Genomic DNA, 72089 nt, shown 5'->3' with positions numbered 1-72089 from the left:
CTCGAGACTCGGATGCCCGAAGCAGGAAGCAAAACGCGGTGGTGATGTTGGTGGTGATGATGATGATGACTGGGCGAGGGCAAGCCTGGTTTGTGCTTTGGTTGGTTGGTTGGTGATGGTGAGGCGAGAGAGAGAGAGACAGAGAGAGCGAGGAGGAGGAGGAGAATGATGTTGATGATGGGGAGGAGGAGGAGGAGAATGAGGAGGTGACACACAGAGCCGGCGTCCGGTTCACGCCCCTCCGTTTCAACGCAGCTGCTGCTGCTGCAACGACGATTTCAAAAAAGGGACGCACCAATCCAAGCCCCACCCCTGCCGAGGACTCTCCACCGGACGAATTCGTCGATTTAAAATAGAAAAAAATTAACCCGTAAAAACTAAAGTTTTTCACTCGAAATCCTTTATATGCGTGGCGGCTAGAGTCCTCTCGTCCTCTGGCTTGAGATGGCTGCCACCTATGGGTCAGATGATTGCCTGCCACCATTAAGCAATTGGTAATTAAATATAAAAAAAAATTCCTAGAAAGTGTAAAGTTATGGGAAAAAAATTTCCGCGAAAATAAATTGTCACGCACAACGAGTCTGTGTGCAAAATGTCAGCTCGATTGGATCACGGGAAGTGGGTTAAAAAACGACCGAAAGATTTGCACGGTCGTAAGCGCGCAAGCAAGCAAGTGAACTTAATATAAAGGATTTAAAATAAGTATAACCCGTAAAAACAAAGTTTTTCACTCTAAATCCTTTATATGCGTGGCGGCTAGAGTCCTCTCGTCCTCTGGCTTGAGATGGCTGCCACCTATGGGTCAGATGATTGCCTGCCACCATTAAGCAATTGGTAATTAAATATAATTTATTTTTTCCTAAAAAGTGTAAAATTTTGGAAAACAAATTTCCGCGAAAATAAATTGTCACGCACAACGAGTCTGTGTGCAAAATGTCAGCTCGATTGGATCACGGGAAGTGGGTTAAAAAACGACCGAAAGATTTGCACGGTCGTAAGCGCGCAAGCAAGCAAGCAAGTGAACTTAATATAAAGGATTTAAAAATAACGTGGGCAGTGTTGGATCGCGTAAAAATGTTGTGTCGTTAAAGCCGCCGCCACCACCCGACACGGTTCATTAGTAAGGGGCTTGTCACGTGAACAAACCGTGGACAATTCGTTGCTAGTTCAGCAGTAATCGGTTGTGTGTTGGGGAATAAACCCACAAGATTTGTAATTCGCGATCGAGGTTTTTTTTGGGTTAGATCGCGTAAATATTAATGTGTCGTGAAACCCGCCACCACCCGACACGGTTAATTAGTAAGAGGGTTTGTCACGTGAACAATTCGTTGGTCGTTCAGCAGTAACCGGTTGTGTGTCGGGGAATAAACCCACAAGATTTGCAATATGTGATAAAAGTTTTTTTGGGTTAGATCGAGTGAATATTAATGTGTTGTTAGACCCACCACCACCCAACACGGCCAATTCGTAACGGGTTTGTCACGTGAACAAAACGTGGCCAATTCGTTACTCGTACAGCAGTAACCGGTGTGTTGAAGAGATAAACCCACAACAACATTTACAACTCGATTACCGTGACTTCTTGCCAGTAATCACAACAACGAGCATCATCAGGTGGAGGCCAAGCAGTTACAAAAGAAAGGGGGATAGCTGTGATGTCATCACTCGTGTGCCAATCAGGTGCGTGTGTTTTATGAAGAAGAGTCATTGCCCGAAACGTCAGCTATTATATATGTGCCCACCCCCGCCTTCACTGTGCCCGCACCCTCTCCCGTTTTAAGATTACGCCGTGTGATTGATGATCGTGTTAAGTTGTTGTTAAATGTGATTTGTGTACAAAGAATATATTTTCGTGAACTCTCTACCAGGGTTGTGCATGCGCATATAAGGAGGGAGGCGGGGGGGGGTGTCGTCTCAGATGGAGCTGTCCAGGCCTGAGCTCCAGAAAAAAAATAATTCCCCGATAACAAACATGCATTCTAGATTTGAAGCTTTCGTGACTGCAAGGGTCCAGTTTTTTTCGGTAAAGTCACTGTAGGTTAAAAAGAAAATTCTAGATTTGAAGCTTTCGTGACTGCAAGGATTCATATTCTTAGGTTTTTCCCGGTAAAGTCACGTAGGTAAAACATTAAAATTAATAAAAGTAAAATAAAATAAAAATCACGACGTTTCGGATGTTGTTTTACCGACGTGACTTTACCGAAAAAACCTAAGAATTAAAAAGAGAAATGTATTTATTGTTTTCTCTTTTTAACCTACGTGATTTTACCGAAAAAACCAAAGAGAACATACACGCAGTAAACACGTAGGTACGCATGTTAAAATTGCACACATCAAGATTACATTACGTGACACATTGCGTGAAAATTCCATCGTAAACCACATGTAGTCGATTACACTATTTAATGGAGACCAGCCCCCAACATTCATAGGAAGCCTTTGGTGAGAGGTTCCAAATCGTGCGCATGTATGTATGTGTACGCCAGCCTCAAATGAGTACCTGGTGCGATGTGTAAACATCGCCGCTAGGGAGACAAAGGCGGTCGGGCGTGGTGCTGGCCACCCACCCCCTCGTGTGTCGTTCCGGCCTTCATAGGTGCTCGCCAACAGCACTTGCCCCTACAGTCTGTTAAGGCTATATGGGGGATCGTTGTCTTTTGCCAGACCCTCAAAAGCTAAAATGGATTGAGCCTGGATTGTGCTTGGAATTTGTGACCACCATGTCCAGGTGTAGCAAACATCAACGAACTAAAACAAAAAACAAGTAAACCCGTAAAAACAAAGTTTTTCACTCTAAATCCTTTATATGCGTGGCGGCTAGAGTCCTCTCGTCCTCTGGCTTGAGATGGCTGCCACCTATGGGTCAGATGATTGTCTGCCACCATTAAGCAATTGGTAATTAAATATTTAATTTGTTTTCCCTAAACAGTGTAAAATTTTGGATTTTTTTTTCCGCGAAAATTAATTGTCACACACAACGAGTCTGTGTGGAAAATGTCAGCTCGATTGGATCACGGGAAGTGGGTTAAAAAACGAGCGAAAGATTTGCACGGTCGTAAGCAAGCAAGCAAGCACGCAAGCAAGCAAGCACGCGAACTTAATATAAAGGATTTAAAAACGATAAACTTGATAATTGGTTCTTTACCCTTCAATCTGGCAACAAAACTGACACCTTTTTGCAAGGAGTCATGTTTGCATAGACCGCAATACCTGCAGTCATAATACAAACAAAAGAACATAACTCTGATAATGTGCACTGTCCTTGAAGTTGATTGGTCCACACCCGAGACAGCTTTCCTTCGAGCCTAGTCTCATATGGGTTGGACCAGATGACGCCAAAAGGCGCACAACTCAAGGACAATGCACCATCAGAGTATGAGAGCTCGGGGCAAGCATCTACACTATGGGGACCTCATTTGCCAGTAAAAATATGATAATTGGTTCTTTACCCTTCAATCTGGCAACAAAACTGACACCTTTTTGCAAGGAGTCATGTTTGCATAGACCGCAATACCTGCAGTCATAATACAAACAAAAGAACATAACTCTGATAATGTGCACTGTCCTTGAAGTTGATTGGTCCACACCCGAGACAGCTTTCCTTCGAGCCTAGTCTCATATGGGTTGGACCAGATGACGCCAAAAGGCGCACAACTCAAGGACAATGCACCATCAGAGTATGAGAGCTCGGGGCAAGCATCTACACTTGCAGTCAGATGGCAGGACAAATCACCGAGGGTACAACGCAACGTTAATGCGACGCTCATGCTCATCCAAGCAGCTCAAGAAAGTAGTTCGTCGTTCAATGCTCAGCCTAGCAGCTCAAGAAAGTAGTTCGTCGTTCAATGCTCAGCCAAGCAGCTCAAGAAAGTAGTTCGGCGTTCAATGCTCAGCCTAGCAGCTCAAGAAAGTAGTTCGTCGTTCAATGCTCAGCCAAGCAGCTCACGAAAGTAGTTCGTCGTTCAATGCTCAGCCAAGCAGCTCAAGAAAGTAGTTCGGCGTTCAATGCTCAGCCAAGCAGCTCAAGAAAGTAGTTCGTCGTTCAATGCTCAGCCAAGCAGCTCAAGAAAGTAGTTCGTCGTTCAATGCTCAGCCTAGCAGCTCAAGAAAGTAGTTCGTCGTTCAGTGCTCAGCCAAGCAGCTCAATAAAGTAGTTCGTCGTTCAATGCTCAGCCAAGCAGCTCAAGAAAGTAGTTCGTCGTTCAGTGCTCAGCCAAGCAGCTCAAGAAAGTAGTTCGTCGTTCAATGCTCAGCCAAGCAGCTCAAGAAAGTAGTTCGGCGTTCAATGCTCAGCCAAGCAGCTCAAGAAAGTAGTTCGTCGTTCAATGCTCAGCCAAGCAGCTCAAGAAAGTAGTTCGTCGTTCAGTGCTCAGCCAAGCAGCTCAAGAAAGTAGTTCGTCGTTCAATGCTCAGCCAAGCAGCTCAAGAAAGTAGTTCGTCGTTCAATGCTCAGCCAAGCAGCTCAAGAAAGTAGTTCGTCGTTCAGTGCTCAGCCAAGCAGCTCAAGAAAGTAGTTCGTCGTTCAATGCTCAGCCAAGCAGCTCAAGAAAGTAGTTCGTCGTTCAATGCTCAGCCAAGCAGCTCAAGAAAGTAGTTCGTCGTTCAATGCTCAGCCAAGCAGCTCAAGAAAGTAGTTCGGCGTTCAATGCTCAGCCTAGCAGCTCAAGAAAGTAGTTCGTCGTTCAGTGCTCAGCCAAGCAGCTCAAGAAAGTAGTTCGTCGTTCAGTGCTCAGCCAAGCAGCTCAAGAAAGTAGTTTGTCGTTCAATGCTCAGCCAAGCAGCTCAATAAAGTAGTTCGTCGTTCAATGCTCAGCCAAGCAGCTCAAGAAAGTAGTTCGTCGTTCAGTGCTCAGCCAAGCAGCTCAAGAAAGTAGTTTGTCGTTCAATGCTCAGCCAAGCAGCTCAAGAAAGTAGTTCGTCGTTCAATGCTCAGCCTAGCAGCTCAAGAAAGTAGTTCGTCGTTCAATGCTCATCCAAGCAGCTCAAGAAAGTAGTTCGTCGTTCAATGCTCATCCAAGCAGCTCAAGAAAGTAGTTCGTCGTTCAATGCTCAGCCGAGCAGCTCAATAAAGTAGTTCGGCGTTCAATGCTCAGCCAAGCAGCTCAAGAAAGTATTTTGTCGTTCAATGCTCAGCCAAGCAGCTCAAGAAAGTAGTTCGTTGTTCAATGCTCAGCCAAGCAGCTCAAGAAAGTAGTTCGTCGTTCAATGCTCAGCCTAGCAGCTCAAGAAAGTAGTTCGTTGTTCAATGCTCAGCCAAGCAGCTCAAGAAAGTAGTTCGTCGTTCAATGCTCAGCCTAGCAGCTCAAGAAAGTAGTTCGTCGTTCAATGCTCAGCCTAGCAGCTCAAGAAAGTAGTTCGTCGTTCAATGCTCATCCAAGCAGCTCAAGAAAGTAGTTCGTCGTTCAATGCTCAGCCAAGCAGCTCAAGAAAGTAGTTCGTCGTTCAATGCTCATCCTAGCAGCTCAAGAAAGTAGTTCGTCGTTCAATGCTCAGCCTAGCAGCTCAAGAAAGTAGTTCGTCGTTCAATGCTCAGCCAAGCAGCTCAAGAAAGTAGTTCGTCGTTCAATGCTCAGCCTAGCAGCTCAAGAAAGTAGTTCGTCGTTCAATGCTTAGCCAAGCAGCTCAAGAAAGTAGTTCGTCGTTCAATGCTCAGCCAAGCAACTCAAGAAAGTAGTTCGTCGTTCAATGCTCAGCCAAGCAGCTCAAGAAAGTAGTTCGTCGTTCAATGCTCAGCCAAGCAGCTCAAGAAAGTAGTTCGTCGTTCAATGCTCAGCCTAGCAGCTCAAGAAAGTAGTACGTCGTTCAATGCTCAGCCAAGCAGCTCAAGAAAGTAGTTCGTTGTTCAATGCTCAGCCTAGCAGCTCAAGAAAGTAGTTCGTCGTTCAATGCTCAGCCTAGCAGCTCAAGAAAGTAGTTCGTTGTTCAATGCTCAGCCTAGCAGCTCAAGAAAGTAGTTCGTTGTTCACTGCTCAGCCTAGCAGCTCAAGAAAGTAGTTCGTCGTTCAATGCTCAACCTAGCAGCTCAAGAAAGTAGTTCGTCGTTCAATGCTCAGCCAAGCAGCTCAAGAAAGTAGTTCGTCGTTCAATGCTCAGCCTAGCAGCTCAAGAAAGTAGTTCGTCGTTCAGTGCTCAGCCAAGCAGCTCAAGAAAGTAGTTCGTCGTTCAATGCTCAGCCAAGCAGCTCAAGAAAGTAGTTCGTCGTTCAATGCTCAGCCAAGCAGCTCAAGAAAGTAGTTCATCGTTCAATGCTCAGCCTAGCAGCTCAAGAAAGTAGTTCGTCGTTCAATGCTCAGCCAAGCAGCTCAAGAAAGTAGTTCGTCGTTCAATGCTCAGCCTAGCAGCTCAAGAAAGTAGTTCGTCGTTCAATGCTCAGCCAAGCAGCTCAAGAAAGTAGTTCGTCGTTCAATGCTCAGCCAAGCAGCTCAAGAAAGTAGTTCGTCGTTCAATGCTCAGAAACCGCGTTGTAACGCTGCGCGAAAAGCGTTCCCGAATGTAAGAACCGCGTTATAGCGAAGACGCGTTAGGGGCCGTCCATAAATGACGTCACGCAATTTTGGACGATTTTTGACCCCCCCCCCCCCTCGTCACACGGCGTCACAGAAAGTCAGACCCCCCTTCCAATATGATATGACGTCACAAAGCTCTGCCCCACCCCCCACTTCCAAAAAAATAAAACATGCTTCAAATCGCTTTAAACTATTGTCATTGTAGTGCAGCGGTTGGGAACCTATGGCTCGCGAGCCATATATGGCTCTTCCAGTGACGGCATATGGCTCCCAGACAATTTTGAGTTGATAAAAAAAATCAGTTTGGAACTGATTTAAAAATACTTAAATAAATTTCACGGGTCACGCCTGCATGAAGCTCAACCTCACCACGTATTAACTAGACTACAAGGCCATCAGCAAAACCATGCAGCACCAGAAGTCGCATTAAAAGTAAGACACATTTAATTTATTATACGTTAAAAATACTATATGGCTCTCAATGAAATATATTTAGAAATATTTGGCTTTTATGGCTCTCCCAGTCAAAAGGTTCCCGACCCCTGATGTAGTGCGTATTTAATGTGGCGCTGCACTCTGATGTTGTAGGAGAAAACATCAAAAGTCTATTTAATTAAGTAGAACGTATTGTCTATATTGATTAAAAGTTCCGCATTTTGATGTGACGTCACATTTCTCAAACCCCCCCCTCGTCACACATCGTCACAAATGTCTGACCACCCCCTCCCTCCCAGGTGCGTGACGTCATTTATGGACGGCCCCATATCGTGCCAACGCAACGCCCGCACGTTCAGGGCCCTCTGCTGGTCACCACAAAGCACAGCTTCTCAGGCAGCCTTTGGCAACCCGATTGTGCTTTCATGGACGTCTTCCAGGCTTGACTCCTTCGAATTCTCTTCTTAGAATTTGATATCCGCCGCACCTCATTGGCTCACAAGAGACGGCATCACATTGATCCCCCGTCTGTTTAATACCAGAACATCAGGAGGATTCATCCCACAACTCCGTGTATCCACCGCACGAGGTAACTATCATACGCGAGGTTGGGTCAGAGGTCGCAATCGGGTACCCGATACCTGTACCCTACCCGATACCCATACCCTACCCGATACCCGGCTACTCGTACCCGGCCGGGTACGGGTACGGGTAGCCGTTTGCGACCCTGGTGCGGCCGGGTACGGGTACGGGTAGCCGTTTGCGACCCTGGTGCGGCCGGGTACGGGTACGGGTAGCCGTTTGCGACCCTGGTGCGGCCGGGTACGGGTACGGGTAGCCGTTTGCGACCCTGGTGCGGCCGGGTACGGGTACGGGTACGGAATTAAAACCCGTTTGCAACCTCTGGGCTGGGTCTACTTAGGGGATCCCCAGAACCGGTTCAGATATTCGTCAGCGATGTTGGCCATGAGCTGAAATCGGCTTGTCGCCTGATGACGCTGGTTGTGATTACAATGGTCAATTCTGTGGGTTTACTCTCCAACACACCGGTGCGCTGAACTAGTGACGAATTGGTTATTTCGGTAAATTCACGTAGGTAAAGAAATAAAAAGAAAAGATACAAATATATCAATTAAATCACGACGTTTCGGGCGCAAGAGCTTGACGGACGCTTGTGTTGCGCCCGAAACGTTAATTTATTTTTATCTTTTTTTTTCTTCACCTACGTGACTTTACCGAAAGAACCAAGAGTATGGATCCTTGCAGTCACGAAAACTAGAAATCTAGAATAGTGACGAATTGGCACGTTTTGTTGACGTGACAAGCCTTACTAATTGGCCGTGTCAGGTGGTGGTGGGTTTAACGACACAGTATTTTTATTTACGCGAATATAACCCAAACAAAAAAAACCTATATTATGGATACCGCATCCTTGTTTTATTTACACGTTATACCATAGTGACCCTCTTTTTGTTCAATAATTAACCTTTCCGTAGACTAATAGGGGGTTTCCCCCTTTTTTATGGCAACAAAACTGAAACCTTTTGACGAGGAATTATGTGTGCATTAACCACAATACTTGTGGTCAAAATGCAACCAAAAAAACACACTGATAATGTATGCATTGTCATTGAAACTGATTGGTCCACACCAGAGACAGCTTTCTTTTAATTAAGTAGAACGTGTTGTCTATATTTATTTCAAGTTGTGCATTTTGGTGTGACGTCACATTTCTCACCCCCCTCCCGTCGGCACACATCATCACAAATGTCTGACCCCCCCCCCCCCCCAGGTGCTTGACGTCATTTATGGACGGCCCCATACCCCATGCCCCTACTGGACAAGTTGTGTGAAGAGAAAAAAAGAGTTTCATAGCTCATCGGATTCTTCCAGTATAAATATTCTGATTCTGAAATATTGTGGCCTCATTTGACCAATCGCCGCACCCCCCCTGATCTGACAATGTAGTTTTATTTTAACACGTGGGAGGCTTTCGCCGCCAATATCATCCATATTAGAGATGTCATGGGTTAGATTGTGTAAATATATAAATGTGTCGTTAAACCCGCCACTACCCAACAACAGCCAATTTGTGTACAAGTGGTGAGTGTCATGGTGCGTGTACTAGTGGTGAGTGTAGTGGTGCGTGTACTAGTGGTGAGTGTAGTGGTGAGTGTACTAGTGGTGAGTGTACTAGTGGTGAGTGTAGTGGTGCGTGTACTAGTGGTGAGTGTAGTGGTGAGTGTACTAGTGGTGAGTGTAGTGGTGAGTGTACTAGTGGTGAGTGTACTAGTGGTGAGTGTAGTGGTGAGTGTACAAGTGGTGAGAGTACTCGTGAGTGTAGTGGTGAGTGTAGTGGTGAGTGTACAAGTGGTGAGTGTCATGGTGAGTGTACTAGTGGTGAGTGTAGTGGTAAAAAAAAAACTAGTGGTGAGTGTAGTCGTGGTGTTTGTGTTTCTCCCTTGTGATGGGACTTTGAAAGATGAACGTTGAGATTTGTAAGGACACGAGGTGACCAATAAGGTCTGAATTGGTCTGTAATAAGGTAGGGCACTGATAAGGGGTTGACAGGTGTGGATGACACCATTGGGCTGGACGAGTTTAAATAGTGTGAGAAAGGGACAACGCAGCAACAAATGCCAATTCCAACAAAAAATGCCAATTCCAACAAAATAATATTTTTTTCAACTTTTTTAAAACACGCTTTTATAATGGAAGAACTCCACGACTCCAGGAAGTGGCCCCGAAGCTTGCCACAACGTAAGGGACCGTGGCCAATTACAGCCAACGTCAGTTGACCGTGGACAATTAGACCCAAGCCGAAACATAACCTTTTAAAAATAATGTTTAAAAATATGTTTTTTTAATGATAGAATATAGTATTGTCATCAGTATGACATAAGTATACCAAGTTTGCAGTCGATAGCACATTGGGAAGTGGGTTAAAGTTGAGTTACAAGATTTGAGGATACAACAACGACAACAACAGAGTGAGTTAAATGAAAGCGTGTAAAAATAATAAGTAATATTAAAAAATACTTTTTTTTTAGAACACGCTTTAATTAAATGTACCGTACTAGTAATGGAAGAACTCCACGACTCCAGGAAGTGGCCCCGAAGCTTGCCACAACGTAAGGGACCGTGGCCAATTATAGCCAACGTCAGTTGACCATGGACAATTAGACCCAAGCCGAAACGTAACCTTTAAAAAATAATGTTTAACAAGTATAACCCGTAAAAACAAAGTTTTTCACTATAAATCCTTTATATGCGTGGCGGCTAGAGTCCTCTCGTCCTCTGGCTTGAGATGGCTGCCACCTATGGGTCAGATGATTGCATTGCACCATTAAGCAATTGGTAATTAAATACAATATTTTTGTCCTAAAAAGTGTAAAATTTTGGAGAAAAATTTTACGAACATTAATTGTCACGCACAATGAGTCTGTGTGGAAAATGTCAGCTCGATTGGATCACGGGAAGTGGGTTAAAAAACGACCGAAAGATTTGCACGGTCGTAAGCAAGCAAGCGAACTTAATATAAAGGATTTAAAAATATGTTTTTTTATGATAGAATATAGTATTGTCATCAGTATGACATAGGTATACCAAGTTTGCAGTCGATAGCACATTGGAAAGTGGGTTAAAATTGAGTTACAAGATTTGAGGATACAACAACAACGACAACAACAACAGAGTTAAATAAATAAATAAAAAACGTGTAGTGATAATAATAAAAAGACCAATTTCAACAACAAAATACCAATTCTTGTGGAGCACTCTGGAGGAGAGTAGCGTGCCGGATGTGGGCGTCACCCTGGCTCGCTCGGCAGACACCTCCAGCTGTGATATGCACGCGAAGCTCATTTGTGAATTGTACGACTCCCTTCATTATAAATAATTATTATTGTTGTTTAGTAGAGGAGGCGGGCAGGCTTGGTCAAGCAATTAACACGAGTAACCGGTTTGGTTATTTTGTGTGCGCTGCTGCGTGTGTCACAAACACAGCAAATCTGCGCGAGTCTATGGGTCTCTGTGCGAGTCTATGGGTCTCTGTGTGAGTCTATGGGTCACTGTGTGAGTCTATGGGTCTCTGTGAGTCTATGGGTCTCTGTGAGTCTATGGGTCTCTGTGAGTCTCTGGGTCTCTGCGTGAGTCTATGGGTCTCTGCGTGAGTCTATGGGTCTCTGTGTGAGTCTATGGGTCACTGTGTGAGTCTATGGGTCTCTGTGTGAGTCTATGGGTCACTGTGTGAGTCTATGGGTCTCTGCGCGAGTCTATTGGTCTCTGTGTGAGTCTATGGGTCTCTGTGTGAGTCTATGGGCCTCTGTGCGAGTCTATGGGTCTCTGTGTGAGTCTATGGGTCTCTGTGTGAGTCTATGGGTTTCTGTGAGTCTATGGGTCTCTGTGAGTCTCTGGGTCTCTGTGTGAGCCTATGGGTCTCTGTGAGTATATGGGTCTCTGTGTGAGTCTGTGGGTCTCTGTGTGAGTATATGGGTCTCTGTGAGTCTATGGGTCTCTGTGATGAGTCTATGGGTCTCTGTGTGAGTCTATGGGTCTCTGTGTGAGTCTATGGGCCTCTGTGTGAGTCTATGGGTCTCTGTATGAGTCTGCCCCCCCCCCCCAAACATCTGAAGTATATATTTTTTACTCATCTCATCAGCTGTGTATGCATGGCTTTTGAGAGTCCTAGAATGCCGCGTGACGTCACCCGGCCAACACACACGTGGTTTTGCTTGTATCAGAGCCACGTGGCATAGTGTTGAAGAGCAGTCGGGATCAATGATTTAACCCAGTTAACGTCTTACCGGCTTAAAGGACCACATGAAAGCTAGTAAGGGGCCTGTAGCATATATAAAGGGGCCCTAAATTTTTAAAAATACGTTAATATTAAAACAACATTTTTACTTGCATTGCAAAGAAATTATATTTTTATCATTTGCTATACAGCCAGATAATACGACGAAGGCGGTATAGTACTATAGTAATAGAGCAAGTGCAGAATCAGCTGAACCGGAATTGATAGCTTGAAAGCATTTAGTGGGGGGGGGGGGGGGGCCTTGAAAGTGCGGGGCCCGTAGCTACATCTGTAGCTACTTTTGCTACGAGGATAATCCGGCACTGCATGAAAGTCAATGGCCACGCTCATCAGAAACTCAGCACGGTTTGTGCGGCTGCTGCTGCGGTGGCTAGGAGATGTTAACTACCTCTCCTGGTATGCAGGAGGTTCGTGGGTTCAATCCCGACCCTGACGATGCCTGCGTATATATTTGGAGTTTGCGTCTCTCTCTCTCTCTCTCCCAGTGGTCGCGTGTATTTTTTCTCTGGGTCCTCCGGTTTTTACCTCCAACATTAATTTAGAATCAACTGTCACTGAGTTTAGATGTGTGTGGCTGCTGCTGTAAATTGCTCATGATGATGAGGCCACTTCGTTGAGCTATGATTTGTGATCGCCAGGTCGCTTCTGAAAGCACATTTCTACGGAGGGAGCTGGTAGGAACGTTGGGTTGCTCGGTCAATGGCCTGCAGGGTCAACGGCGGCGTGGTGTATTCCGCAAATATGGCCGACTGTGAGGGCAGGCACAAGCCGGTGTGAGTAGGTTAAACGTTGAGTTTTATAAGGGCACCACGGGGTGACCAGCACCTCCCCACCCAGCCCCTCCCCACCCCACCCTCCCCACCCAGTTCCTCCCTCCCCACCCAGCCCCTCCCTTCACGACGGACGGACGGACGGACACAATAATCCCCTGTGGGCTGGTGTAACCAGGAGGTTCCTACCAGTAAAACAGCTACATAGCTCAGGGGCCGTCCATAAATGACGTCACGCACCTAGGGGGGGTGTCAGACATTTGTGACGATGTCTGACGAGGGGGGGGGGGGGGTTGAGAAATGTGACGTCACGTCAAAATGCGCAACTTTAAATGAATATAGACAACACGTTCTACTTAATTAAATAGACTTAAATTAGTTTTATCCTACAACATCAGTGCAGCGCCAGATTAAATACGCACTACAATGACAATAGTGTAAAGCGATTTGAAGCATGTTTTATTTTCAAAATGGAAATATGGTTTTGGGGGGAGGGGCAGAGCTTTGTGATGTCATATTTGAGGGGGGGGGTCTGACTTTTTGTGACGCCGTGTGACGAAGAGGGGGGCGGGGGCAAAAATCGTCCAAAATCGCGTGACGTCATTTATGGGCGGCCCCATTGCCCACAAGTGTCCCCACCGTGCCACCATCCGGCTGCTTGAACACGTTGCTTCGGAGTGGGCAGGTAGGAACTTGTTTGGACAGCGAATTCGTGCACGACAGACAAATATGCACGACAGACAGACAAATAATCCCTGGTGGGCAGTGTGGAACCTGTTGTTCCTACCTGTGTACAAGATCACGTGACTTGAGGTAGCCAGGCAGACAGCCCCCTTCACTATCGGCCCCTCCCCCTTCCTTAGACACCTCCCCTCTCCGTACCCGGCAGTAGGTCTCCACCAATCAAAGAGCTGTTTATATTATATATATATTTATGCACGACAGACAGACAGACAAATAATCCCTGGTGGGCAGTGTGGAACATTGTTCCTACCTGAATAATCAACAACAGTTCACGAGCAATGAGGTGTTTAGGATACAGGGCGGTCCAAAAGTCAGGACACGTAGGATTATTTATTCAATAACGTCGTCTCAACAACTGATCCTTATGGCTGTACCCCGGGGTAACCAAATAATACAAAATGGGCCGAGGAAATGAAATATTTTATTTCTGGGACACTATTTTTGTCCCAGGGGTGTACTTCAACTTCGCGACTGGGGTACCAATCAATCCGAAATCAGTGCCACTCCGCGATGTCGAAACGCCAATCATTGGCATAACAAAATCCCGATTTCAAGCTTTCGTGACTGCAGGGATTCATCTTCTTGGTTCTTTCGGTAAAGTCACGTAGAAGGGAAATAATAAAATAATAAAAATAAGACATAATTAAATTATTTTATTATGTTATATTTTTATTATTTTATTATTTCCATTCTACGTGACTTTACCGAAAGAACCAAGAAGATGACAAAATCCGTCATCGAAAAATACCACTTTGAAGATTGCATCGTGTACAGCTTCGTCGAGATGAGTCGATTGCCACATCGCCGACCATCGACAGACTAAAAATGACTGCATCACGCCATAAGGTTCAAATCGCAAAGGGTTATTTAAGTTTCGATTTAAAGCTTTCGTGACTGCAGGGATTCATCTTCTTGGTTCTTTCGGTAAAGTCACGTAGAAGGGACATAATACAATAATAAAACATAATAAAATTCTCACGACAGACAGCTGTCTTCACCTGAGGACGGCTGCTTGTGTTGTGGCCGAAACGTCGTGATAATTGTATTTTATTATGTTTTATTTTTATTAAAGTTATTTTAACAAAACGCTCAAAGCCGGCTTCCGTTTATTAACACGCAAACGCACGTTGCACGAGTCGTGTATTTGAAATTAAATTAAGACGTTTCTTTGTTGTGTAAGATTAGCAGGTGTAATCTAAAAACATTCACCAATTGCAATGTTGGTCTCAATTCGGTTCATTTTCTTCCCATTTTAAAATGTCACCTGAAATGGGAAGCGGGTCATGACTACCACCACCACCTCAGCCACCGCCATCACCGCCGCCACCACCACCACCGCCACCACCACCTCAGCCACCACCACCTCAGCCACCACCACCGCCGCCACCACCACCACCGCCACCACCACCGCCACCACTACCACCACAGCCACCGCCACCACCACCTCAGCCACCACCACCGCCGCCACCACCACCGCCACCACCGCCACCACCACCGCCACCACCACCTCAGCCACCACCACCACTACCACTTCAGCCACCACCACCACCACATTGGGTTGGCGTGGTGGCGTTGCAGTGACATCGCGATTTGAAATCGGCAAATCGACGACGCGCAGACGGGAAATGCTAACTAACGTAGTACCTTTTATTGTTCAAAGTTACATAAGTTTCATCGTCAAGTACATAAAAAGTTAATACAAAAATAATAATCGTCATGACGACGACGACGACGTTGCTGCTGCTGCTGCTGCTCCAGGCGACACAAAAATATATTTTATTTACAGAGAATGCGATGACAACGAATGCGACGCAAGGAATAAAACACGGAGCACAGGAGCCGTTTGCAAAACGGTGGGAGGCGCGATGCACGAAGACCGGATCACCTCGACGCACGCACACGCGGCAAAGTCCGCAACGTCACCGTTATTCGTCGTGCGACACAGGGTGACGCACGCACTCGTCATCATCGTCGTCATCATCATCATCACGTCGTCGTTTAAAATCACCGACGGGAGCCGCCCGCCACGAGACCGATGTCACGCGCGATAAAAATAATTTGTTCGCAAGGCGCGCCGAGCGTTTAAAAAATTGTGGCCGTGTCAAAGTACACCCACGCTTGCAACAACAACAACAAAAGGGGGCTTTGCAAATAATTTTGGCCAAAAAAACGTTATTTTACGGTCCGGTTCAACGTATCCTATTAAACTTCCTATTTCCGCATGGTGGCTTGGTGGTAATCGATTCTAATAACAGAGCCATTGAATGCTTCGGGCGTGTTTGCATGGTCCTTGTACCGCTCGCCTATTTGGCGTCCTTTTGGTCCTTCACCAGCGCCGGCGAGGCAAAGCCACAAAAAGGAGGCCGACTCTGGTTTAGGCCAATCAGTTTCAAGGACAATGCGAGGCAGCTTTTTGCGTGTTTCGTACATATGTACGTTGAACGTCCGTCGCGCCGTACGTAGCCAACCCGTGTCTTACCGCAAGCAAATGCGGTCGATGCAGACTTGCAATAGGCGTCTGCGTGGCCGTTCGGACATGTCAACGCCGCTCGTTCCCGATTCGTACCGCTGTTTGGTGGGTGGGCTGGGTGTGGCAAGGTTGTTCATTTTAAATCGAGCTCGCCGATAATTATGAAGTCCGTGAGATTGAGCAGCGAGTCGAGAGACAATCGTCAAGACAGCCCGATTGTAAAGTTGCTTTCGACACGCGCTAGAATGTCGCTACGACACCCGCAACGTATTTTTTATGGGGGGCGGTTCTATCTCGACCACCGCCACTGCCGCTGAGAGGCAGCGAAGGCGAAGCCGCGAAAAAAAATAAAAGACCGCTGGGCCCCAGAAAAAAGACGACTTTGGGAAGGACGCGGGTCGGGGAAGGGGTTCACGTCGCGATGCGCGGAGCCACCACCCGCTCACGTTTCTTCATGCGGTGTGACTGCACGATGATGACGACGACGACGACGACGATGAAAAGAAACAAAACAGGCAGCAGTCTCCCCGTGCGGTGTAGTGTTGCGCGCCCCTTTCTTTTTTGGAATGCATCTATTACTAATAACTACTACTAACTACCACTAATTACTACGACTAACTGCTACTACCACCGCCGCCGTACAGAGCGAGAGGAACCAGCACTGTTCTTTCTAAGGCGACGAGCGTTTATTATTTGACCAATGTGTTGGGGTGTATTGTTGTTGTTGTTTATTTTTTGCTTGTTCACCACTGTCAATGCGGCAGCAGCAACAGCAGCAGCGGGAAATACAAGAACTCCTCTCCTTCCGAACATGGGACTTACGAACTTTCCGAGATACGAAGAAACATGTCCGTATGTCCAGTTGTCTGTTCAGATCGAGAGTCGTAAGTTCAAGCCGCCGCGCAATAGATGGCGGTGGTGGCATCTACATCTGTAGAACGTGAAGAACCAGTGGCATCTACATCTGTAGAACGCGAAGAACCAATGGCATCTACATCTGCAGAACGTGAAGAACCAGCAGCATCTACATCTGCAGAACGTAAAGAATCAGTGGCATCTACATATCCAGAACGTGAAGAACCAGTGGCATCTACATCTGCAGAACGTGAAGGACCAGTGTCATCTACATCTGCAGAAAGTGAAGAACCAGTGGAATCTACATCTGCAAAACGTGAAGAACCAGCGGCATCTACATCTGCAGAACGTCAATAACCAGCGGCATCTGCAGAACATGAAGAACCAATGGCATCTACATCTGCAGAACATGAAGAACCAGTGGCATCTACATCTGCAGAACATGAAGAACCAGCGGCATCTACATCTGCAGAACATCAATAACCAGCGGCATCTACATCTACAGAACATGAAGAACCAGTGGCATCTACATCTGCAGAACGTGAAGAACCAGTGGCATCTACATCTGCAGAACGTGAAGAACCAGTGGCATCTACATCTGCAGAACGTGAAGAACCAGTGGCATCTACATCTGCAGAACATCAATAACCAGCGGCATCTACATCTACACAACATGAAGAACCAGTGGCATCTACATCTACAGAACGTGAAGAACCAGTGGCATCTACATCTGCAGGAGATTATACATCTTGTAAAGCCATTCCCTGTGTTTAGTGTACATCCCGTACAGAGTGTTGGGAATCGACAGGAGTAAAGTTGGACTTACGAACAAATCAACTTGCGAACAGACACCTCTGGAACTTAACTCGTTTGCAAGCAGAGGAGTCCCTGTCATTTGATTTAGACTCTACTTCCCCACCCACCCCCCCCCCAAAGGCTCAAACTCAACATTCTAAACGCGTCCGTTTTAAAACCGCAGTCGCACATCGAATTTCCGGTCGGCCGTCGCGACGTTTTGGTATCACGTTGCGCGCTTCCTAACGTGCGGCTTGCTGTGTAACGTAACAACAGCATTAAGTAACTAAATATAAACGTGTGTATACATGAATGAAAACTCCCCATTGGCGTCATTCAATGAGGCAGGTTTGTAGTGAAAAATACAAAAGCAAAGTCTCAACGCACGGCCATCGCTTCGGGCAGCATCGACGACGGTAACCGTGCCGGCTATTATACGCATTGGGCGAACAAATCCATCCATTTGAAAGCGACCGAAATCATCGATTCCTTTAAAGCTCGCAACACACACCATTCAAACGGGACGCTTGTTCAATTCGGGATATGTTGTACGTCGTCGAGCCGGCCCGCCCGCCACAGCCACTGGAGGCGCTGTCATTCTCACCACGTGTCTTCTTTTCGTTTTAATCGAAACCACGACCCTCAGAACGCCATCGATCTTTGCCGGGGAAGGGGTGGGTGGGAGTGGGGGAAAGAGATCGGTGAGGGTGAGGTGGTGAGGGTGGGCCGGATCGTACCACCCATTATTATCTCTTTCGTCACCGATGGAAGAACCTAATTGGACTAAACGTCTCCGTAAATTACTGGAATTCACGGCCGATGTCTAAAACGGACAACGGTGACCTCATTACACATTCGGGCACGAGGTCGTAACTGAAGTCACTTGATAACAACGGGTTTGGTCTCAGCCAAGTAACAACAACAACAATAATACAGCAATAACAATTAAAAAATCTCACTTCATTTGAAATACAAGTTATGCAATTGGACAAACGTTTTGTACCTCGAACGCGAGTCGGCAGGCAGTCTTGAGAGGCAGGCAAAAACTGGTTGATTTGAATGGATATTGCTTTGTGTTGGCCTGTAGTGTAAAAAAAAAGCCCCACAAGAACACCGACAACACAAAGTTGCCACGCGCGAAGTCTCTCGCAACAGGAGAGGACTTGACGCACAACAACGGGCAACGCCGAGAGAATTCTGGAAGTAATTCCGTCGCTAAAACACAATCCCCGGAACGCGGGTGCATTCCTCTTGTAGAAAATAACACTTAAACAACAAAACAAAAATTCACGGTAAAAAGACGTTTTCGCTGTCCCTTAAGAGCACGTCTGGCGCCACAGACGTATCCGACGGCGAGAGAGCGAGAGAATATCCAATCGCGTGCGAGTTCTTACAAGTGGATCCGTGCCTCGGCCAATCGGTGCGACCGCTCATGGGAGCACTGTGACGTCACTCCCAGGTTTGGCTGCGATTGGTTAAACAAACGACCGCTCGCTCGCTCACTTTTGGCGGGAAAGTCTTGCCGATAGTAAAAAAATTAACCCGTAAAAACTAAGTTTTTCACTATAAATCCTTTATATGCGTGGCATCGGTTTTATTTTATTATTCATTTCTGTTTTTCTTGAGTAAGAGTTTCATTTTTATCACATTGGTATTTTAAATTTAATAGTAAAAAAAAAAATTCCTAAAAAGTGGAAAATTTTTGAAACATTTTTTCACGAAAATAAATTGTCACGCACAACGAGTCTGTGTGCAAAATGTCAGCTCGATTGGATCACGGGAAGTGGGTTAAAAAACGACCGAAAGATTTGCACGGTCGTAAGCGCGCAAGCAAGCAAGTGAACTTAATATAAAGGATAAAAAAAAACACCACCGCTCACTCGCTCCGACGCCAAACGGCCCGTGCGTGGTTACACCTTCGTGATGCGAATGCGCTTATGCTGGACACACACAATCGGGAAAACGACAACGCTCTTGTTTGCGTGGTAAAAATGTCAAATGTACAGCAGCTTTGTCCGCGGGTAGGTACCTTTAACTGGGGGGGGGGGGGCTACAGCTAAACCCTCAACTCGTGATTAATACAATAAATACAGATTCGGTGTATACTTTTTGTTTACCCTCTAGAAAAAAAAAACTCAACTATAAAAAGAACAAAAATGAGGCAAATGTTTGTTTTTAAAAAATGTACTTTTAAAATGCCTCAACATTTCTCTCTCTTTGATACGCAAACTACGTTTCCTGGAATTCGTCGACACGAATGAGGCAACAACAACAAAAAGTTCGAATATATTTCCGTAAAAAAAAAACTCCGACAAATTAAGACTAGCTTGTAATGTAATAATATTTAATATTTTTTTTAAACGGTTTTTCTTACTTTTTTTAAAAAGGATTTCGTATAAAAATACACGGCTAAACTACGTCATGCTTAAACATTAAGGCACTGTCGTGAATGCATTTCGGACGAACACTTTATATACACACGCGCGGTTATAGAGAAAAATAACTCGAATATTTATCGTCATTCCTACATCTAAAAGAAACAAGGGGGTATCAAAAGCAGCACGTCTATAAAAAGGTATGCGGTAAACGAGGCGATATTCAATGTTTTTTATAAAGCGGAAATTTTCATTCCGAGTACCGTTCGGATGGTTTTTTCCGCGGGTTCGGCACATTTAATTCAATTTCGCCCTCTTTCCGACCGTTAAAATTCAGCTTTTCTTTCATTTTCCCGTCGGTGATGTTTCCACTTTTCACGTGTTTTTTTATTTTTCACGCTTCAACCTTTTAAAAATGTTTTTTTTGTTGCGAAGGACCGTACCGTATCGTCGCCATGGTCCACCGCAAATTGAAGAGACAAGCGGGCGCCACGGGGAAACGTAACCGCGCGGAGGTACGGTTGAAAAACTAAAATAACAAACAAACCATATTCCCAGGATATAAATGTCAGTTTGCAATTTGTAAATTTTTCGCCGGGCGGAGGCTTTGTAAGGAGGAGGAGTTTTTTGTTATTCGTGCCGATTGCATTTTACGCGATCAGGTGTCGTGGGTGCTGCGGCTACGGAGTTGTCGCCAATCAACCTTGGGCCCATCATTCCTCCGGGACAGATAAAATACGGTACTAAGTTCGTGGGGAGGAAGGGAAAAAATATATATACTCAGGTGTGGCACTGCGGGAGGGCTGGCCTTCATCTAGCAGTGGATAGATCATGCGTGGGGGAGGGGGTGAGGCGGGGGAGTGATATCACTGGTCAATAAAAAAAAATTTCTGGCCTGAACTTTGCAGCTATTTTAGACTAATTTCAGGGTGCTGATTCCAAATCTGTTCTCAGATTTGCTCTATCACATCTCATTTTATGCTATCGGCATACCCCATTTTCATTGATTTTACCCTAAATTAACTCTGTCACTTATGATTTTTCTTCTGCAGTTTTAATTGAAAATGCAATATTTTATATCTCAAAAAACCTGATGCGATAGACAAAAACTCATGCCAGATTTGGAATCAGCACCCCAAAATTACCTTAAAACCGTTAGAATACCTTATGCCAGAAAAAGTGTGTTGACCAGTGTATTCGAACCGGTCCTCGGTTTTCCTCCGCTGCCGATCCGTTCACCAACCCACCACACTGACCGGCGTGTGGCCACGGCGGCCCCTTCTGGTGACCGGTGCGGTTCGCGAAGGCCCTCAAACCAGCGGCAGATTGACAAGAGGGCTGTGCACAATTATCATCATCATCACCATCGTCACTTTCTACGTTAGACTCGCACAAGTCAGCCTTGTCCTTTGTACACGTGTGAAAGAAAAAAAACAGAAATCTAAACGGCCGGCTTTGACGCGCGCGCGTCCATCGGCGATGGCAATTCCACATTCCTGTGGCGGTGGGCGGCCTGCCCAAAGAACATTTCGCTGTCGACTTGCCAGACAGTGGCGGCACCTCATGTCGGTGGGGGGGGGGGCAGCAAGAGTAAACTGAACTCCACTGGGGCGACTCTGTGCTAGTGTTGGAAATTCCACATTCCTCTGGCGGGAGACGGGTGTGGGGGAGCGTCCGGATAAAACACCAACTCTTGGCTCGCGGCGACGATGCGGTGGCGCATGTAATAGCGACGACGATGATGATGATGATGATGACGATGACGATGGGTTAAGTTTTAAAATTAACTCCTGGTGGTGGCGGTGGCTAGCAGATCTGTCACACAATGGCGAGAGAGAGGCGTGTGTGTGTCAGTAAAAAAAATAACTAAAACCTCAGGCATGAATGGCGGTCACTGTTTAAAAGATTAACGCAGCAGCAACACCGCCACCGCTATCACCACCGCCACCACCACCGCCACCACCACCGTCACCACCACCGCTACCACCACCGTCACCGTCACCACCACCGCCGCAACCACCACCGTCGCAACAACGACGACCGCTCGCGATCGTCGACTTGCGCCGTGCGACTTCGTCGCGAACGCCGGCCGGAATTCCGCGCAACCGTTTGACGAGATTTCAAAACGAGGGCGGCGATTGATGGCGGCGGTTGAGGGCGGTTGATGGGCGGCGATGACAACTACGATGACGCCGCCTCCTCCGCAAGATTCCCCAGGTGAAGGCATGCAGCAACGCACAAAGTAGCGCCAGGGAGAAGAATGTTTACGAGGTTTGTTTCGGGGTTTCTTCCCGCCTATTCGAAAGCCCTAAGAGCCTTTGGGTTTTCAAAATACCGCGATGGAAAAATATTCTTCTACGGCTTCGAGATCGGAACGTTTGAAAGCCAACGGCGCAAATCCACGTCCAATATTAACAAAAAAGGTTTTAGCGACAACGAGAAATAGAACCCTGCCGGGCGACACACGCAGGGTTCTGTTCTCCAGGACAGACGTGAGAGTCTACGGGTCTCTGTGCGTGAGTCTACGGATCTCTGTGTGTGTCTATGGGTCTCTGTGCGTGAGTCTACGGGTATCTGTGTGTGTGTGAGTCTACGGGTCTCTGTGTGTGAGTCTACGGGTCTCTGTGTGTGTCTACGGGTATCTGTGCGTGAGTCTACGGGTCTCTGTGTGTGAGTCTACGGGTCTCTGTGTGTGAGTCTACGGGTCTCTGTGTGTGTCTACGGGTATCTGTGCGTGAGTCTACGGGTCTCTGTGCGTGAGTCTATGGGTCTCTGTGCGTGAGTCTACGGGTCTCTGTGTGTGAGTCTACGGGTCTCTGTGTGAGTCTACGGGTCTCTGTGTGAGTCTACGGGTCTCTGTGTGAGTCTACGGGTCTCTGTGTGAGTCTATGGGTCTCTGTGTGTGAGTCTACGGGTCTCCGTGTGTGAGTCTATGGGTCTCTGTGTGTGAGTCTACGGGTCTCTGTGTGTGTGAGTCTATGGGTCTCTGTGTGTGAGTCTATGGGTCTCTGCGTGGGTCTACGGGTCTCTGCGTGAGTCTATGGGTCTCTGTGTGCGAGTCTATGGGTTTCTGTGTGTGAGTCTACGGGTTTCTGTGTGTGAGTCTATGGGTCTCTGCGTGAGTCTATGGATCTCTGTATGTGAGTCTATGGGTCTTTGTGCGCGAGTCTATGAGTCTCTGTGTGTGAGTCTACGGGTTTCTGTGTGTGAGTCTATGGGTCTCTGCGTGAGTCTATGGGTCTCTGTGCGCTAGTCTATGGGTCTCTGTGTGTGAGTCTATGGGTCTCTGTGTGTGAGTCTACGGGTTTCTGTGTGTGAGTCTATGGGTCTCTGTGCGTGAGTCTACGGGTCTCTGCGCGAGTCTACGGATCTCTGCGTGAGTCTACCGGTCTCTGTGTGAGTCTACGGGTCTCTGTGTGTGAGTCTATGGGTCTCTGCGTGAGTCTACAGGTCTCTGTGTGAGTGTATGGGTCTCTGTGCGAGTCTACGGGTCTCTGCGTGAGTCTATGGGTCTCTGTGTGCGAGTCTATGGGTCTCTGTGTGCGAGTCTATGGGTCTCTGTGTGCGAGTCTATGGGTCTCTGTGTGTGAGTCTACGGGTTTCTGTGTGTGAGTCTACGGGTTTCTGTGTGTGAGTCTATGGGTCTCTGCGTGAGTCTATGGGTCTCTGTGCGCGAGTCTATGGGTCTCTGTGTGCGAGTCTATGGGTCTCTGTGTGTGAGTCTACGGGTTTCTGTGTGTGAGTCTATGGGTCTCTGTGCGTGAGTCTACGGGTCTCTGCGCTAGTCTACGGGTCTCTGCGTGAGTCTACAGGTCTCTGTGTGAGTCTACGGGTCTCTGTGTGTGAGTCTATGGGTCTCTGCGTGAGTCTACAGGTCTCTGTGTGAGTGTATGGGTCTCTGTGCGAGTCTACGGGTCTCTGTGCGTGAGTCTACGGGTCTCTGTGTGAGTCTACGGGTCTCTGCGTGAGTCTACGGGTCTCTGTGTGAGTCTACGGGTCTCTGTGTGAGTCTATGGGTCTCTGTGTGTGTCTATGGCTTTCTGTGTGAGTCTATGGGTCTCTGTGTGTGTCTATGGCTTTCTGTGCGAGTCTACTGCACACCCGATGCCTCGTAGTAGGCGTCTCTGCGGTGTTTGTGCCTCTTCCTATTTACACGCTTTTGCAAATACTCGACGTGTGTGCGTTGTAGCGCCCAACGCATTATCCCCGGTCGCTAGGGGTTAAGCAAACCCCGATCGCCAAGGAACTGTTTAGCCAAAATTTGTGTCTCCAAGGAGGAAGCGCTCACGCACACACACACGCGCGCGCGCGCACACTCTACCGCGTGCGGCCGGGTACATCGAACAAAGATCATCGCAAGATCTGTTTTTTTTTTTTGCGGCTCTTGGGTGGTCTGGGTCGCTCACAGGGCAGAGGTCGGCGAGATGCCGAGCCGGCGCCGCTGCCGGGTTCGAATCCGGGGCGTTGCGGCGGCGAGACGTTAACTACCGCGCCCCGGCTAAACCCTGCGACAGGCTTTACCGTGGCTGCCGTGTCAGTTCGCCCGCTTCGTTAAAGAGACGACGCGTTGCATTCCGTGCGTTAGTTTGACGTCGCTTCCCCCGCGCCCCGCAACTCAGAAGAGCGCAGTCGGCTGCGTAGAAGTTGACCATACAAAGACAAAGGTCCCCCCTCCCTCCGTGAAGCCTCGGCAGACTGTCGGGGCGAGTGCTGTTAGCGAGTGTCACCTACGAAAGGCGGCACGGCAGCACGAGAGGCTGGGGTGGCCAACACCACGCCCGGACGCCCTTAGTCTCCCCCAGTGGCGATGTTGACTACACACCGCACCCAGGTACTCATTTTAGGCTGAGTCGACCTAAGGGGGGGGGGGTGAAGCCCAGGAACGGTTAAAATCATCGTCACCGGTGTTGGCTGTGAGCGGGAAAGGAACTCAGCTGGCCGGGTTCGTAGCACAGCGTAGCGCTAATAGAAGTTTTGTTGGGTTAGATCGTGTATACATATATAAATGTGTCGTTAAACCCGCCACCACCCGACACAGCCAATTTGTAAGGGTTGTCACGTAAACAGAACGTGCCAATTCGTTACGAGTGAATCCACAACGTGTAGCACTCAGATTGTGTCGGGTGGTGGCGGGTTTCACGACACATTTACGCGATCTAACCCATAAAACATGTATTTTTCATATTGGTCGCGAAAGCCTACGTGTTAAACCTGCTGCACCACCGCTCCCCACAATATTGTTCAACACACACGCACACACACACACGCGCGCGCGCGAGCGCGCACAGACTCGCATCTTTTTCCGACGCCGTCACCTTCCCTCTCGGGGTGACCTCCGGGTGACCTCTCTCTCTCTCCTCGCGTCTATCAACTGCGGTGTCGCCAATCCTTCAACTCGCCCCCCACCCCCCAAACTGAGTCAACATTTGCATTCTTGAGAAACTGCTCAGAATTAAACAAACAAAAAAACGCCGTCCGCTCCGTACCACGTGGCAACAATGTTCTGGATCATCTTCCTTCTTAGATGCGCACCGCGGAACGCGAGGTTATCACTGAACTGTGTCTGACGACCCCCTCCGTCCACATGTCCGTCCGTCCGCCCGTCCGTCTGTCCATCTGTCTGTCCGTTCGTACGTCCATCCGCGTGTCCGTCCATCAGTGTGTGTGTCCGTCCATCAGTATGTGTGTCCATCCGTATGTCCATCAGTGTGTGTGTCCATCCGTGTGTCCGTCAATCAGTGTGTGTCCATCCACGTGTCCGTCAATCAGTACGTGTGTCCATCCGCGTGTCCGTCAATCAGTACGTGTGTCCGTCCATCAGTATGCGTGTCCATCCGTATGTCCATCAGTGTGTGTGTCCATCCGTGTGTCCGTCAATCAGTATGTGTGTCCGTCCGTGACGTGGGGGGGGGGGGGGGCCACGATAACTCACGTCAAGTCGATGGAAGAGGAGCGAAAGGTCAGAGTGCGTACCGTCACGCCGCTACGCAGGGACCCGGCCCCTATTCGCTGTTGAAATACGGCACACGCAAATGTACAAGTACAGCCCTTTGTAATTCCACACCCATCATCGTCGTCAGCATACTTAGAATCCACAGCCCATCATCAATCCAGTGTCGCTTAAATGAGTACCAGTTTGTGGGAAGTCCCACAAAAAATTGGGTTTGTCGTATTTTAAAAATCCTAACGCCCGGCATAGGAATGTGGAATTTCCAGCAGTGACTAAAGGCTGCTGTTTGGAGGCTCGCAGAGCCTTGACGCCCATCGCTTTAGCGCAGAACCCTCCGATTGAAACCCCTTGATACTTTATTTTAATGGGGTTTTATGTTAAAAGTCTTCTCACGTTTGTGCAAAATTCAAGGCCTTCAGCCCCCATCACCACAATGACTGCAAGACCAAACAACAAAAAAGTCGCATTGAATGTGACGGCTCACCTCGCTTTGAAAATTGCCTAAATACCGCCCCCTCAGAATGATAAAATACTCGTTTGTCGCGGCGCGAGAGGACGAGAGATCGGTTGGTTAAGTGGTGCCACCTACTGTTACGCAAGGACCACAGCTCACCGGATGGAGCCTCGAGAGAGGAAAAAAATAGTTCCACGGGACTGTTCACCACCACGCGGAGGGGGAGGGAGGAGAGGGGAGGGAGGAGAGGGGAGGGGAGGGAGGAGGGGAGAGAGAGGGAGCAGGCGGGAGTGAGTAGGGACTGCGCTGCCCCGTGACCGCTCCGAATGGATTTCCATCAACGCACGCCAAGAAGACAACGCCGCCGCGCCCGACAGCACGGCCGGGATATACAATTGCAAAGAGTGGAAGAACAAAAAACAAAATGCAATTTAACAATCGTTCTCAGTGCCCCGAGAACGATTGTTTAAGCGGCGCTTTGTCAATTAAAACTATGGTTATTATTTCGGGCCCAGGGTACTGCCACGTGCGACGAAACATTCATTACTTACGGAACTTAAAGCAGCGGGGGGCGTGCGTGCGTGCGTGCTCTTCGAAGACGTGAAAAACCTCCTGAAGAGATTTCAGAAGTAGTTCTACGTCGTCGTGTTCTGGGGGGCGGTGGGGCTGAGGGTGGGCGTGCGGGGCTGTCCCCATCACGCGTGGCAGCGTGGCAGCGTCTCCGTGTCGAGGGCTCGACTCCAATGGGACAATCAAAATATATAGGTAGAAATCGGGCGACGAATAACAAGAGTAGAAATAATACAAATTAACGAATACCAAAAATACCTACGGCACAATACTGCCTGGCCTGGCCCTGCCTCTCTTAACAATCCCACACCGGCGCAGTCAAACGTCCCTTGCCCACACCGACACACACCTACACACACCCACACACACCCACACACACCTACACACACCCGCACACCCAAACCTACACACACACACACCTACACACACCCACACACACCCACACACACCCACACACACCCACACACACCCACACACACACACACCCACCCCTACACACACACACCTACACACACACCTACACACACCCTCGCCCACAACCCACCCCTGTTGCCATCATTGTCACTTGCGCGGCCCTCCCAATTATCGGAGACCCGAGTGATTCCACTCCTTTCATCTTCTTTAAGCCGGCGTTTGTTTGTTGTTAACATGTATATTTTGGAAAAAAAAGATTTTAGATTTTATTTCATTGCGATGCTTCCAAAGCTGGGCCGATATCCTGATTGCTCCTGGGCTCGCTCGCTACACCGACCACCGTCAAAAACAAAAAAACGCTTGGCTGGAAGGCCCCTGCCCCGCTCCGCCCCCCCCCCCAACCCTCTCGACGTTTTGCGGATCGTTCAGCTCCGGGCTTAAGTTTTCTCCTGGAACCTCCCCCGCCCCATCAGCTGGTAGGATGCAACGCAGGTAGGCACGTGACTAGGAGTAGCTAAGGCCCCACGGCGAGGGCTTTCAACGGCGGTTGCCATATAAGCGGCCGCCGCTTTCGCCGCACGCTCCCGCCACGGGAATCGCGGAATTCCCCACGCCGGTTGGGGCGATCGTTTTCCATCCGGTTGAATCGGCGCGGCGATCAAAGGGCTCGTCGACGGCCTCGGACGCCGATAGTTGCGGCCAAACCTCCGTTATCTCCACCGCCGAGCTGCGGCCGTGAGGTGACCGCGGTTCAGGGCGGCCTCCAAACGGAGACGCCCCAAAAGAAAACAATTGCAGGATCCGTCAAAAAAAATAAAGTGGGTTAAGACTTTTGAGAATTTGCAACAATAACCACGAGAAGTGTGCCAACCGGGGCTCTGGAGACCACCTGGAGAAGATTCCGGGGCAAGCATTGCCAACGGTGGCGAACGAGTGGAGGACTCTTTGAAGCTATTGACATTACATTTGTTATCATGTTGCAGTGTATTAGTATCCGTTCGTTTTGCACTAAAAACGAGAGTCCCATAAAGAGTGTTAACATTTTTTTGAAGCACCCGTTATTTCACTTTTCTTTTTACAAAGCAGCCCCCTTCCTTACCCAACGACTTGGCGACCCGCTGACCCTTCCTGACCTTCGACATCCTTGCAGCCTCCCCTCTCCCCCTCCGTCCGCCACACCTGAACCACACCTGAACCACACCGAACTGGAAGAAATCCAACCCAACCCACCGCCCGCCCGCCTCTTCCACGCACCGCCACCGCCACCACCCATCCAACTCCCGCCAGCGACCTCGCCATCACGAGCGCGAGCGCGCCCTTTGGCCGCAAGCGACGGGAAGCGACGGCACTCAGAGCCACGTGAGGAGGTTCTCCTGCTCCAGCTTCGAGGGGTTCAGCACCGACTCCACGTCGCTCAGCAGGTCGGAGCTCAGCGCCTCCTGCAGCGAGGGCATCAGGGAGTCCTCGCCGTCGACGCCCATGCCGTCGGCGCCCTCCAACGCGCCCAGCTCCCCGGCGGTGCCCTGCACGGCTTCGAGGAAGTCGGGGAAGCGTGTCGAGGTCTGGGGCCCCGCGCCGCTCGGAGGGATGGCCCCGTTGGGCCCAAGGCTCTCGCCTGCGTGGACGATCGGCGGGGCGGGGAGGGGGGGCGGGGAGGGGGGTTAAGGGTTAGCGGCGGGTTGTGCGTGTGTATGTATGTGCGTATGTTGTAGGTGCGTTTGTTGTACGTGTGCGTGTGTATGTGTTTGCCTATGTTGTGCGTGCGTGTGTGTGTATGTATGTGCCTATGTTGCACGTGCGCGTTTGTGAACGCACGTGGCGTATGTTGTACGTACGTCCATACGTGCGTATATTGTGCGAGCGTATGTTGTACGCGTGTGTATGTTGCACGCGTGTGCGTATGTTGTGCGTGCGAATGGTGAGCTTCTTTCGCGCGGCATGTAGCCAACCGTGCCAACTGGAGGTTTGCTGCGGGGTGGCGGATAGGGGGGAGGGTGCGGGGGGAGGGTGCGGGGGGAGGGTGCGGGGGGAGGGTGCGGGGGGAGGGTGCGGGGGGAGGGTGCGGGGGGCGGGGGCGGGGGGAGGGCGCGGGGGGAGCGGGCGGGGGGAGGGTGCGGGGGGAGGGTGCGGGGGGAAGGTGCGGGGGGAGGGTGCGGGGGGAGGGTGCGGGGGGAGGGTGCGGGGGGAGGGTGCGGGGGGAGGGTGCGGGGGGAAGGTGCGGGGGGAGGGTGCGGGGGGAGGGTACGGCAGCGCTACCCGTGTCCATCTCCTCGACGTTGCCCAGGAAGTCCTCCGGCGTGCGGGGCAGGCTGTAGTTGCTCAGGCCCAGGCCGCTGTCCGTGCTCTCGTCACGCGAGTGGAACGTCCCGCCGCTGCTCGTCCGCCCAGCGGATAGACAAACGCACACGCACACACACACACGCACGCATGCACACGCACGCACACATGCACACGCACACACGCACACGCATACACACACACGCACGCACACATGCACGCACGCACGCACACACACACACGTACACACACACAGGCACACACGCATGCACACACGCGCACACGCACGCAAGACGGGCGGATGTAAGTTTCGAACGTAGATTTTTTTTTGGGCATAAACCCCCAGCTCAACAGATGGGGGAAGTCTCATTTGGGTCACAGAGAGACACCCGCGGTGTCACAGAGATGCACAGAGATCTATAGAGACGATGAGAGAGACGGGAGATACATAGAGACTCACAGAGAGACAGGGAGATACATAGAGATAGCCATAGAGAAACAGCGAGATGCATAGAGACTCACAGATACACAGAGATACACAGAGATCCATAGAGACACAGAGAGAGATGGGGAGATACATAGAGACTCACAGAGATATATAGAGATCAATCGAGACACTGAAAGATACATAGAGGTCCATAGACACTGAGAAACACAGAGAGATCCAGAGAGACACTGAGAGAGAGACATAGAGATCCAGGCACACAGAGAAACACAGAGATCAAGAGACACAGCGAGATGCATAGAGACTCACAGATCCATAGAGACATAGAGACCCGTCGAGACACAAAAAGATAAAGATCCCCCGTGTAGCCTTAACTGACTTTAGGGGCAAGTGCTGTTAGCGAGCACCTATGAAGGCCGGAACGCCACACGAGGGGGGTGGGTGGCCAGCACCACACCCGACCGCCTTTGTCTCCCCAGTGGCAATGTTTACACACCGCGCTAGGTACTCATTTGAGGCCGAGTCGACCTAGGGGGAGGCCCAGAACCGGTTCAGATAATCGTCAGATAATCGTTGGCCGAGAGCGGGAATCGAACTCGGGTCGCCGGGTTCGTAGCGCAGCGTAGAGCTAACCGCTGCACCACCTCTCCCCACAAGAGACACACACACAGAGAGAGACGCAAGGGGCAGTGGGCGATGGAGGAGGCCGTGTGCTCGGTGGCAGATGACGGGGAGCTCTGCGTGCTGATATGAGCTACCCGTCGGAGGCCGTCGGACTGCGAGAAGGGCTGCGTGCAGAACGAGAGAGAGAGAGAGAGCGAGAAAGTGAGCGAGAGAGTGAGCGAGAGAATGAGCGAGAGAGAGAGAGCGAGCGAGAGAGCGAGCGAGCGAGCGAGAGAGCGAGCGAGAGAGCGAGCGAGAGAGCGAGCGAGAGAGAGAGCGAGAGAGAGAGCGAGAGAGAGAGCGAGCGAGCGAGAGAGCGAGCGAGCGAGAGAGCGAGCGAGCGAGAGCGAGCGAGAGAGTGAGCAAGAGGGGGGTTACATAAAGCCAAGTAAAAAAAAAAATTTTTACTAAATGATGAACGAAGCAAAGTGCCGAAAACACCGAGCATCTTCTTGTTTCCACTGATCGTAAAAAAAAAAGAGAGAGACGCACAGAGACCGCGCGGGTTTCAAACTCGACGCGTTCAACGGATGCAGCGACTCGAGTGAGCGGGGGATGAGCCTCATGCCTGCTGAGGAAGGGGTCGGAGCTGGTGGTGATGGCGCGCATGTCCGCCACCATCCCGGGCGGCGACACGGGGTGCTGCGGTACAGCCTCCATGTCCATGGGGAGCTGAGTCCTCAGCACGCGCTCCTGGGTGCAGAATCAAGTCGGATTTTAGGAGGGGAGGGGAGGGAAGGAGGGAAGGGAGGGAAGGAGGGGAGGGAGGGGAGGGAGGGAGGGAGGAGAGGGAGGGAGGGGAGGGAGGGGAGGGAGGGAGGGGAGGGAGGGGAGGGAGGGGAGGGAGGGGAGGGAGGAGAGGGAGGGGGGGAGGGAGGGGGGGAGGGAGGGGAGGGAGGGGAGGGAGGGGAGGGAGGGGAGGGAGGGGAGGGAGGGGAGGGAGGACCTCTGGCAGAAAAATCCTCGAGACTACGGGGAAAGAGGACACGCAAACTCCACATACACTGCAGGCATCGTCAGGGTCGGGATCGAGCCCACGACCTCCTGTATACCAGGCGAGGTAGTTAACATCTCCTAGCCACGGTAATACCCACCCAACTCTCCAACCCCCCTACTCTCCCTCACCCCCCCCACTCTCCCCCCCCCACTCTCCCCCCCCACTCTCCCCCCCCCCCCACACTCCCCCCCCCCACTCTCCCCCACTCCCCCCCCACTCTCCTCCACCCCCCCCACTCTCCCCCACCCCCCCCCCCACTCTAACCTAACTAATTGGCTGTGTCGGGTGGTGGCGGGTTTAACGACACGTTTCTATATTTACGCGATCTTACCCAAAAAAAACTGTATTATGGACGATATTGGTCGCGAAAAGCCTACGTGTTAAAAAGAGCTTGACAGCTCTTCGGATTCCTCCAGTGAAAATAAATATTTCGATTCTGGTTTCAGGGGGGGTGGGGGTAAAAAAAAAACGGCTTCAAAGCCTCATCGGGGATTCCTCCAGGGATATAAAAAAAAATCTAAAATATTCCGATTCCAGATTCGGTTCGTAAGACCCGAGCCCGCTGTCGTTCGGCCACTTGCCACTGGGTGGCGGATGTGAGCCGGAAGAAAAGAAACCCCGAGCAAAACTTTCGGTGACGATTTCGATTTAAAGCTTTCGTGACTGCAGGGATTCATCTTCTTGGTTCTTTCGGTAAAGTCACGTATTATTTCCATTCTACGTGACATTACCGAAAGAACCAATTATGTTTTATTTTTATTATTTTATTATTTCCATTCTACGTGACTTTACCGAAAGAACCAAGAAGATGAATCCCTGCAGTCACGAAAGCTTTAAATCGAAACATTCTTTCGTGTTAATAATTGGAAGATAGAACAATTTTTTCCAAGTGGCGTTCGCCCTCTTAATTTATTATCTGCATTATTATTGTAGTAGGTTTTTACCCTTTAAACTGGTACAAAACTGACACCTTTATACAAGGCATCATGTTTGCAATAACCGCAACACAAGCAGTCAAAATGCAAACAAAAAGAAACAACTCTGATAATGATAATTGTTTTTTTACCCTTCTATCTGGCAACAAAACTGACGCCTTTTTTACAAGGAGTCATGTTTGCATAGACCACAATACCTGCAGTCATAATGCAAACAAAAACACACAACTCTGATAATGTATGCACTGTCCTTGAAGTTGATTGGTCTACACCCGAGACAGCTTTCCTTAGAGCCTAGTCTCCATTGGTGTTGGACCAGATGACGCCAAAAGGCGTACAACTCAAAAACAGCGCACTATCAGAGTATTGAGAGCTCGGGCTAAGCATTTACACTACTTCTAGATTTGAAGCTTTCGTGACTGCAAGGATTCATATTCTTAGGTTTTTTCGGTAAAGTCACGTAGGTAAAAAATGTTAATTAATAAAAAGTCAAATAAAAATAAAATAAAAATCACGACGTTACGGAGGCAACACAAGCTTCCGTCTTCAGGTGGAACAGTCACAGCATCAAGTGATACAGCTATCGTGCTGACTATTCCACCTGAAGACGGAAGCTTGTGTTGCCTCCGAAACGTCGTGATTTTTATTTTATTTTTATTTTACTTTTTATTAATTTAAATTTTTTACCTACGTGACTTTACCGAAAAAAACCTAAGAATATTAACACTACTACTATATTATATATTATATTTTGCCACTGGTAAAGGAGGTCTCATAGTGCATTATTATTATTATTATACATGACGACTAGCTGTACTACTCGGCTTCGCCCGGGACTTGTATCCACCACGCCCGGCCGCCTTTGTCTCCCCAGTGGCGATGTTAATACGCCACACCAGTTACTCGTTTTGAGGCGGAGTCCCTCCCTCACCGCTCTCCCTCCCTCACCGCTCTCCCTCCCTCACCGCTCTCCCTCCCTCACCGCTCTCCCTCCCTCACCGCTCTCCCTCCCTCACCGCTCTCCCTCCCTCACCACTGTGTAGAGGATGTGTAACTTTTATGAATTTACCTCAGAGTAGCGTGGTGGGTGTCGAGGCCTAGCACCGTGCAGAGCCTCCGGCATCGCCTGATTTTCCAACTCGGCTGAGGCAGGGTACGTGTGCCGCTCCCCCCCCCCCCCCCGCGCTACAATAATACAGTGTAATCGCTAGAATTTTCTAATGTACCGACCCTGAAGAGGACGTGAAACTTTGATGAATTTACGTGAGAGTCGCGTGTAAATGCGTGCGCCTATTTTTAACGGTAATTCAAAATGGCGTCCACCCCGCGGCAAAGGCGTCGCTACGCGTTGCCAGGGGCAACCGCCGTCCAATGAAAGCGGCGAAGGCGTGGCCACCCGTTGGCAGGGGCAACCGCCGTCCAATGAAACTGCAGCCCGCGGCGAAGGCGTCGCTACCCGTTGCCAGGGGCAACCGGCGTCCAATGAAAGCGGCGAAGGCGTCGCTACCCGTTGCCAGGGGCAACCGCCGTCCAATAAAAGTGCGTATGGTCCGGCGACACACACACACACACACAGACAGACAGACAGATAGACAGACAGATTCGCGATTTTATATATATAGATTGTCCTGCGAAGGTCCAACGAAGGCCCCACGGAGGCCCCACGAAGGCCCCCGTGCTCAGACGACGTTGGATGGTGGGGGGGGGCAGGGGGGGGGAAGTTCCAGGGGTTTTGCCGTCGCGCCGTTTCGAGCCGCCAGACCTGACACGGTGGCCCTGAGTCTTCCGCTTCGAACATTCCACCCCCCCAGCCCCCCCACCACTAAATACTGACAGCCCCCCCCCCCAGCACTTCAAGAGATACCCCCCCGCCATCAGCCAGACATAAGCATACCCACCCACGATGATGAAGATGTCGACGATACTGATAAGGACGATGACGATTATGATGATGACGATGCTGATTATGACAAAGACCATGGCAATGATGACGATGATGATGACGATGATGATGACGATGATGATGACGATGATAATGACGGCGATGATAACGATGATAATGACGGCGATGATGACGATGATAATGACGATGACAACGACGACGACGACAATGATGATGATGACGACGACGAGAATGATGACAATGACCGTGGTGGTGACGACGTTGACGACGACGATGTTGATGTAGACGACGATGATGACGACGATTATGATGATGACGATGCCGATTATGACAAAAACCATGACAATGATGATGACAATGATGATGAAGACGACGACGATGAAGACGACGACGACGACGATGACGACCACGATGACAGCCATGAAGAAGGCGATCATGATGACGACGACGACAATGATGACAGTCTTCTTGGTTCTTTCGGTAAAGTCACGTAGAAGGGAAGTAATAAAATAATAAATATAAAACGTAATAAAATTATTCGCACGACGTTTCGGCCACAACGCAAGCAGCCGTCCTCAGGTGAAGACCAGGTCTGTCGGGGAGACAGCGTCTGAATGTTTTATTCAGACGCTGTTTCATTCAGACGCTGTCTCCCCGACAGACCTGGTCTTCACCTGAGGACGGCTGCTTGCGTTGTGGCCGAAACGCCGTGAGAATTATTTTATTATGTTTTTTTTTATTACTTCCCTTCTACGTGACTTTACCGAAAGAACCAGGAAGATGAATCCCTGCAGTCACGAAAGCTTTAAATCAAAATTTAATGATGACGATGTTCGAGCCAATGACCAACAACCACCCCACCCCGCGCTCCCACCTGCCGTATGAGCTGCTCCTGTCGCATGCGTAGACGGTCTTTCTCCATCTGCAGCCGCTGGAGCCTCATCTTCTGCTGCCGCTGCTGCTGCTGCTGCGCCACCATCGCTGGGGGGCTGCCCAAGGCCATGAGTGGGGGGCCCGAGGTCGGGGGACTCTGCGGAGCCATGCCTGGGGAGCCCATGCCCCCTCCGCTGGGAACCATGCGCTGCTGCTGCTGGGACATCACTGCGACACGGGGGGGGGGGAGAGGGGTCAAAGGGCAGGCATCGCAATTGTCATCATCGTCGTCGTCGTTATCATGAGCGTGATTCAGCACGGTCGTCATCACCATCATGATCATCACCGTCATCATCACCATCATGATAATCACCGTCATCATCACCATCATCATCACCATCATCACCATCATGATCATCATCATCATGATCATCATCATCATGATCATCATCATCATCACCATCATCATCACCATCATGATCATCATCATTATCATCACCATCATCATCACCATCAACAGTCATCATCATCACCATCATGGTCACCATCTTAATCACTTTTATCATAACACTCATCGTCGCGATTGTCATCATCATCATCATGATCGTCACCACTCAGGGTGGAGCGGTGGTGCAATGATGAGCGCACAGCGTCGAGAACCCGGCGCTCCGAATTTCATTCTTGGCCACAGCTAACATCAGCGGCGAGTGGATATCACAGACCGGAGCACGTGCAGGAGAAGTGCACGCCACCACGGGGAGAAACACGCAAACTCCAAACATACAGCAGGCGTCAGGGGTCGGGATCGAACCCACGACCTCCTGCATACCGGGCGAGGCAGTTAACATCTCCTAGCCACCGTGATGATGATGAGAGAAACACGCAAACTCCAAACATACAGCAGTCGTCAGGGGTCGGGATCGAACCCACGACCTCCTGCATACCGGGCGAGGCAGTTAACATCTCTCCGAGCCACCGTGGCACCCCGATGCGATCGAATGCGTTACGTGAGTTATTCAACAAGTGTCACTAGTGCCGGGAGAGAGAGAGAGGGCGGTGGGGGGGGGACAAAGCTGATGTTTTCATTTCGCTCGTTTGCAACCGGGCAGATTCTCACCGCTCGCTCTCACGCACCCGAAGCGGCGCTCGGTTTGCGCCAGGGAAATTCGTTTTTGAGCGCAAACACGCGGCACAAACTGAAAACGTGAAGACAAAGATCCCAACACCACCCACCTCCACCGGCGCGCAGGCGGGGGGGGGGGGGTGGCAAGTGCTGTCAGCAAGCACCAAACCAATACCGATACCAGCTGACATTCGCCACCAAGCGACGGTGAACGTCACCACGGCGCCTGCGCCAGGCCAGGTGCACTTCCGAGGCCACGCCAAGTGTCGAGCGCCAACGCTTGCGCACAGGCACGCGATCGCAAGCCCGGAGCGGCGAAGTTGTTGTTTAGATTTAAAGCTTTCGTGGCTGCAGGGATTCATCTTCTTGGTTCTTTCGATTGGATCACGGGAAGTGGGTTAAAAAACGACCAAAAGATTTGCACGGTCGTAAGCGCGCAAGCAAGCAAGTGAACTTAATATAAAGGATTTAAAAAGAGTTTAGAATGGACGGAGCGATGGACCGACAGACAGACAGACAGACGGGAGACGTGGCCAGGTGAACGGACGGATGGACAAACGGACACGTGGATGGAGAGACAGGCAGACAGACTAAATGGATGTTTCCCAAGTCACATGGTCGGATGGACGGACAAAGACAAAGATCCCCCACATAGACGGACACGTGGACGCAGTGACGGACCGACAAATGTACGGTCAGATGGACGGACACACAGAGACGGATGCGCGGACAGTTGGAGAGACAGGGAGAGACAGCCGGAGTTCGGCAGGAGCAGACAGCCAGGCGGACACACGGACAGATGTAGATCGACGGGAAAATGTTTGGTAGAGTGGACAAGCAGACAGACAGATGTAATAACAAACAAATATACGGGCAGACAGACAGAACTAAGTACAGATGGACAAGCAATCACACGCGGGTGCAGAAGGACACACGGAAGACAGCAGACACCCTGGCACCACGAGCATCCGATGTTAACGGATAAGTTTTATTTCACAATCTGTCAAGTGAATCGTTACGGTCGGTCGGTCGGTAGCTGCATGGGAATTTGACTTCGCGCTTGAGACAGCGAGGGGGGAGGGCGGTTAGGGGGGCGGGGGGTTTGGGATCAGCCATGGACACAACGGGGAGATGATAACGGAGAGATGACAACGGGGAGATGATAACGGAGTGAAGACAACGACGAGATGATAACGCGTCCGCTACGGTTTACGGAACCAGTGGAAACGTGAACCATGGGGCGCGTCTAATCTGTCACGTGTGCGCTAACGTTAAACAACAACAACAAACAAACAAAACACCGTGCGAAAAAAACACGGAGTTCACGCCACGCTCTCGGGAGCGTTATCTTCCGCAGGAAAACGACCTCCGATTGGCACGGTTGGCTACGTACAGTGCGAAAGAAGTTCAACATACGCGCGTAAATAAACTCACGTGAAGACCCACAGGCTCACACAGAGACTCATAGACTCACACAGAGACCCATAGACTCACAAAGAGACTCATAGACTCACAAAGAGACAAATAGACTCACACAGAGACTCATAGACTCACACAGAGACCCATGGGCTCACAAAGAGACCCATAGACTCACAAAGAGACAAATAGACTCACACAGAGACTCATAGACTCACACAGAGACCCATAGACTCACAAAGAGACCCATAGACTCACACAGAGACTCATAGAATCACACAGAGACCCATAGGCTCACAAAGAGACCCATAGACTCACAAAGAGACTCATAGACTCACACAGAGACTCATAGACTCACACAGAGACCCATAGACTCACAAAGAGACCCATAGACTCACAGAGAGACTCATAGACTCACAAAGAGACAAATAGACTCACACAGAGACTCAGACTCACACAGAGACCCATGGGCTCACAAAGAGACCCATAGACTCACAAAGAGACAAATAGACTCACACAGAGACCCATAGACTCACAAAGAGACCCATAGACTCACACAGAGACTCATAGAATCACACAGAGACCCATAGGCTCACAAAGAGACCCATAGACTCACAAAGAGACTCATAGACTCACACAGAGACTCATAGACTCACACAGAGACCCATAGACTCACAAAGAGACCCATAGACTCACAAAGAGACTCATAGACTCACACAGAGACCCATAGACTCACAAAGAGACCCATAGACTCACAAAGAGACTCATAGACTCACACAGAGACCCATAGACTCACAAAGAGACCCATAGACTCACAAAGAGACTCATAGACTCACACAGAGACTCATAGATTGTTATCCTTCCCCCGCACTTCCAATTAGCACGGTTGGCTACGTACGGTGCGAAAGAAGTTCAACACACGTACGTGCATGCAACTCATAAGACCAGGCTAGCCTCCAATAAGCACGGTTGCCCCCCCCCCCCCCTCGTCATAGGAATGTGGAATTGCCACCGACTTGTTTCGTTGAAGGAAACGGCGACGCTCCCGCAAGCGAAGGCGTTTGTCTCCGTTAATTTTGTTTTGTTTCCCCCTTTGTTTTAAACGTCAAGAGCACGCGACTATTTGTGGGCCATTATCCACCCCTCCACCCTCCCGTCAAAATATAGTCATGTAGGGGTTTTTTTTCTCGTGTGTTTTTTAAAGCCACGCGGGGACGGCCCACGCCGCCATCTCCTCCTGTTTTGATTTGTCGCTTCGTTTGATTCCAGACGAAGTCATGATGACCCGCACGCACGCACGCACAGAGACACGCACGTAGAGAGACACTCACGCAGAGAGACACGCACGCAGAGAGACGCACACTCACAGAGACACGCACGCACAGAGACACGCACGCACAGAGACACGCACGCAGAGAGACACTCACGCAGAGAGACACACACTCACAGAGACACACACGCACAGAGATACGCACGCACAGAGACACGCACGCAGAGAGACACTCACGCACAGAGACACGCACGCAGAGAGACACGCACGCAGAGAGACGCACACTCACAGAGACACGCACGCACATCACAGAAACAACAACAACAACCGCCATTCGCCACTAAGTGGCGGTGACGTCACCACGATGCTTGTGCCAGGCCAAGTGCACCTTGAGGCCACGTGAAGTGTCGAACGCCCGCTGGCAGGAGGTCACGGGGCAGACCCAGGTGCCACGGGTCGACTGACCGAGATGACCGAGATGACTGGCTGATGCACCACCTGTGCCCCCTACTGTACCAACTTGCTGTGCTTTAGCCACCCGGCGCTCCGCTCGTTGTTGTGAGCGTCGCTCCTCCGCCCTCCGTTGTTGTTGGAGGGCGACTGCCTCCAACTGCCCAGTAGCGTCCTTCACGAGCCTCCTCCACTGAGGCCGATCTTGACACCGCTGGTACCAGTCATCGGCAAGTCCACTCAGCTCCACGTCCTCCTGTACCACATCACTCCATCTCTTCTCCAGCCCGTGCCGCGCCCGTCTAGCCCCCTCGATCCAGCCGAACAAAAGCTGTTTAGGCATGCGGTGGCTGGGCATGCGGGCTACATGACCCAGCCAACGCAGCCTTGCCTGCCGGAGGAGCTCACTGATGGGACTTTGCCCAGATCTTTCAAGGATTTGTGAGCTCCTCACACAATCCAGCCTGGTTAAACCCAAGATGGATCGTAGGCAGGCCAGCCTAAATGTTTCCAACCGGCGAAGATGCTCCACTAGGGGGGTCCACGTTTCGCAAGCGTAGAGAAGGGAGGGAATGACCGTGGCCGAGAAGACCCGAAGCTTCGTGCGGAGCGACAGACCAGGTAGCTTCCACACAGCGTTACGCAACCGATGAAAAGATATTGCCGCTCGACTGATTCGGAGTGAGACCTCTGCTGATAAACTGGAGCCGGTCATAAGCACACTGCCCAGGTATGGGAAACTCTCCACTCTCTCCACAACTGCCCCATCACCAATTGGGAGTTGTGGGGGTGGAGTGTCCGATGGTACAAAATACCCAGGCACAGAGACACGCACACACGCACAGAGACACGCACAGAGACACGCACGGACACGCAGAGAGACACGCACTCACGTACTCACAGAGATACACACACTCAGAGACACGCACTCACACAAACACGCACAGAGACACGCGCCAACACGCACTGCAACCACCGCCGATTCTCCCGCGGAAGTCCAACATTCTGCAAGCACATTTTTTTTTAAATTCAAAACAATCGCACGGGAACATCCTCTGCCCGTCCGCACGATACGTGGCCAATCGTGCTAATCTGTGGGTGTCTCTGTGGGTCTCTGTGGGTGTCTTTGTGGGTCTCTATGGGTGTCTCTATGGGCCTGGGTGTCAGTGGGTCTCTGTGTGCGCACGTATGTTGAACTGCTTTCGCACCGTACATGTCCAACCGTGCTAATCTGTGGGTGTCTCTGTGGGTCTCTATGGGTGTCTTTGTGGGTCTCTGTGGGTGTGTCTATGGGCCTGGGTGTCAGTGGGTCTCTGTGTGCGTACGTATGTTGAACTGCTTTCGCACCGTACATGTCCAACCGTGCTAATCTGTGGGTGTCTCTGTGGGTCTCTGTGGGTGTCTTTGTGGGTCTCTATGGGTGTCTCTATGGGCCTGGGTGTCAGTGGGTCTCTGTGTGCGCACGTATGTTGAACTGCTTTCGCACCGTACATGGCCAACTGTGCTAATCTGTGGGTGTCTCTGTGGGTCTCTGTGGGTGTCTTTGTGGGTCTCTATGGGTGTGTCTATGGGCCTGGGTGTCAGTGGGTCTCTGTGTGCGCACGTATGTTGAACTGCTTTCGCACCGTACATGGCCAATCGTGCTCATGTATGTGTCTCTGTGGGTCTCTGTGGGTGTCTTTGTGGGTCTCTATGGGTGTCTTTGTGGGTCTCTATGGGTGTCTCTATGGGTCTTGGTGTCAGTGGGTCTCTGTGTGCGTACGTATGTTGAACTGTTTTCGCACCGTACATGGCCAACCATGATAATTAGAGACGCTGGGGGTGGGGGCGGTGGGGGAAGGTCAACAAACGAACGTCAATGAGCCAGTTTCTAAAGAAATTTGTTTTGATTTAAAAGTACACAGCTCCAACAACATCGAAATTTATGTAAAAAAATGTTTGCGGTAAGGAATTTCTTAAATCCAGTCAACATATGCCGTAATATCCAGATTATGTACACAGGTCCGTGGGTTTGATCCCGACCCTGACGCCTGCTGCTGTATATTTGGAGTTTGCGTGTCTCTCTCTCCCCGTGATCGCGTGTATTTTTCTCCGGGTCCTCAGGTTTTTCTCTAAACATTTAGAATCGACGTCGCGTGTTTCGATTATGTGGCTGCTGAAAATCTCCACGCGATGATGATGATGATCATAAGACACTTCGTTGGGATATGATTTGTGATAGCCAGGTCGCTTCTGAAAAATAGCAAAGCAGTTTAAAGCTTTCGTGACTGCAGAGATTCATCTTCTTGGTTCTTTCGGTAAAGTCACGTAGAAGGGAAATAATAAAATAACAGGTCTGTCGGAAAGACAACGTCTGAATGTCTTTCCGACAGCCCTGTTCTTCACCTGAGGACGGCTGCTTGCGTTGTGGCCGAAACGTCGTGAGAATTGTATTTTATTATGTTTAATTTTATTATTTTATTATTTCCCTTCTACGTGACTTTACCGAAAGAACCAAGAAGAATAGCAAAGCACTTCAGTGGGGCCTTACCTGGTCAAATTTAAAGTTATTTTTTAAGTGTAAACATACAGCCCCTTCTGTCAATCCACTGTTAGATGACTCCCCCCACCCCCATCCATCCATAATGTGCAAGTCATGGAGGGGGGGGGGGTGGAGGGGTTGTTTGACCATATTTCACCGCGCTGAGACAACGCGGGTCAGTGAAATGCAATAAAGTTTGGCGAGATACGACGTAGCGAGATGGCGGGACAAACAACGGAAGGTAACGCTGCCGGCGCTGCGTTACCGTATCGTTCCGCTACCACGGAGAGAGAGAGACACGCAAACTCCAAATGTACAGCAGGTGTCACAGGGTTGAGATCGAACCCACGACCTCCTGCATACCAGGCGAGGTAGTTAACATCTCCTAGCCACCGTGATGATGATGAGAGAGAGACACGCAAACTCCAAATATACAGCAGGCGTCAGGGTCGGGATCCAACCCACGACCTCCTGTACACCAGGCGAGGTAGTTAACATCTCCTAGCCACCGTGATGATGATGAGAGAGAGACACACAAACTCCAAATATACAGCAGGCGTCAGGGTTGAGATCGAACCCACGACCTCCTGTACACCAGGCGAGGTAGTTAACATTTCCTAGCCACCGTGATGATGATGAGAGAGAGACACGCAAACTCCAAATATACAGCAGGCGTCAGGGTCGGGATCGAACCCAAGACCTCCTGTACACCAGGCGAGGATTTGGTGCCACAAAGCACAGGGCCCTATGCCGAGAATTAAATACCGCCAAGATATAAGAAACGCGTGATAAAAAAAATTAACCCGTAAAAACAAAGTTTTTCACTATAAATCCTTTATATGTGTGGCATCGGTTTTATTTTATTATTCATTGTTTTTTCTTGAGTAAGAGTTTCATTTTTATCACATTGGTATTTTAAATAAAATCTGAAATTTTTTTTTTCCTAAAAAGTGGAAAATAAATTGTCACGCACAACGGGTCTGTGTGCAAAATGTCAGCTCGATTGGATCACGGGAAGTGGGTTAAAAAACGACCGAAAGATTTGCACGGTCGTAAGCGCGCAAGCAAGCAAGCAAGCGAACTTCATATAAAGGATTTAAAAAGATATCTACATCTAAAATTCTCCAGTTGTTGTTGTTGTTGCTGCGGTCACGCTTAATGCGCGCAGCTGTCGTAAGAACGCTACGTCCAGAAATGCGGCTCCCCGCCTTGACCGCATCTCAAGAGTCTACCCCCCACCCCCCCCCTCCGTTCACACGGCTCACGTCCGCAGCAGCGCGCACGAGAACACATCGCCGCCTGCGAGTATCGAGGCCCAAATAAACGAAATAAAAACATTACGAGGCTTTTTTTATTGATTTAAAAATAAAGTCTAGAAAAAAAAACATTAAAGTCCCCCCCGGTTATTGTTTGTTTTGCCCACGTGGGCTGTTGAGGCACTAATTGCCCCCCCCCCCCCCCCACCGCGCCTTGAGAAAGTGGTGGAAATTCCACATTCGTATAGCAGGGGCGAAAGGCGAGATGGGAACTACCTCGCCTGGTGTACAGGAGGTCGTGGGTTGGATTCCGACCCTAACGGCTGCTATGCATCTCTATGGGTCTCTATGAACCTCCATGGATCTCTAAGCATCTCTTTGTGTCTCTATGCATCTCTATGGGTCTCTATGCATCTCTATGGGTCTCTATGCATCTCTTTGGGTCTCTATGCATCTCTTTGGGTCTCCATGCATCTCTATGGGTCTCTATGCATCTCTTTGGGTCTCCATGCATCTCTATGGGTCTCTATGCATCTCTTTGGGTCTCTATGCATCTCTATGGGTCTCTATGCATCTCTTTGGGTCTCCATGCATCTCTATGGGTCTCTATGCATCTCTTTGCGTATCCATGCATCTCTATGGGTCTCTACGCGTTCAGAGCATTTGGCTGCTGCTATACAATTCCACACCACGACGACGATGATGATGATGGCAAGCCGCCACTTTGTTTATCTATCATTTGCGATATTCAGAGTCGCTTCTGACAAAAAGCTACGCAACTCGGCGGGGCCCTTGCACCCGGTAAAGCCAAAAAAATAAATTCTAGTTCAGTTTTAGAGTTTCTCCATGGGGACAACCGCCGTCGGACTCCGCCGCAAAGCGGTTACTATTTTATCGACCCCGGGGGGAGATGATGATGATGGGCTGAGTCAACCCGCAACCAGGAGTTGAACTCGTACGCAACTACGAGCCGCTCGCTCTCTAGCCGAGTTGCCCGGCCGGTTTCACTGTATTTATTTTATTAGGGGCGTGCACGTTTCACTTGTGGTGACAGAGGCTTATCTGTTACATATTTTTGTTCAAACGTTCACTTTTACAGTTGAATACCCACGGTTAAATGACGTTGGCGTATGCCCACCACCGGATAACAACAACAACAACTAAAAACCTATAAACTATTTAAATTTTTTACTAGGTAAGGCCTTAAAACTAAGCTGGCATGATAATTGGTTTTTTACCCTTCTATCTGGCAACAAAGCTGACACCTTTTTAATGCAAACAAAAAACTCTGATAATGTATGCACTGTCCTTGAAGTTGATTGGTCCACACCCGAGACAGCTTTCAATAGAGCCTAGTCTCACATGGGTTGGACCAGATGACACCAAAAGGCGCACAACTCAAAGACAATGCACCATCGGGGTAAGCATTTACACCATTGGAACCTCATTTGCCAGTAAAAAATATGATAATTGGTTTTATACCCTTCTATTTGGCAACAAAACTGACACCCTTTTTTACAAGGGGTCATGTTTGCATTGACCACAATACCTGCGGTCGTAATGCAAACTAAAAACATGACTCTGATAATGTATGCACTGTCCTTGAAGTTGATTGGTCCACACCCGAGACAGCTTTCAATAGAGCCTAGTCTCACATGATGTTGGACCAGATGACGCCAAAAGGCTGGCATGTCGCTATTTTTTCAGAAGCAACCAGGCTATCCACAATCGATAGCTCAACGGGGTGGCTTAGCGTGGAGACATCTACAGCAGCAGCTACGACGTAACAACTCTCAAACGCGTGGTGACATCGATTCTAAACGTGGAGGGAAATAAGTATAACCCGTAAAAACAAAGTTTTTCACTATAAATACTTTATATGCGTGGCGGCTAGAGTCCTCTCGTCCTCTGGCTTGAGATGGCTGCCACCTATGGGTCAGATGATTGTCTGCCAGTATTAAGCAATTGGTAATTAAATATTTAATTTGTTTTCCCTAAACAGTGTAAAATTTTGGAAATTTTTTTCACGAACATTAATTGTCTCGCACAACGAGTCTGTGTGCAAAATCACGGGAAGTGGGTTAAAAAACGACCGAAAGATTTGCACGGTCGTAAGCAAGCAAGCAAGCACGCAAGCACGCAAGCAAGCAAACTTAATATAAAGGATTTAAAAACCGGAGGACCCGGAGGAAAAATCCACACGACCTCGGGGAGAGAAACACAAAAACTCCAAATTTTCAGGCGTCAGGGTCGAACAGACGACCTCCTGTACACCAGGTGAGGTTGTTAACATCTTGCCATCACGGCGCCCTTTGGATACAGTACACCCTGAATGCTCCCAATCTCAGAAACGACAGTGGGGGTTTAAGCCTCGATGCCTGCTGCATATTTGGAGTTTGCGTGTCTCTCTCTCTCTCTCATCATCATCACGGTGGCTAGGAGATGTTAACTACCTCGCCTGGTGTACAGGAGGTCGTGGGATCCATCCCGACCCTGACGCCTGCTGTTGTATATTTGGAGTTTGTGTCTCTCTCTCTCTCATCATCACAGTGGCTAGGAGATGTTAACTACCTCGCCTGGTATACAGGAGGTCGTGGGTTCGATCCTGACCCTGACGCCTGCTGTATATGTGTAGTTTGTGTCTCTTTCTCTCTCATCATCATCACGGTGGCTAGGAGATGTTAACTACCTCGCTTGGTGTACAGGAGGTCGTGGGATCCATCCCGACCCCGATGCCTGCTGCTGTATATTTGGAGTTTGCGTGTCTCTCTCTCATCATCATCACGGTGCCTAGACAATGTTAACTACGTCGCCTGGTATACAGGAGGTCGTGGGTTCGATCCTGACCCTGACGCCTGCTGCTGTATATTTGTAGTTTGTGTCTCTTTCTCTCTCATCATCATCACGGTGGCTAGGAGATGTTAACTACCTCGCTTGGTGTACAGGAGGTCGTGGGATCCATCCCGACCCTGACGCCTGCCTTTGTATATTTGGAGTTTGCGTGTCTCTCTTTCTCTCTCTCCGTGGTCGTGTGGATTTTTCTCCGGGTCCTCCGGTCTTTCCCCTCCACATTTAGAAGCACGCATTGAGAGTATCTGCCTGCTATACATTTCCACGTGATTTGCCACTTCTCGTTGAGCTATCATTTGCGATGGGCAGGTCGCTTCTGAAAAACATCTCTGTAGTTAAGTTGGGGGCCTCACCTGGCGAAATAAAAAAACAAGGCAGTTTCAATTTAGTTTATAATACTGTCCAGTAAATTTCCCATGAAAATGTTCTCAGACCTTTTAACAGCAAGATACGTTACGGTGTGTGCGCACGTGCGCACTGCCTGCTGCTGATAAGCACCAACAATAAAACAAAAATGCTGGTATTAGCCAGCTCAGGCTTAACCCTCGAGATGCTTCAATGCCGTTTCAACTTTGACAAAAAACGACGAAAAGTAAAAAAAACCCTCTAGAATCAGGAGGCGTTTTCTCCGTAACTGGACTGGTCATCCTGAACCAGGGCCGGATTAATGTTCTTGTAGGCCCTAGACACTTTTGTTTCGTAGGACTTCAGTGATAACTTTCCAAAAGTTGCTACTGCTGCTCAAGTCACTCTACTACTACCGCCGTTGCCACGCTCTTGTTTCACACGTACACTTTGTTCAGCCGCTGGACAGATGTCGTTTTAGTGGCACGTTCATTATTTAGTCCGAGCCCTAATTCGATAGAAGCGCACGCTGTGTGCCGCAGATAAGCAGATTAAAATTTTAATTATTGAGAGAGAGAAAAAACAAGATTAGCCTAAAAATAATTTCGGGGAACATTTCTTCAACAATTTTTTTTACGATGATTATTACTAATTTACCATGATTATGACTATGATCATCACTTCGGATGACGCAGCTTTAAAAAGGATGCCATTGATTTCCATCGATCGTGAAGATATATCTTGGTTACATTTTTCTTATCATTCAAACACAACAACAAAAACGCTGGTCATAGTTTTCGTAGGCCCTTAGGCACAGAGCCTACTGTGGCCTCTTGGTTAACACCAGACCTGACCGGAACTCTCTCTTCCAACTGCACACACGCAGCATCCAAGCATCATCATCATCATCGTCCACCTTCAAAGCAGTAGATGATGTTCCTCAAATGGGGAATGGATGATGAGGACGACGACGACGATCACGATGATGATGATGGATGATGGAGATGATCGGCAATGTTGATGAGAGATATAAAACCCGGATCCCGGTAGATGCAAAAACAGCGGCAGACATTTAAATACAATGCGGATACATAAAAAAAATAAAACAGCCCACAATAAAGAATGATAGGTCGATGAAATCACTCGTCAAAAGGTTAGTGGTGAATTCAAAACGAAGATGTAGCTGCTAGCGAGTAGCGCCACTTATGAAGGCCGGCACGGCACACGAGGGGGTGGGGTGGCCAACACCACGCCCGGCCGCCTTTGTCTCCCCAGTGGCGATGTTTACTACACACCGCACCAGGTCAGTACCGGATGATCCTAGTAGCACAAGTAGCTACATATACTACGGGCCCCGCACTTCAAAGGGCCCCGGCGCTAAATGCTTTCAGGCTATCAATTCTGGTTCAGTGATTCTGCACTTGCTCTATTACTATAGTGCTATACCGCCTTCAACTTTGACGAACGACTGGGTTTCGATTTAAAGCTTTCGTGACTGCAGGGATTCATCTTCTTGGTTCTTTCGGTAAAGACTTGGTTCTTTCGGTAAAGACTTGGTTCTTTCGGTAAAGACTTTACCGAAAGAACAAAGAAGATGAACGACTGGGTGTTTAAGGTTATCGATTTGACGTACTATCTGGCTGTATGGCAAATGAAAAAATAAAATTACTTTACTATGCAAGTAAAAAATGTGTGTTTTAATAGTTATGTTATTAAATTTAGGGCCCATTTATAACAAATGCTACAGGCCCTGCACTAGCTACATGCGGCACTGCACCAGGTACTCATTTTAGGCTGAGTTGACCTCGGGGAGGCCCAGGACTGGTTCAGATAATCGTCACTTGGTGTTGGCCCTGCGCGGGTATCGAACTCGGGTCGCCGGGTTCGTAACGCAGCGCGATAACCTCTACACTACCGCTCTCCGCACACATACATATATACACACACACAGACACATGCACACAGACACAGATATACACACACAGATGTACACACACAGATGTACACACACAGACACATGCACACAGACACAGATATACACACACAGTCACATGTGCACACACACACACAGACACATGCACACAGACACAGATATACACACACACACACAGATGTACACACACACACAGATGTACACACACACAGACACATGCTCACACACAGATATATACACACACACATGCACACAGACATATACACACACAGACACATGCACACAGACATACACACACACACAGATGTACACACACACAGATATACATACACACAGACACATGCACAGACACGTGCGCACACACACATTTCAGGCCTCTTGCTGTGTTTTATTTTAAACGGGCAGACAGGAGGGGAGGGGGAATTTTGGCGGGAAACTTCTAAGCAAGTCGTAAAAAGCAAACCACCACCACGACGGCCGCCACCGCCACCACGGCCGCCACCACCGCCATCACCACCACGGCCGCCACCACCACCAAGGCCACCAACACCACGGCCACCACCGCCACCACGGCCACCACCACCACCACGGCCACCACCACCGCCACGGCCACCAACACCACGGCCACCACCACCACGGCTACCACCACCACCACGGCTACCACCACCACCACGGCCTCCACGGCCACCACCACCACGGCCGCCACCACCACGACCACCACGGCCACCACCACCACCACGGCCACCACCACCGCCGCCACCACCACCACCACGGCCACCACCACCACCACCACAGCCACCAGGGCCTCCACTACCAACACGGCCACCACCACCACCACAGTCGCCACCACCGCCACCTTAAAGTACAAAATGGAGGTGTGGTTGCCGCATGCGTGGGGCAGTAGACGCAAAGACAAAAATCCCCCCATATAGCCTTCACAGGCTGTAGGGGCAAGTGCTGTTTGTAGTGAGTTAGGAGCACCTATTAAGGTTGGGTGTGGGTGGCCAGCACCACGCTCGACCGCCTTTGTCTCCCTCGTGGCGACGTTTTCATACATCGGGTACCAGGTACTCATCTGATGGACGTATTGTATTGCTTGAACTGGCGGCAAGCAAACCCATGGTGCCTCACAGGGCGAAGGGCTGCCGTGCCTCTCCATGCGTGCAGTCGAGATGCTCCTTGCCCGATTCTGCATGGGTTCTATGCAGTGGCGGCTCCTGCAAAATCTCTCAGGGGGGGCAAATGTCTGGATGATTGATAAGGATAAGGTCCACCCATGCAATGGATAAATTAACAGCTTAAGCATGTAAAGGCAACTTCACTTATTTAATATTAATGAAAAATAAAGTGACTCTTACAATACATCTTGTTTGTTTCTATACTCACTAGTAATACAATCCACTCAAGTTTCTTTTATTAAAGATTCCACTAGGTGGCGACAAATTATATTGTTGGATGAAACGTGCTTACGTATGATGACGTAAGCACGTTAGGGCGAGCCCTCCTGGAAGCCATTGACAATGCATTGCAGCGCCCCCCGTTCGAAAAAAAACATCTTTGAATGTAAGTCTATGGGGCCACTCGGGGCGATTCTCAGCCGGAGTGAAATCGCCCAAAAAGAGGCGGTACTCCACAGAACGTGACATGACGCTGATTGGACTATATCCAGAGGCACAGTGACGGCTAGCGTGACTCTGTGGTTGAATGACATTGGTGGTGCGTCGCCCAATCGCCCTAATGAAGAAACCGCCCCTGGTTCTGTGTAACAATGTTTTTGTTTGTCTACCAGGTAAGGCCCACCGAGCTGTTACAGCTCTTTTTCACAAGTGACCCGGCCACACAAAAGTGGGCTTATCGTGTGGAAATGTATAGCGGTAGCCAAACACTTCTAAACGCGTAGAGACCCATAGAGATGCATGGAGACCCAAAGAGATGCATGGAGACCCAAAGAGATGCATGGAGACCCATATAGGTTCAGAGACCATAGAGATCCATGGAGATGCATAGAGACCCATGGAGGTTCATAGAGACCCATAGAGATGCATAGAGACCCAAAGAGATGCATGGAGACCCATAGAGATTCAGAGACCATAGAGATACATGGAGACCCATGGAGACCATGTAGATCCATGGAGGTTCCTAGAGATGCATAGAGACCCATAGAGATGCATAGAGACCCATAGAGATTCATAGAGACTCATAGATATGCATAGAGATCCATGGAGGGTCATAGAGACCCATAGAGATGCATAGAGACCTATAGACATGCATAGAGAGGGAAAAACAGGAGGAGCCGGAGAAAAATTCCACGCGTCCACGGAGAGAGAGACACGCAAACTACAAATATACACAGCAGGGGTCGGGGTCAAACCCACGACCTGCATACAATGTAACTGATTTCAGACAAATATCACAGTGATGAAAAATTAGACTGCAAATGATTTGGGATTATGTAGCAGCAGCAGCATCGCCACCTGCTGAAAACAATGATTGAGATGCAGTGAGGCTCTCCTGGGTCAACCACGGTGGCTAGGAGATGTTAACTACCTCGCCTGGTATACAGGATGTCGTGGGTTCGATCCCAACCCCGACGCCTGCTGCTGTATATTTGGAGTTTGCGTGTCTCTCGCTCTCATCACCATCACGGTGGCTAGGAGATATTAACTACCTCGCCTGGTGTACAGGATGTCGTGGGTTCGATCCAAACCCTGACGATGCCTGCTGCTGTATATTTGGAGTTTGCATGTCTCTCTCCCCGTGGTTTTCAAAGGCTGCAGCCACTAGAGGCCGCTATGTCAAAAAAGAATCTTTCCTAGAAAAAAAATGTACAATTCTCATGTTGCTCAAACGGTGCTCGTCTCGATCGGACACGCATCGGAGAAATTCCACATTCCCATGCCGGCACCAGTCTACTCCACACAAGCACCGATTGTGTCCACTGTGACCCCTCTCTCTGGTGGGGGGGGGGGGGGGGGGGGGTGTGGCGCCAATGCAGAAGCCGTGCGGCGTGGGAAGAGACCCCCAGACCCTGGGAAGCAATTACGAAGCGGCGTAAACAGTCGATTACGCCGCAGGAGGGCGTGGTGTTCACGCACGTGTACATTGAACTTTTTTCGCACCGTACGTAGCCAACCAATGCTAATCGGAGGTGCGTTGCGGCGGGGGTGGGGGGGGCACAAAATGAAAGACAAAAAGCAGTTCTACAAAAAATGAGTTTTCAATCGAGAAGGACGCGGCCAAATTTCTATTTAAAGCTTTCATGACTGCAGGGATTCATATTATTGGTTCTTTCGGTAAAGTTACGTAGAAGGGAAATGATAAAAGAATAAAAATAAAAATAATAAAATACAATTATCAGGACGTTTCGGCCACAACGCAAGCAGCCGTCCTCAGGTGAAGAAACAGAGCGTCCTTAGGACGCGGTCTTCCCGACAGCTCTGTTTCTTCACCTGAGGACGGCTGCTTGCGTTGTGGCCAAAACGTCGTGAGAATTTTATTTTATTACGTTTTATTATTATTATTTCCCTTCTACGTGACTTTACTGAAAGAACCAACTGATATTTGTGTTTAGTTTGCTGCCTTTCCCCCGCACCTCCGATTGGCACGGTTGGCCACGTACGGTTCCAAAGAAGTTCAAAATACGCACACACATGCATAAATCATCATCGGTGGCCACGATCTATCAAACCTTTGCCGGTGTAAATCATTGGCATTTTTAATAAGCCGTGCACCCAAAACGTTGCGATCGCAGGCGGGGGAAAAGACTTAAATCCTGACGGGCTACAAATGTTCAAGGGGCCCTCTTCTTGATGTCGTGTATCGATTGCGCAAGGAGCTGGAAGATCGTCGTAGGAGGACGTCAGCGACGGCGAAAACGCTGCGGTAGCATCGCCGCTCGGCACTGGTTGGCACGACCTTCCCTTCTCAGCAATGGCGAGTATGGTTGTGTAAGGGAACGCGCCGTAATTAGTATTGGTACCAACTTCGTTCCACGTGTTTACGCAGGAAAAGCCTCGCCAAGCCTGCCAAGCTGGTCTTTGTGCAATAGGGGGCGACGTTGCCGTTTGTTATGGAAGGGAACCGTTGCGGAGCCGGCCCGAGAACAAGCAAACCTCGCTAGCTCGCAACAACCACAACAACAACAACAACCCCCACAACAACAACAACCGCCACAACAACAACAACCGCCGTTAGTCACCAAGTGGCGGTCGACGTCACCACGGAGAATCTCGGGCCGAGCCGTCATCGACTGACAACGGGCAAAGCCAGAGAGAGATCGAGCGTGACGATTACAATGGTCAATACATTTTTTCTGGCATAAGGTATTCCAAGGGTTTTAAGGTAATTTTGGGGTGCTGATTCCAAATCTGGCATCAGTTTTTGTCTATCACATCAGGTTTTTTGAGATATCAAATATTGCATTTTTCAATAAAAACTGCAGAAGAAAAATATTAAATAAATGCGGATATCTACGTAAAATTATATTATGAACACACTATCCTAAAAATACAGCACCATGTTTTAACACTAAGGCAGTCACTGACTCGCAACAACTTGCAATCATAAGTGACAGAATTAATTTGGGGTAAAATCAATGAAAATGGGGTATGCCGACAGCATAAAAATGAGATGTGATAGAACAAATCAGATTTGGAATCAGCACCCTGAAATTAGTCTAAAACAGCTGCAAAAGTCCAGGCCAGAAAAAAAATGTGTTTTTATGTTGACCAGTGTTATTAACGCGCGCGGCCGGCGCGCTAGGATCGACACTCGGCAATATCACCGCCGGATACAGGGGCTCTAATGCTTGCCAACATTCGACTTACGGACTTTCAGAGACACGAACAAACCCTGTCCGTACGTCCAGGTGCCCGTTCAGACTCAGATGTAGATGCCAGTGGCATCTACATCTGCAAAACGTGAAGAACCAGTGGCATCTACATCTGCAAAACATGAAGAACCAGTGGCATCTACATCTGCAGAACGTGAAGAACCAGTGGCATCTACATCTGCAGAACGTGAAGAACCAGTGGCATCTACATCTGCAGAACATGAAGAACCAGTGGCATCTACATCTGCAGAACGTGAAGAACCAGTGGCATCTACATCTGCACAACGTGAAGAACCAGTGGCATCTACATCTGCAGAACGTGAAGAACCAGTGGCATCTACATCTGCAGAACGTGAAGAACCAGTGGCATCTACATCTGCAGAACGTGAAGAACCAGTGGCATCTACATCTGCACAACATGAAGAACCAGTGGCATCTACATCTGCAGAACATGAAGAACCAGTGGCATCTACATCTGCAGAACGTGAAGAACCAGTGGCATCTACATCTGCAAAACGTGAAGAACCAGTGGCATCTACATCTGCAAAACATGAAGAACCAGTGGCATCTACATCTGCAGAACGTGAAGAACCAGTGGCATCTACATCTGCAGAACGTGAAGAACCAGTGGCATCTACATCTGCAGAACGTGAAGAACCAGTGGAATCTACATCTGCAGAACGTGAAGAACCAGTGGCATCTACATCTGCAGAACATGAAGAACCAGTGGCATCTACATCTGCAGAACGTGAAGAACCAGTAGCATCTACATCTGCAGAACGTGAAGAACTAGTGGCATCTACATCTGCAAAACGTGAAAACACAGTGGCATCTACATCTACAGGAGATTATACAACTTTTAAAGCCATTCCCCGTGTTTAGTGTACATGCCGTACAACGTGTTTAGAATCGACGGGAGTAAGTTGGACTTACGAACAAGACCTCTGGAACCTAACTCGTTCGTAAGTAGAGGAGTCCCTGTATATTTATCGATGCCAAATGAGCAGGACGGACGGCTGCTCCCCACCACCTCCCGTTCGGTCGGCCAACACGGGGGGGGGGGGGGGGGGAGCAGGGGGGAGGCACCGATACCCGTAATCCCTGATATCCGTAAGCAGGCACTTTGGAAGCAGGGGCAGGGGGCGGTGGTTTTGGGTTTTGTTGGCGGCACAGGAAATGAGGTTGGCTTCGCGAACCCGTTCTGCGTTGCGAGCGCTTTGGGGGGGGGGTTGTTTGGCCGCGGTGAATTTCCACGCGACGATCAAGGGCCACCTCTCGTTTTGTGTCCAGATTCTCTCGTGAGAAAGGGCTGCTCGTAGCTCGGTGGGCCTCGCCTGGAAAAATAAACGGAGTTTACAATTTATTGTTTTCACAGACCTAACATTGCCCCGCTTACTAACATCGCCCGCAGACGGCCCCATCACCTGTAGAGAAAAACATAGCCGGCAGACTAACAGGTTCTTGGGTATACAAAACACTGTCTACATAGAAGTGTGAGCTCAAATGCGAGTCTGGCGTGACGGTCTTCTTCGCTCCTTGCTCTCAAAACTTTTCCACCGCTTCCTCCCTCGCTTGCCTCCCTCTCTCTCTCTCGCTCGCTCGCTCTCTCCCTCCCCTCGCCCGTATCACGTGTATCTATCTGCTCAAGACTGGAAAACACCAACGAGCGGCCTGGGTTCGTTATCGGCCTTTGCTATTGTGCGGCAGAGGCAGCAGCAGCAGCGGCGACGGCATTGAGTCACTTGCGCCTTAGTTTAGTCTGGGAGTGCGGCGCACTTAAGCGATGACCTTAGATAGGATTCGTGCGGGCACAAAAGGCAACAATAAATTCCACCCGTATAGCCTCAATAGGCTTTTCAGGGCAAGTGCTGTTCAGCGAGGAAGCACCTTAACGAAGGCCACCACGGCACACGAGGGGGTTGGTGGGTGGGTGGCCCAGTGGCGATGTTTACACGGAGCACCAGGTACTCATTTGAGGCCGAGTAGACCTAGGAGAGGCCCAGGACCGGTTCCGATAATCGTCACTGGCGTTGGCCGCGGGCCGCGAATCGAACCCGGGCCGCCGGGTTTGTGGCGCGGTGCTCGCGAACCGCTGCGGGTGCGCGCACACCCACGCACGCACACACAGGCACCAACGGCCGAACATCGCATGGGAACGCGCAATAATCACAAAGCCGTGCGGGGCCTGTCTGTCTTTGGCAAAGTCCCCGTGACCACGCGCGCCGCCGATGTCATAACCAAAAAAAACCTTACGAACGAAAAAAAAAATCGCAGGCAACCATAAGAAAAACAAGATTGTCCCGACAGCTTTTAGGGGACGAGATTCGAGGTTTTGAACGGAAGTGGTCCGTCAATCAAACCGCCCGGGACGGGATTGGAAGCCGTCTATCGGTCGAAAGACGCGGCAACGGGTCAGAGGGGAGTGTACGGACCGATCGCACCTGGGGGAGGTTACTGGAGGAGGAGAAGGGAGGAGATCGTGGCCCCAATAAACCCAACAGGACGGGGCGGTGGGAAAGCCACTCCTTGCCCTTCATGTGGCGTGCGAGGAGGTAAAGCTGGATTTCACGGCTTTCGCACGCCCACAGGCGGAGACGCGTCCGAGGTCACTCGAAGGGATGCCGGAGGTAAAGCTCTCTCCTGATTTGATTGAGATAATTTCATTTATTGTTTTATTATTTTTTACCTACGTGACTTTACCGAAAAGCTCTCTCCTCTCCGATATCCGCTTCCATGGGCCGCTCCCTCTAAACCAGAGGTCGCAAACGGGTTTTGATTCCTTACCCGTACCCGGCCGCACCAGGGTCGCAAATGGGTACCCGTACCCGGCCGGGTACGGGTAGCCGTTCCCTACACGTACCCTACCCAAAATGAGTGACAAACGGTTACTCACCAGTGACTCACAGCCTACCCGTACCCGTACCCGGCCGCACCAGGGTCGCAAACGGCTACCCGTACCCGGCCGGGTACGGGTAGCCGGGTATCGGGTAGGGTACGGGTATCGGGTACCCGGTTGCGACCTCTGCTCTAAACGCGCGGAGATTTTTGTTGTCCGAACGGGATAAAAAATATATAGGGGAGGGGGTTTGGGGGGGCTTACTTTTTTCAAAAGCAAAAAAACTAAATCTAAAGTTGAGTGTTATTCCAAAATCTCCCCCGTTGGAAAAACAAAAATGTCGTAAAAAAAAAACCGCGTTATTTCGGTTCGTTCTCCGATGTCAAAATGTTCCAGGGCAAGTTTGCAAGAATGCGCGCACAATAAAAAGGTACGAGCGTGCGCGTACTCGCACGTAGCGGTGAGTCAAGCTCGTGCGCACGCGACGGCGTTGGCGGCGATTTCTTCCACACGTTGAATTGTAACTCATGGAACATTCCCCCCCCCCCACCAATTTATGTTGGCTTAACCCACGACAAAGAGACGCTTTCTCTAAATATGTCTATTTTTTTTTATTTCTTCACCTGGCAAAGAAAACGCTTTGGCAACGGCGGTTCGCAAATGTAGAAAAAAATCACGCCGTGCCAACCAAAATGTGACTCGGCTCACTGAGAGCAAAGACAAAGCTACCTCCTCCCCCCGTATAGCCTTTAACAGACTGTTGGGGCAAGTGCTGTTAGCGAGCAGCACCCTATGAAGGCCGGCACGTCACACGAGGAGGGGTTGATGGCCAGCGCCACCCGCGGAAGCCGTTGTCTCCCCAGTGGCGGTGTTTACACACCGCACCAGGTACTCATTGGAGCTTGAGTCAGTTTCAGTTTCATGTATTAGGTATAGCCCTGTGAGCCATTCGGCTCTTGAGTCGGGTGCAACCGCAACAAACAAAAACATGAACAAGAAACATCTTAAAGTGACTACGCGCAAACAGAAAAATCCAGGAAAAAACAGCAAAGTCTTCCAGAAAAAGCGCCGCATATCAACGCTGTGTGCAAAAATCCCAGTGGGATGCAAGTCAAACAATAACAACCATGAGACAATTTAGATTAAAGTTATCAGTCTACCTAGGGTGGAGTCCAGCACCACCCCCGGACAAAGATAAAGATCCCCCATATAGCCTTAACAGACTGTAGGGGCAAGTGCTGTTAGCGAGCACCTATGAGGGCCGGAACGGCACACGAGGGGGTGGGTGGCCAGCACCACGCCCGACCGCCTTTGTCTCCCCAGTGGCGATGTTTACACACCGCACCAGGTACTCATTTAAGGCTGAGTCGACCTAGGGGAAGCCCAGGACCGGTTCAGATAATCGTCACCGGTGTTGGCCGTGTGAGCGAGAATCGAACCCGGGTCGCCAGGTTCATAGCCGCTACACTACCGCTCCCGGACACACACAGACACACACACACACAAATACACACGGACACCAACACACCGATGTACAATACCACAAACATAGCCACCACCCCTACACGGATACCTGCCCGACCCACCCAACCACCTACCCTCGCCTAACCGCACCCCAGATCCCTCTCCACCAACCCTTCCCTCTCTCCCCGTTACCCCTCCTCACCCCCCTTCCTCTCCTACCCCACATGCCACCGGACCAATTTCCAAACCTCCCGGGGCACGAAAAATGAGAAGCAGATGTGGTGGGAAAGGGCCGAGGTCCTTGGTAGCGCGGGGAGAAGCGCCCCTCTGTTCAGACGCCTCGGATTCGGCATTATTTGCACGGTGTTTTAAGCGCCTGTGATAATCGCGAACGGTAATAATCGTTATTCTTTATTGTTAATTCTACTGTTATTAATTCTAGTTATATAATCGTTGTGATATTTATTGTATAATCATTAATGTTACGTAAAAATAACAATTCGTATAATGGGTTAAGTATATAATTATTATTAATATAATAGTATTATAATAAGTATTACTACTTTTTTTAATAATTATGAATAATACAATTATTCCTAATAATGTTTGAACATTTTATTATTAGAAAAGCAAAGTTAGAATAACTTTGCCGACTGTCCCATTATTATAATAACTATTATAATTATTATCACGTGACGTTTCCTATCTTAATTATTGACATAATTATTACACTGGTCAACACACTTTCTCTGGCATAAGGTATCCCAACGGTTTCAAGGTAATTTTGGGGTGCTGATTCCAAATCTGGCATCAGTTTTTGTCCATCACATCAAGTTTTTGAGATATCAAATGATGCATTTTCAATAAAAACTGCAGAAGAAAAATATTAAATAAATGTGGATATCTACATAAAATGATATTATAAACACACTATCCTAAAAATACAGCACCATATTCTAACACTAAAGCAGTCACTGACTCGCAACAACTTGCAATCGGGTAAAATCAATGAAAATGGGGTATGCCGATAGCATAAAAATTAGATGTGATAGAGCAAATCTGAGATCAGATTTGGAATCAGCACCCTGAAATCAGTCTAAAACAGCTGCAAAAGTCCAGGCCAGAATTAGTGTTAACAATCAGGCGTCGATTCATTCATTAACATCAACGGCCACGGGCTCACCGTCGTGTTATCGCGCGCGCGTCAAATTCGTATGTGTGAGATGGGCAGGATCTGAAAAAAAACCTCCCAAGGGCTCGGGTTCTGGTGTTTGAAACGTTTTAAATAGGTCCCTGCATCAGAGGTCGCAACCGGGTACCCGATACCCGTACCCTACCCGATACCCGGCTACCCGCACCCGGCCGGGTACGGGTACCCGTTTGCGACCCTGGTGCGGCCGGGTACGGGTAGGGGTAAGGAATCAAAACCCGTTTGCGACCTCTGCCCTGCATCGACGGACACAATATCCAATAGCGATTTAAAAACCACATTCATTCAATGAATTTTCTGTCGCACGTATCAAGGGGCGTAAAGTATACGTTGACGACTTGGATTGATCCAACATATCCGAGAAACCGGTGGGGTAGGGGAGGGAGGGCCTAAGATACAAAACCTCACGATCGATCCTGGACACGTGTGGATTCTGATGACCATTCTGATATTTTGTAGGCCCACCCCTACGATTACCACGAAGAAGTCACGGCCGAGCAACGGCAGCGCGGCCATCGGAAATTGTTCGTCTCTGAACCTCCGGTTACATGATCGTCGACGACGTGGCTGGCAAACTGACGCCAAGGGGAAAAACGAAATGATTTTTCAAGGTTCGAGTGCGGTGACTTGCCGCGTCCCGAACGTACCTTTCGAGTCGAATGAACGCATACTCTTAGTTCTTTCGGTAAAGTCACGTAGGTAAAATTCACCTGAAGACGGAAGCTTGTGTTGACTCCGAAACGTCGTGATTTTTATTGTTTATTTTTATTTTTTATTAATTTTACCTACGTGACTTTACCGAAAGAACTAAGAGTATGAATCCTTGCAGTCACGAAAGCTTCAAATCGAATGAACGCGTTCATTTCGAACACGTTCGTCGATAAACGTTCAACGACTTCACGTGGCTGTCCACGATATCTAACGTGCGCTTAGTCCGTCTCTCCCCTCCGATTAAGCAGCCTCAGGCCCCCTCATAACCTTTGCATGAACCGTCACCCACGCTTCCGCGGCCGTCCGGAACGCTTTCTTCCCTTCCGATATTGGGAAGTCACCGGGAGCCGTGCACTTTTAAATCGCCATCGTCTGGATTGTCAAACGCACCTTTGTTTCCACCCCCCCCCCCTTCACGGACCTGCCTTTTGTGCGTCTAGATTAGCGCGGTTGGCTACGGTACGGTGCGACAGAAGATCAACGTACGCACGCGTGCGTAACCTCTTCACTTGTGCGTAACCTTCACCTGACGATGTCGGCGCGGGGTTGAGAGGGAGGGTCAGGAAAACTCGCTAGCGGTTTAAGCCCGTAACCCGCTTGCCCGCCCTCCGGTGCCATGGCCTCGGAGGCCTGGGGAGAGGGGGGTGGGTGGCGAGTTGTACTGGGGCGATACTCTCGCTGGCGGCAGAGAGAGCCTCATTTAGCGGTCATTTGCCAGGCGCGCAAAAACCAGCGGGCGAGTGGAGGTGCTTCTATGTCTGCGGCCACGCGAGGCGGTGGCGGTGGAGTGTTCGCTTGCTGCTGCCGCTTGTGTTGTTGTTGTGTTGTTGGTGGTTGCTGCGGATTTGATCGCCAGCTGTTGCCATGAAGTAAAATGGAATCTCGAATCCCTTCACCACCCCCCCCTCGACCCTTAGCCCCCTCCCCCCCCCCGCCGCCCCTGGCACTCGCCACCCCACTCTCCCACCGCCTCTTGTTTACGAAATGAAAATCTTCTGCCGAGACGTGTGCACGCCGCTGGCCTACCCAGCTACGTAGGGCTGGCTTTGGGCCCAGGGCGCAGAACGACTGGCAAATGCGTGGCGTGCGGCACACACGGGGGTGCTGTACATGCAAAAGGCGAACAAAGAAAAAAGAAAAAAAACGCCCCAAAAAAATTTCGGATGTTACGACGACAACAACAAAATATGAATTGTTGAATTAAATTGACAGACTAGGGCGCAGCAAGCGGTTAAAACTTTGGCCAACTTTTCCCGAGAGAAAAAACAATTTTTTTTTTTTACTATTTGACGGCAACGCTCGTCTCGGAGAGGGCCTGTGGGGCTCGAATTGCGAGAGAGGGAAAAAGAAACTACCGCCACCACAACCACCACCACAATCACCACCACCACAACAACCACCACCACCACAACAACCACCACCACCACAAACATCACTACAACCACCACCACCACAAACACCACAACCACCACCACAACCACCACAACCACCACCAACCACCACCACAACCACCACAACCACAACCACCACAACCACAACACCACAACCACCACCACCACCACAACCACCACAACAACCACCACCCCTTAACGGTTTTCCAGGTGCCACACTGCCAAGTCAAAGCGGGTGGTATTCTAGCAACTGCGTCGTGGCGAAGCCCAAGGCACACGTTTTGCGGCATAATTAAATTGCAAACAAATAACGTGATACCACAGGGCCCCCGTGTGCAGCGGTGTATAATTATTGTGAATTAATGTAATGATTTAACGTGAATTATGAACAGCCCCCGGTTCGTCCATCGACCGCTGGATGGAGGCCTCCACGCGCCGTGTCAATTGTGGCGGTCATCGTCGTTCGACCGTACTTCACCGCGCTCGCTAGTGCGGGTTGGTGGAGCGGTGGTGCAGTGGTTAGCACGCCTTGCACTAGGCACCCGGCGACCCGAGTTCGAATCCCGGCGACGAGTATTTGAACTGGTCCGAGGGCCTCCGCCCGAGGTCGACTCAGCCTCAAATGAGTACCCGGTGCGATGTGTAAACATTGCCACTGGGGAGACAAAGGCGGCCGGGAGTGGTGCTGGCCACCCACCCCCTCGTGTGCTTTTCCGGCCTTCATTAGAACGTGAAGAACCAGTGGCATCTATATCTGCAGAACGTGAAGAACCAGCGGCATCTGCATCTGCAGAATGTGAAGAACCAGTGGCATCTACATCTGCAGAACGTGAAGAATCAGTAGCATCTACATTTGCAGAACGTGAAGAATCAGTAGCATCTACATCTACAGAACGTGAAGAATCAGTGGCATCTACATCTGCACAACGTGAAGAACCAGTGGCATCTACATCTGAAGAACATGAAGAACCAGTGGCATCTACATCTGCAGAACGTGAAGAACCAGTGGCATCTACATCTGCAGAACGTGAAGAATCAGTAGCATCTACATTTGCAGAACGTGAAGAATCAGTAGCATCTACATCTGCAGAACGTGAAGAACCAGTGGCATCTACATCTGCACAACATGAAGAACCAGTGGCATCTAAATCTGCAGAACATGAAGAACCAGTGGCATCTACATCCACTGGAGATTATACAACTGTTAAAGCCATTCTCCGTGTTAAGTGTACATGCCGTAGAACATGTTTGGAATCGACAGGAGTCAAGTTGGACATACGAACAAATCGACTTATGAACAGACCTCTGGAACCTAACTCATTCGTAAGTAGAGGAGTGTGTGTGTGTGATGAGCGCGGCTTACAAGTGCGGTAAGTAAACAATAACGCAATACGTTCGTCAAAAACACGGAGTGCTGTGTGGCCTTGACAATAAATAAATAAATAACACAAATCATATTAATAATAGGGTGACGTTCCAGGCAATCGCCACGGTGGCTATGAGCTGTTAACTACCTCGCCTGATATACAGGAGGTCGTGGGTTCGATCCCAACCCTGACGCCTGCTGCTGTATATTTTGAGTTTGCGTGTCTCTCTCTCATCAGCATCACGGTGGCTATGAGCTGTTAACTACCTCGCCTGGTGTACAGGAGGTCGTGGGTTCGATCCCAACCCTGACGCATGCTGCTGTATATTTGGAGTTTGCGTGTCTCTCTCTCTCATCATCACGGTGGCTATGAGCTGTTAACTACCTCGCCTGGTATACAGGAGGTCGTGGGTTCGATCCCAACCCTGACGCATGCTGCTGTATATTTGGAGTTTGCGTGTCTCTCTTCTCTCATCATCACGGTGGCCATGTTAACTACCTCGCCTGGTATACAGGAGGTCGTGGGTTCGATCCCAACCCTGACGCCTGCTGCTGTATATTTGGAGTTTGCATGTTCTCCCCGTGGTCACGTGTATTTTTCTCCGGGTCCTCCGGTTTTCCCCCCTCCACATTTAGAATCAACGTCACGCGTCTGGGAGTACTTGGCTTCAATACATTTCCACGCGACGACGATGGTGGTGAGCCCACTCCGTTGGGCAATTATTTGCGATGGCCGGGTTGCTTCTGAAAAAAATGTTTTCAGTAAGCTCAGTGGCCCTACCTGCTAATATAAAAAATAGTTTAGTTTTAGTTGCCATAGCGCGTGGCCACAAGCACAGTCGCGTCGTCGACGATTGCGCCGACACTCTTCCCGTTTTGTTCAACCGCGCTCGAACCGCCATCCGCCGACCGCGAAACGCCGCCACGAAAGTAACTCGAGCGAGAGGTAAGCGAAGCCCGGATCTGACGGATCGATCGACGGATCGATCGATCGATCGAATCGCGGGAGGGGGGGCGGGGGGGGGGGGCGGGGAGAGGGGGGGGCCAAAGAGCGCTTTGTATCCAAATGGTAAAGCGTCGCCACGGACTTACTGTAGCGAGGGTCAAGTCGTGGATCCAGCCATGACGTGGTTTTGTTTTTGTGATTTATGAAATAAATTTCGCCTTCAGGAGTACAGGCTTGCTCCCAGCCTTCCGGAAGGGGACCTGCATTAACACAAAGGACACGAGAGTGTTAGAATTTGTTTTTATCTTTTATTATTATTATAATTGTTTATGATTTTTTCTATTTTTAATCGGTTAAATCTACACTACGTTAGAGTTTCAAGGTAACCCGCGGTTTAATGCCGATGAAAAATAAAATAAATAGGATTGCGTGCTGCTGCTGCTGGATATATGTTGGTTTGCGTTCAGTCGGCTCCGCTGTGACCGCACAACTCTTTAATCAAATAAGCGCCAAATTTGTGCCCTTCATTTTACGCCTTTGGTCGACCGGTTGGGTGGATTGTTCGCAAAAGCCTTAGTTGGAGGCCCGAGCTGTGGAGGTGGTGGTGGCGGTGGTGGTGGCGGTGGTGGAGGTGGTGGTGGGTGCTTCGACTCTTATAAATGCCGACAGCCAAAGCTTCGCGAGGATAAAACCTGGGATTGTGAGGAGAGAGTCTGTGTGTGTGAGAGTGAGGAGAGAGTGAGTCTGTGTCTGTGAGAGTGAGGAGTGAGCGAATCTGTGTCTGTGAGGAGAGAGTGAGTCCGTGTCTGTGAGAGTGAGGAGAGAGTGAGTCTGTCTGTGTCTGTGAGGAGAGAGTGAGTCTGTGTCTGTGAGAGTGAGGAGTGAGCGAATCTGCGTCTGTGAGAGTGAGGAGAGAGTGAATCTGTGTCTGTGAGGAGAGAGTGAGTCCGTGTCTGTGAGAGTGAGGAGAGAGTGTGTCTGTCTGTGTCTGTGAGGAGAGAGTGAGTCTGTGTCTGTGAGAGTGAGGAGTGAGCGAATCTGCGTCTGTGAGAGTGAGGAGAGAGTGAGTCTGTCTGTGTCTGTGAGGAGAGAGTGAGTCTGTGTCTGTGAGAGTGAGGAGTGAGCGAATCTGCGTCTGTGAGAGTGAGGAGAGAGTGAGTCCGTGTCTGGGGGATGAGAGAAAGAAAGCCATTGGCCGAGACTCCAAACTGAAAACGTTCCTGGAAAATCAAAGACCCCGCCGGAAATGTTAGTATTTTTGTTCGCTCAGCAAAAAAAATGTTGCGCAAAGGAATTGCTTGAATCCGGTCAACACGCGCCGTGTTATCCTGATCATGTACACAGGAGGTCGTCGATTCGATTCCGATCACGACGCCTGCCGATGTCGCACGCGGCACATGCATGACGTCGCACACGCACGTCACACGCACACCTGTGACGTCACACGACACGCCCACGCGAGACCGCTACCGTCACGCGCACACCTGTGACGTCACACACGACGCGCCCACGCGAGACTGCTACGTCACGCGCACACCTGTGACGTCACACACGACGCGCCCACGCGAGACTGCTACGTCACGCGCACACCTGTGACGTCACACACGACACGCCCACGCGAGACTGCTCCGTCACGCGCGTCGCGCGCACACCTGTGACGTCACACACGACACACCCACGCGAGACCGCTTCGTCACGCGCGTCACGAGCCCACCTGTGACGTCACACACGACACGCCCACGCGAGACTGCCACGTCACGCGCGTCGCGCGCACACCTGTGACGTCACACACGACGCCCACGCGAGACTGCTACCGTCACAAGAGATCCCCGCGACGTCATTGGCAGGCGTGGCGACCCGCCCCACCGCGCAAGCGGCGGCGGTCCAATGAATAATTTTTGTTTAAAAACGACGACGCGAAAATCATCCCGGGGAGAATTTTAGTTTCGTCTTCTCGTCTCTCGAACACCCGCGGAACCACGGAGCGGCGGGCTGCCGGAATCGCGCGCGAAGAACGACCGGAGGCAACGCACGAGACGACGCCGCCGCCGCTGCGTTGCAGTCGTCCCCGACCGACGACGAACGCAGTGACCCCGCGCTCCCTGGCCATGCTCTCACACCGTGAAGGACTGGGGGGGGGGGGGGGTGGAGAGGGCCTCTAAATATACACGAAAAAAGAAAGTGAATAATAAGTAAACAAATAAAAAAAGATTGACGAATAAAATGTTTAAATCGGTCCGAAGTAAAGTATGAAACAAATGAAAATGTGTACCGTTAAGTGAATAAAATAATTATAAAATACGTGTTAATTAATGAATTGAACATAAACAACATACAAAATGTAGAGAAATGCTGAGTGAATATATAAACCAGTACAGCCCAAAAAAAACTACGAATCAACACGAAACATGAGGGAGATCGGGATACAAAGTTCTCTCAAACGATAAGATTCTTTCAGATGCGATAAAAATCTACAGGCAAGCCCTCGATGGGGCCTCTGAGGCTTGATGTCGCTGAGGGATACAGCGTTGTCATGGTGGAGAGATGTTAACTACCTCTCCTGGTATACAGGAGATCGTGGGTTCGATCCCGACCCCGATACCTGCTGTATATTTGGAGTTTGCGTGTCTCTCTCTCATCATCATCATGGTGGCTAGGAGATGGTAACTACCTCGCCTGGTATACAGGAGGTCGCGGGTTCGCTCCCGAACCTGACGCCTGCTGCTGTATATTTGGAGTCTGTGTGTCTCTCTCGCTCATCATCACGGTGGCTAGGAAATGTTAACTACCTCGCCTGGTATACAGGAGATCATGCGTTCGATCCAGACCCCGATACCTGCTGTATATTTGGAGTTTGCGTGTCTCTCTCCTCATCATCACGGTGGCTCGGAGATGTTAACTACCTCGCCTGGTATACAGGAGATCGTGGGTTCGATCCCAACCCCGATACCTGCTGTATATTTGGAGTTTGCGTGTCTCTCTCTCATCATCATCACGGTGACTAGGAGATGTTAACTACCTCGTCTGGTATACACGAGATTATGGGTTCGATCCCGACCTTGACGCCTGCTGCATATTTGGAGTTTGCGTGTCTCTCTTTCATCATCACCATGGTGGCTAGGAGATGGTAACTACCTCGCCTGGTATACAGGAGATCGTGGGTTCGATCCCGACCTTGACGCCTGCTGCATATTTGGAGTTTGCGTGTCTCTCTCTCTCTTTTATTGTCATCACGGTGGCTAGGAGATGTTAACTCCCTCTCCTGGTATACAGGAGATCGTGGGTTCGCTCCCGAACCTGACGCCTGCTGCTGTATATTTTGAGTTTGTGTGTCTCTCTCTCTTTCATTGTCATCACTGTGGCGAGGAGATGTTAACTCCCTCTCTCCTGGTGTGCAGGAGATCGTGGGTTCGATCCCGACCCCGATACCTGCTGTATATTTAGAGTTTGCGTGTCTCTCATCATAATCACAGTGGCTAGGAGATGTTAACTACCTCGCCTGGTATACAGGAGGTTGTGGATTCGATCCCAACATTGACGCATGCTGTGTATTTGGAATCTGCGTGTCTCTCTCTCTTTCATTATCATCACGGTGGCGAGGAGATCTTAACTACCTCGCCTGGTATACAGGAGATCGTGGGTTCGATCCCGACCCCGATACCTGCTGTATATTTGGAGTTTGCGTGTCTCTCTCATCATCATCACGGTGGCTCGGAGATGTTAACTACCTCGCCTGGTATACAGGAGGTCGTGGGTTCGCTCCCGAACCTGACGCCTGCTGCTGTATATTTGGAGTCTGTGTGTCTCTCTCTCTCATCATCACGGTGGCTAGGAAATGTTAACTACCTCGCCTGGTATACAGGAGATCGTGGGTTCGATCCCGACTCCGATACCTGCTGTATATTTGGAGTTTGCGTGTTTCTCTCTCATCATCATCACGGTGGCTAGGAGATGTTAACTACCTCGCCTGGTATACAGGAGATCGTGCGTTCGATCCCCACCCCGATACCTGCTATATATTTGGAGTTTGCGTGTTCTCTCTCATCATCATCACGGTGGCTAGGAAATGTTAACTACCTCGCCTGGTATACAGGAGATCGTGGGTTCGATCCCGACTCCGATACCTGCTGTATATTTGGAGTTTGCGTGTCTCTCTCTCATCATCATCACGGTGGCTATGAACTGTTAACTACCTCGCCTGGTATACAGGAGATCGTGCGTTCGATCCCGACCCCGATAACTGTTGTATATTTGGAGTTTGTGTCTCTCTCTCATCATCATCACGGTGGCTCGGAGATGTTAACTACCTCGCCTGGTATACAGGAGATCGTGGGTTCGATCCCCACCCCGATACCTGCTATATATTTGGAGTTTGCGTGTCTCTCTCATCATCATCACGGTGGCTCGGAGATGTTAACTACCTCGCCTGGTATACAGGAGATCGTGGGTTCGATCCCCACCCCGATACCTGCTATATATTTAGAGTTTGCGTGTCTCTCTCATCATCACCACGGTGGTTAGGAGATGTTAACTACCTCGCCTGGTGTACAGGAGGTCGTGGGTTCGATCCCGACCCCGATACCTGCTGTATATTTGGAGTTTGCGTGTCTCTCTCATCATCATCACGGTGGCTCGGAGATGTTAACTACCTCGCCTGGTGTACAGGAGATCATGGGTTCGATCCCGACCCCGACATTTGGAGTTTGCGTGTCTCTCTCTCTCTCCCCGTGGTCGCGTGGATTTTTTTCCAATGTCCTCCGATTTTTCCCCTCCACATTTAGACACAACATCACGCGTTTAGAATATCTGGCCGCAGCTATCAATTTCCACACGATGACGACGACGATGACGACGATGACGACAAGCCGCCACTTCGTCGACCAATCATTTGTGACGGCCGGGGTCGCGTCTGAAAAAGAGCTACGTAGCTCAGCGGGGCCTTTACCTGGCAAAATAAACAAAATATATTTCGTTGTTCCACTCCCCCCAACGCCCCCCCCCCCCCCACCTCATACAAGGCCTCAAATAAGCTAAGCAGGGTGGAGGGTCGGGAGACAGCGACCGAGGAACGAGGGGCGAGGGGCGCAAACCGCCGCAGAGAACAAACATTGCACCATATTCTTGGTTCTTTCGGTAAAGTCACGTAGAAGGGAAACAATAAAATAAAAAAATAAAAAACAATACAAATTCTCACGACGTTTCGATCGCAACACAAGCAATCATCATCAGGTGTGAAAACCACAGCAAGAAATTTTGAAAAAAGCTGTGGATTTCACACCTGATGATGATTGCTTGTGTTGCGATCGAAACGTCGTGAGGATTTTATTGTTTTATATTTTTATTATTTTATCGTTTCCCTTCTACGTGACTTTACCGAAAGAACCAAGAATATGAATCCCTGCAGTCACGAAAGCTTTCAATCAAAATGTAAACATTGCACCGTTTAGGCCGCCTCTTCTGTTATTTCCTTTCCGTTCTTTACGTCAGGCGCGTGTTTTTGTTGTCCCCCTCTCTCCCTTCCACCCGTACTTAAAACAAAAAGTTCCCCTCCTTTCCCCCTTTGGGTGGGTGAGACGGACCCCCACACCCCCTGCCACATGGTTTGGGGGCAGCGGGCCCATTCCCTCGTTTTGTATATCCCCCCCGCTTTTCACTATCGGTTTGGCTTCGTGTTGACGGTGTGTGTCTGCGCACGTGATGGATCGGGGCCTAAAATTGCCTCGATGAAAATGAACGTGTCAAATAATGACGAAGCTAATGGTTTAAAAAATATATGTTAAAAAATTGTTCAGTTTTTTTTATTTCATGTCATAATCAGCATAATTTCAAAATCACGGAGAGCGAGTTTGTGAATATCCAGCAAGCGCTGTGTTGAGTAATTCAAAATCTCGGATAGTGAATTCGTATGTAACAAGGGAACGCTGTGTTGTGTAATTCTAAATCACAAATAGTGAATTTGTGGAAATCAGGGAATGCTGTATTGTGTAATTCTAAATCTCGGATAGTGAATTCTTATATAACTAGGGAACGCTTTGTTGTGTAATTCAAAATCACAGACAGTGAATTTGTGGAAACCAGGGAATGCTGTATTGTGTAATTCTAAATCACGGATAGTGAATTCGTATATAACCAGGGAACGCTTTGTTGTGTAATTCAAAATCTCGGATATTGAATTCGTATATAACCAGGGAATGCTGTATTGTGTAATTCAAAATCACGGATATTGAATTCGTATATAACCAGGGAATGCTGTATTGTGTAATTCAAAATCACGGATATTGAATTCGTATATAACCAGGGAACGCTGTATTGTGTAATTCAAAAAAGTCGCGGACAGCGAGTTTGTGACGAACAAGGGGATGCTGTAGCAGCCCGAGCCGTTCAAGGTGCAGGGTTCTGACTTACCCAGATTCTGCTGCTGCTGCTGCTGCACTCCCATGCCACGCTGCTGCTGCGTCGCTGGGCTGGCTGGAGAAGGGAGAATCATTTGAGGGCCCAAAGATTTACGGGGATCTTGCCACGTTGTCGTCTGGTCGATGTGACTGCATTCGGATATACACACACACACAGCATCGTCACCTTCAACATCATCGATCAATTTTCGATGTAAAGCTTTCGTGACTGCAGGGATTCATCTTCTTGGTTCTTTCGGTAAAGTCACGTAGAATGGAAGTAATAAAATAATAAAAATTAAACATAATAAAGATTTCGATTTAAAGCTTTCGTGACTGCAGGGATTCATCTTCTTGGTTCTTTCGGTAAAGTCACGTAGAAGGAAAGTAATAAAATAATAAAAATAAAACATTATAAAATGATTCTCACGGCTGCTTGCGTTGTGGCCGAAACGTCGTGAGAATTATTTTATTATGTTTTATTTTTATTATTTTATTATTTCCCTTCTACGTGACTTTACCGAAAGAACCAAGAAGATCATCGATCATTGTCAATGATCAACATCACTTCGGGGGAAACAGTGACACAGCAGTTTATGGAATCAGAATTAAACTTTATATACTGGAGGAACAAACGTTTCAAAAACACAATAGGAGTGAAAAGTGTAAGAAAGGTAAACAAATCGCTAAAAATAAATACAGATAAAACTAATCTATTTTTTTTTTATCTTACCAGGTAAAGCCCACTGAGCTATTAGCTTCTTTTTCAGAAGCGACGTGGCTATCACAAATGAAAGGTCAACAAAGTGGCTCATCATCATCATCACATGGGAAATTTAAAGCAGCAAAATAATCTCAATCATGTAAATGCACTCAGCCTCGAGACACGAGTTCGATTCCCGGACACGTGCTAATCTACGCACACCGCACACTCAACCTGGAGACACGAGTTCGACTCCCGGACACGTGCTAATCTACGCACACCGCACACTCAACCTGGAGACACGAGTTCGATTCCCGGACACGTGCTAATCTACGCACACCGCACACTCAACCTGGAGACACGAGTTCGATTCCTGGACACGTGCTAATCTACGCACACCGCACACTCACCCTGGAGACACGAGTTCGATTCCCGGACACGTGCTAATCTACGCACACCGCGCACTCAGCCTGGAGACACGAGTTCGATTCCCGGACACGTACTAATCTACGCACACCGCACACTCAACCTGGAGACACGAGTTCGACTCCTGGACACGTACTAATCTACACACACCGCACACTCAACCTGGAGACACGAGTTCGATTCCCGGACACGTGCTAATCTACGCACACCGCGCACTCAGCCTGGAGACACGAGTTCGATTCCCGGACACGTACTAATCTACGCACACCGCACACTCAACCTGGAGACACGAGTTCGACTCCTGGACACGTACTAATCTACACACACCGCACACTCAACCTGGAGACACGAGTTCGATTCCCGGATACGTGCTAATCTAAGTACACCGTGCACTCAGCCTGGAGACACGAGTTCGATTCCCGGACACGTACTAATCTACGCACACCGCGCACTCAGCCTGGAGACACGAGTTCGATTCCCGGACACGTACTAATCTACGCACACCGCACACTCAACCTGGAGACACGAGTTCGACTCCCGGACACGTACTAATCTACGCACACCGCACACTCAACCTGGAGACACGAGTTCGACTCCCGGACACGTACTAATCTACGCACACCGCACACTCAGCCTGCAGACACGAGTTCGACTCCCGAACACGTACTAATCTACGCACACCGCGCACTCAGCCTGCAGACACGAGTTCGACTCCCGGACACGTACTAATCTACGCACACCGCACACTCAGCCTGCAGACACGAGTTCGACTCCCGGACACGTACTAATCTACGCACACCGCACACTCAGCCTGGAGACACAAGTTCGACTCCTGGACACGTACTAATCTACGCACACCGCACACTCAGCCTGCAGACACGAGTTCGACTCCTGGACACGTACTAATCTACGCACACCGCACACTCAGCCTGGAGACACGAGTTCGATTCCCGGACACGTACTAATCTACGCACACCGCACACTCAACCTGGAGACACGAGTTCGACTCCTGGACACGTACTAATCTACGCACACCGCACACTCAGCCTGCAGACACGAGTTCGACTCCCGGACACGTACTAATCTACGCACACCGCACACTCAGCCTGGAGACACGAGTTCGACTCCCGGACACGTACTAATCTACGCACACCGCACACTCAGCCTGGAGACACGAGTTCGACTCCCGGACACGTACTAATCTACGCACACCGCGCACTCAACCTGGAGACACAAGTTTGACTCCCGGACACGTACTAATCTACGCACACCGCACACTCAACCTGGAGACACGAGTTCGACTCCCGGACACGTACTAATCTACACACACCGCGCACTCAGCCTGCAGACACGAGTTCGATTCCCGGACACGTACTAATCTACGCACACCGCACACTCAACC

At 49.5% G+C, this 72089-nt stretch overlaps 1 protein-coding gene across 2 annotated transcripts; it reads right to left on the bottom strand.

Annotated features, from left to right (window-relative positions):
* Positions 1 to 14895: 14895 nt before the first annotated feature.
* Positions 14896 to 69808, bottom strand: LOC133357275 (transcriptional coactivator YAP1-like). 2 transcript variants are annotated; one of them, XM_061575141.1, is made up of 6 exons: positions 69572 to 69808; positions 63313 to 63426; positions 35249 to 35475; positions 31108 to 31232; positions 29411 to 29526; positions 14896 to 28769 (listed from the first exon to the last, which is right to left on the bottom strand). In XM_061575141.1, the coding sequence occupies exons 1-6, from the start codon at positions 69651 to 69653 to the stop codon at positions 28504 to 28506; spliced, it is 930 nt and encodes a 309-aa protein (XP_061431125.1). In that variant the 5' UTR covers positions 69654 to 69808; the 3' UTR covers positions 14896 to 28503. The 2 variants fall into 2 exon arrangements, with proteins under 2 accessions (XP_061431125.1, XP_061431126.1); XM_061575142.1 differs by lacking the exon at positions 63313 to 63426.
* Positions 69809 to 72089: the final 2281 nt, after the last annotated feature.

The sequence above is a fragment of the Lethenteron reissneri genome, chromosome 57 (assembly GCF_015708825.2).
Source record: "Lethenteron reissneri isolate LAM-NWPU_2019-01 chromosome 57, ASM1570882v1, whole genome shotgun sequence".
NCBI lineage: Eukaryota > Metazoa > Chordata > Hyperoartia > Petromyzontiformes > Petromyzontidae > Lethenteron > Lethenteron reissneri.
The sequence above is the reverse complement of the archived record's forward strand: the minus strand, read 5'-3'. Positions and strand labels throughout refer to the sequence as shown.

What these genes read in the sequence shown, in the direction of transcription:
- LOC133357275 (XM_061575141.1), bottom strand. Translation starts at nt 69,653, where the DNA reads ATGATTCTCCCTTCTCCAGCCAGCCCAGCGACGCAGCAGCAGCGTGGC. An exon ending in AGGAGCAGCTCATACGGCAG is followed by an intron (nt 31,233 to 35,248) that starts GTGGGAGCGCGG and finishes TTCTGCACCCAG; the next exon opens with GAGCGCGTGCTGAGGACTCA. An exon ending in CGTCGAGGAGATGGACACGG is followed by an intron (nt 28,770 to 29,410) that starts GTAGCGCTGCCG and finishes TCGTCCACGCAG; the next exon opens with GCGAGAGCCTTGGGCCCAAC.